Source organism: Cibotium barometz, chromosome 24 (genome assembly GCF_041138505.1).
Source record: "Cibotium barometz isolate CiBa-2024 chromosome 24, ASM4113850v1, whole genome shotgun sequence".
In the NCBI taxonomy this organism is placed as follows: Eukaryota; Viridiplantae; Streptophyta; class Polypodiopsida; order Cyatheales; family Cibotiaceae; genus Cibotium; species Cibotium barometz.
The window spans coordinates 37067895-37136501 of NC_141069.1; the positions used below are offsets into that span (position 1 = coordinate 37067895).

The 68607-nt window shown below is 42.7% G+C and overlaps 3 protein-coding genes across 11 annotated transcripts in view; 1 reads left to right on the forward strand and 2 right to left on the reverse strand.

Moving 5' to 3' along the window:
* Positions 1-18917: 18917 nt before the first annotated feature.
* LOC147625253 (uncharacterized) lies at positions 18918-23463 on the reverse strand. The gene is made up of 2 exons (XM_086818553.1): positions 23331-23463; positions 18918-19514 (listed from the first exon to the last, which is right to left on the reverse strand). Exons 1-2 carry the CDS (start codon positions 23354-23356, stop codon positions 19178-19180), a joined length of 363 nt encoding a protein of 120 aa, XP_086674679.1. The 5' UTR covers positions 23357-23463; the 3' UTR covers positions 18918-19177.
* Positions 23208-60637, reverse strand: LOC147625254 (uncharacterized). 9 transcript variants are annotated; one of them, XM_086818547.1, is made up of 4 exons: positions 60348-60633; positions 50684-50897; positions 50487-50608; positions 23208-23803 (listed from the first exon to the last, which is right to left on the reverse strand). In XM_086818547.1, the coding sequence occupies exons 2-4, from the start codon at positions 50813-50815 to the stop codon at positions 23467-23469; spliced, it is 591 nt and encodes a 196-aa protein (XP_086674673.1). In that variant the 5' UTR covers positions 50816-50897; positions 60348-60633; the 3' UTR covers positions 23208-23466. The 9 variants fall into 9 exon arrangements, with proteins under 9 accessions (XP_086674673.1, XP_086674677.1, XP_086674678.1 ...); XM_086818551.1 differs by lacking the exon at positions 60348-60633 and adding an exon at positions 25726-25841 and having other exon boundaries at positions 50487-50597; positions 50684-50823; XM_086818543.1 differs by lacking the exon at positions 23208-23803 and adding an exon at positions 39772-40480 and having other exon boundaries at positions 60348-60637.
* A 6508-nt stretch (positions 60638-67145) lies between these two features.
* LOC147625255 (uncharacterized) overlaps positions 67146-68607 on the forward strand; it is a 37504-nt gene continuing 36042 nt past the window's right edge. Inside the window, exon 1 of the mRNA XM_086818554.1 lies at positions 67146-67242. The gene's annotated coding sequence lies outside the window, so the exon portion shown is untranslated. The remainder of the gene's footprint in view (positions 67243-68607) is intronic.

The window sequence follows — 68607 nt, forward strand, 5'->3', positions numbered from 1 at the left end:
TCTGCTTTATTAGCAAACAAGAACCTAATAATATCCATACCGCTTCTAAGGTTTTCATATTATGCCTCTTACACAAATTAATGAAAAAGCATTTCTCACTCGTTATCCGCCCCTATTAGCAAAAAAGTACCTCTATTAATAAGATAATTAGCACTAATTACATCGAGTTTCTAAGCCATTGAGGGTTCTTCTTTACCATTGGATGTTGTTAAACATGTGCATCATAAAAATCAATTTTCCCCTTGGTTTAGTACTCTAATTTACTCTCCCAAAAAAGGGTATTTTTTAGTTTATAGTTTTTTAAAATTAGAAAGTATTAATCATATGAAACACATATCTCCACCTTTTTAAGGGACTAGAAATGGGCATTGGGTAACTCCATTGCAAAGATCTTCCTATCCCCATAAGAAAACCTTGGCAAGTCCACTAATAAATTTAATGGTGATGGTCTCCCATGAAAGATGGGGTTTGTAAGGGGGTAGTAAGAAGGGGAAAAAAAAAGGTTTTGGCTTGGAAGAGATGAGAGAGCTCTGGCCATCATTGATTGCATTAAGGCTAGGAGATAGTTTTATCCATCATATTGCATTAGAAAGAAAACTCTAAAGGAGCATGGGATGAACTAGAGAAGCCATTTGGTGCCAAACAAATGAACTCTAAAATTTTAGCTTTTTGGATTAGACATCAAAAAGAGTGAGTCACTCCAAGCACATTTAATAAAATGAAAAGTGTTATGCAACAATATGCATGTGTTGGTTCTCCCAAAGGAAGAGGAGGATTCCATAGCAATCCTTCTCAAGAGCATGACCTTGGAAGCATTTAGCCCATTGGTGGCTACCTTGAAGAATCTATTCAAACCAACATTCACCAGCATTGAAGTGGCCTTGATCAAAGAAGAAAAAGAGTCAAAATCAAAGTGGGTGGACCTTCATCACACTACGAGGAGAAAGCATTCTACCAAGAGCTAGTGTAAAGTGCAAATTTTGTGGCAAGCCATGCTACAAAAGAGAGAGATTGTTGGAGCAAGAAGAAGACTCTAAATAACACTCTAGCAAATGTCAAGACTAAAGAAGAGCTAAATGAAGGGGAATGGGGCTTCCCAACAACAAAAAGGAGGCCAATCATCGGAATGACTCTTCTATTGGATAGAAGAGGGCACCCCTCTTCTATCGGATAGAAGAGGGCACCCCTCTCACCTTGTGTTTAAACCCACTTATTATATTCCTACCCTTGTGTAAAATTGCATGCCCTAAGCCAACATTGTAATCGATGAGGCACCTTTGATAGTAAACAACTAAGAGTGTATATCTAGTGTATGTACGGCGATAGTAGTTTATCACTTGAGAGGGAGTGATGAAATAGTGAAGTGATGTTGGGTAATTATAGGACAAAGGGGAGTGTTGAAATAGCAAGTGGTGATGTTGGGGTAATGTTACGAGAAAAGGGAAAGTGGTATGTGACCCTTCAAATATTTATCTGAGATGCATAAGTCATTGACTATGGTTCAAAGGTTAAAAGAGGGAGCCCAAATATGAAAGAATATATGGAATGGCCACTCCACCCATGTGGAGGCCAAAAGTAGGTGCCAAGTGGGTGCTCACTTCAAGGAAGATGGTGCTTAAATCTAGGAAAGATTAGGGAAAACTAAATCAATCTTAATAGACCATAATTAATGGCTAATGATATGACTATAAAAAGACACTGTATCTAATGGATTAACGTATGAGCATTTTGCTAAATCTCTTACCTCTTGTCATTATGCTCTATTTTCATCGTTACCATTTTTATTAAAATCAATCTCTTTCTTACATTTCTAGCATGTTAAGATGTTGACTCTAATCCTTTATAGGTACAAATCTCAAGTGAAGTGTGGATGCAAAACCCTAGTATGAGTTTGGTAAAGCTATGAGAATAGTACACACCAATGAAATGTTGCCCAGATAGGCATCATTAATACATGCAAGCTTCTCTTTGAGATCTTTGATCCTAAAACTCATCCATTAAGTCTCCCTTATTTATATGCTTGCTTGCACAACAAGTAGGCCACTCGTGCGCCTCATTACACACAAATGGTAAAGTGTAGTGTATCTAAGCATGCTTGGTAGTTTTACATGAGAGCATAAGAGTAATAATGCTCCTTTCATAGAAAGTGCCACCAATGCATGTACATGTGCATCCCTACCATCCCAATTGGCTTGTTCCATTATGAGAGGTGCGGAGGCAGATTTCAATACTGTTACATCTTAACTAGTAACACCTTCTGTCCACCCCCACAGGATCCATTTATTCTTCTTGAAGAAATAAATCAAGAATTCATAAATTATATCAAAAATAAAACAAAGGCTTTGAATTGAAAAATCAAATCACATAAAGTAAGAAAGAAAGAATAACATCACCATCAACACAAGGCTGGGTGCAATCTCCCCCCCAACATGAGTGGCTTCCTCTCTCACGTGGGTATTTGTGATATATTCCAAAGTAGGCTTTGAGCCAAAAATAAAGTACACATCCATATTTGGACTTTGCCATTTAATTACCCTTAGTCCTCAAGCCTTCTAAGGTTTGCACAATTTTCTAATACAATAATCTAACTCGTGCACATATGCACATTACAAAATAAATCAACTAGTGCTCGCACGCACACTGTACAATAAATTGACGCATGCGTACACACACATCACAATGATGTCAAAATAATATCAAATGCCATCATACGACCAAAAAATATTGTGAATATAATAATGAGATCTGTCCACACGCCACAACTCAATCCACCATCCGTGTGCGACACCTAAATCGGTACCCTCGCACTGTGCAACACCTAAGTCGGTACCCTTGCACATCTAATCACCTAAACTCATAAACATAAACCACTAAATCAAATACCAAATACACGTGGGACTCCACCCACACATGGAAATCTATCCATTACTGACTAGTAAAGATACTCGGGCATCCCCGTCAAATAATAATAAATGAGCATGACTATCATCCATCAAATAACATGGATTATAACACCTTCCAAAGTATATATAGTATCTTGTAGTAGTGAGATAGGTCATGCCTCAATGCCAATAATAACATTCCAAAGTCTAGTCAAACATGATGGGGGATTATGATAAAAGAAAAATTATTCCTAGTTACAATTTGCGTTTGGAATTACATCCTAGATTAGTAAGAAGCAGCCTACAATGGCAGTTTGGCAATTTCTTCTATAGAGGCAGCATGCTTTGCTTCATGCGAAGTACTGCCACAAGCATAGTTACATGGCAATTACTAAGAACCCACGGCGTTCATGCTCACACAAACTACATTAAAATACAATATCATCATGTGTATGAACTTAGCATGGATAGAGAGGTGGAGCTTGTCTATTGCCTAACGATAGAGAATTGTGTAGATATTTTCGATAAGGCAGTAGGGAGAGGTTTCATGGAATGTCATCTTCATCGACTCGGACCAAAGAGGTAGGTTTACCTACGGGTGGACATGAGGGGTGGTGTTAGAAAAGCATTTATTCAATACTCCGCCCTCATATTGTTATTGTGTGGGTGATGAACGTACTCTATTTTGTTGTATGAGGAGTAGCCATTGTGGTGCCTGAGCCGTTTCTAATTTAGACATTGGGTGGTGGACAAGTATGGCTAGATAGTTGAACTTGCTCCAATTTACGCAACAACTTACATCAATTGAAGCACCCACCATTGATGAGGATGATGCCATTACTGTCCTACTCAAAAGTGTGCCTAATGAGCCTGCCTGCAAGCCAAGGGTCTAAGGTTATGAACACCATGGTTGTGAACATGATGGAGCGTGACGCTGGGCATCATGATGCCAATAGTGCAATTTCGAGAAAGCCTTCAAAGGCTACTGTCTTCTCTTTCACCTGCTCTCGTCAAGCTGGCTCGAAAAGCTAATATGAAAGCCAAGGCACGGATGAAGCTCTCTTTGTTTCTTTCAAGAAGCAAGGAGACACGCAATCTGTTTCTTTGGCAAATGGTCGCACAAATCATCCTCAGAAATGTCAGAACCCACACTCCTGAAGTGACAAACTTCTGCCATCAGCACCCACAGCCAAGAGAGAGCTTGCTTTTTCATCTCTGCATTTGCAAAAACGTATGAACCAATCTACCATTTTCTCTCCAAAACCCTATTGTCATAGCTAGGGTTTGCTGGTCCCAATCTACATGTATGCTGCTTGCTTCGAAACCCTATTCATTGACTGTATATATTCCATCTAATAGATCTAGATTGCATGTTGCTTGTTCCGCCTTGCCATACCATGCCCTGCCCGAGACCATAGCATGCAATTTTTTGAGTATGCTGCTAGCGCGTGAGAGCGTTGGGTTGAGGGAGTGGTAGAGAGGTTGAGAGCAGTTGAGAGAGAGAGTGAGAGAGAGAGAGAGTGTGTGTGTGTTTTAAGGGGAGAGAGAGAGAGAGAGAGAGCTAGAGAGAGTGTGTTTTAAGGTTGCTGGAATGCAACACAAGGGAATATACCAGAGAGAGCGAGGGGTAGAGAGTTTAAGGAGATGTTCCACATAAAAATTAGGGCCACGCATTCTCTTTTAGGGTTTGAATAGGTATCCATTGTTGAGGGGAAGGTATGCATTCTTTTCCGATTGTTGAGTGGTCGGTCAATTTTGGAAGCAAAACAACGAAAGCAGATGTGTGAGAGGGAGAGAACTTGGTTCAACCCTTGAGTGTATGAGACTCGACTTTAACCCTTCACTAGTATTGGACCCACACGTTCTGCGAGACGAGCGACCAAGGTTCCAAAAAGAACTGGTTCCCTCTCTACAACCCTCTCTCTCTCTCTCTCTCTCTCTCTCTCCTTACACACATACACATGTGTACATGCACATGAACCTCTCCATCTCTCTCTCATGCACACACACACACACTCTCAAATGTTGAAACTCTCTCACTCACACACACGCGCGCGTGCTCGCACATCCCCTCTCTCTTCTCACACTCTCCCACACTTAAAAAGCTCTCTCTCTCTTTTACACACGTACGCACACACATAAACACTCTCTTTCTCTCTCTCTCTCTCTCTCTCTCTCACACACACACACACATGTAAATATTAGAATATACAATTATGTCTTAGATACATATACCTATACATAGACACATATACTTATGCATACATATACACGTGTATTTAAAAATATAAATGCACACACACAGACATAATTTTAGTTAATTTTTTATTAAATTTTAATGCACATGGAGATGCGTGGTAAGGTGTGCTTAGTTTTAAATATATAGATGGATATATTATACACACACGGACATCCACACATACACACATGCATGTATATATGTGTATATATATATGTATGTATGTATATATAAATGTAAATAAAAACACACACACATGTATACATACATATACATATATATGTTTAATTTAATTTATATTAAAAGCTACTTTGTATTCTCTATCTCTCGCTCTCTTTGTCTCTCTTTTCACCCTCTCTCTCTCTCTCTCTCTCTCTCTCTCCAAGCCTGCCCCATCTCACTCTCTCTCAAGCATGTACGGCATATGTGTGTGGTGTGCATGTATACGTGCAAATGTGTATACGTGTGTGTCTATGTATACATATGTGTGCATGTGTACTTGTGTATGTGAGTGTGTGTATGTGTATATATGTTTGTGCTTATGTGCGGGCATATGCATCTATATGTATGTGCAAGCTTGAGTGTATGTGTGTGTGTGTGTGTGTAAATGTGCATATCTCTGTCTATGCACGTGTGCCCATGCATGTGTGTGTGGGGGGGTGTAGGTGAGTGTACATGTGCGTGTATGCATATACAAACGTGCAACTCTATGCATATGTTTGTGTAGGTGAGTGTGTGTGTATACATGTGTGTACATGTGAGCGAGTGTGTGTACGTCTAAGTGCGTGCATGTACTATGTGGTGTGCGTGCCATGTGTATGCACATGCGTTTATATGTGCAAGTGTGTATGTGTGTGTGTTCATGTGTGTGCATGTATACATGTGCATTATGTGTATGCGTGTATGTGTGCATCTGTACATGTGTGTGTGTGTGTGTGTGTGTGTGTGTGTGTGTGTGTGTGTGTGTGTGTGTATCACAGAGACGCACTCAATCTCTCATGCATGCACATACAAACGTCCTCACATACACACATATACACATGCATATGCAACCGCCCTCTCTTTCTCTCTCACCTCTCTCTCTCTCTCTCTCTCTCTCTCTCTCTCTCTCTCTCTCTCTCTCTCTCTCTCTCTCTTACTCATGCATACACATATACATGCACTCTATTGGGCAATCCATACTACGATGACGATATCCTTGGTGGTTAAAGCATTTAACTTCTTTGTTCAAGGGGGTGAAACTTCTGATAGTTGAATTCTAGGGGATTGTGTTCCGAAAAAAAGACCTTTCTTCCATTCTGGAACTTCCCGTATCCTGAGTTTGACCTTGTTGTCTCTTAGGAGGTGGAAAGTTGGAATCACCTTCCGGAGCTAGGAATCTTTTGAAAGATGATGGTGTTGGCTTCGACGGGTGTTGGCTTCGATGGGACCTTGACATCAAAGGCCTTGGCGAAATCCTTCGCCATCCGTCTTGCTTCAGCCCCATAGACACTGGCTTAGCATTCTTCACCAGGGTATCCAAGGGTTCGTTCATTCCCCGAATGAACCTGGCCATCAGCTGTTCTTCATCCAACAGTGGCGAGTATTTGAGGAGGAGAGTGAATTCCTGGTGATATTCCTCTGTGGTTTGGCTTCCCTGGGTTAGCTCTAGGAACTCGTTCATCTTTGTTTCTAGGAAGCCGGGAGGACAGAATCTCTTCCTAAGGTAAGCTTTGAGATCATTCCACGTTTGGGTGTTCCAATCCAAACGGTTTGTCTCACAGTGGTTCCTCCACGTTACCTTGGCTGTTTCTACGATCTTCAAACCTGGCAAGAGCCACCTTACTTTTCTCATTGTAACCAGTGACATCGAAGTACTCTTCCATAGCTTCGATCCACTTCTCTACTGTTTCTCCTAAGTGCTCCCCTTCACCTTTGAAAGGTTCAGAAGGCTGAGATCTATGAAGAGCTTTACGAACATCCGGGTCGAGCTCTTCCTCATCGCACGTCAGGGGCTAATATTTCTACCACGATGACCTTGATCCATGATCCTATAAATAAGAAAATTCTATGTTAAGTCCCTTTTTCCAACTTAACCAAAACACTCAGGTGAAAAGGTCACTTCAAATCTGAAAGGAGTTAAACTTTAGATCCAACTGATTCTAGGGTTCCTTAAAGTTTGGTCAACCCTCACAAAATTTTGGGATAAAGATCCCTTCTACAAGAAGAAACATACAAAACTCATCATCAGAAAATAGTTCATTCATATCCTTAACACAAAAATGGTCCATCATAACAGTAATTTCATCTGAACACTTCCCATGAAAATTTCAGTTATTTAGGTTCTTAATTTATCATTCCTCAATTTGGGTCTACTGGGTCAAAGGTCCAAACTAACGAACAGCACATTCCACGAATCTCATAGTGATTTGCTGAAAGTCATAATCGTCTTCCAAGTTACTAACATCATCACTGGGATTCTCTTCATTCATCCTCATTGTCGCTTTATTCAACTTATCTTCTTTCAACCAGAATTTAAAAATCATCATCTTTCAATCAGAATCCAAATCAATTCATCAATTCTCAACCAAAATTCTAAAATCATATCAACCAGCATTCGAAATCATCATCTAGGATAGCATTTTTACTTATAACTTCAAGGTCTTGGATTCACTCATATATACTGTCAGTAAAGAGCTACAGTTATATCCACGGTATATACGGGTAATCATGGTCCTTGGGGCTATAAGGTAAATACTATCATGTCTAGGCCTCAAGTAAGTCAAGGATTCCACACAATTACAGTACTTCCATCTAAAAATCCAATTCATCGATTAAAAGTCTTTATTAATGAAGCTTAAGGAATGAGAATACAACATGTAAATGTTCTTTCTCAGTTTTTACTATAAATTTCTGATAAAATTCATTTTTCCTTCTTAAGCTTTCCATAGAACAAGGATTATCTGTGATTTACTTCAACTATCGTAACTTGAAAAGAATTAAATTTTAATTATAGGGATCTATCAGTCCAGCCTAACTCCATCCAGTCCCATGGGTTAGCTAACCGCCCAACCACTGTATTGATAGAATCCATTATGAAAACTTGGTTATGTTTTGTCCGGTACCAGGGGAAAGAGTTCCTAGGCCCCCTAGCCGGCACTCATGCAAAATACAATTTAGATACACCACTTACGCACCCAATATGAAATTGCCTTTTATAGATTCAGCTGTCTTTAAAGGAGACTTGAAATAAAACCATAGTATTTCGAATCATAATCCTCCAAAATATCCAGATCCAATTTCTAGCTTTTCCACTTTCCAACCATAAAATCCAATTTCAGTCATTCCGTCCTCAGCGTACCTATGGCATATCAGCCACCCAGAACACTCACCATCTGCTCGCTCAAGGACCTTTTCAATAGTTCCTAGCCCATAGTACCTAGGAGTTTAATCATATAAAAACCATATGGACTCTCAGTTGGGGATCAGCAAGATCAACCAACAAGATCCATGTAAAAGAGCCATGAACTCATCTGTTGAAGACCAACAAGGTCAATCAACCAGATCCATGCCTATGTTCAGAAAAAAGCTTCAACGCATTTTCTTTCTAGACACACGTGTTGGTATCCTAAGCGACCCAGAGCTCGAGCACCGTATGGTCAGCACCTCTAGGTTCCTTAGCAAGGTGACCTAGCGCTTCACTCATAGTCCGCTTCCTTGGTCCCTCATCAACCATACCGAAAGCTCACCATTTTAATCGAACCAAAGCTAGTCAAGACCTCGACCGACCTTACCACACGAGACGTCCTTCATTGACTCTCCGTCACCTATTGTAACTTTTTCACTTGGGTCCCCACACACGACCTCATTCACAAGATAGTTAAAATTCTTCCCCAACATTCTTAACATAAAACAATCTTTAAAAAAACAAGTTTCACATACAAATATAGTTCCAAAACAAAATTTCCATCTTTCCTCATCATCTCACATTCTTTCACATCATTTCTCATCGTCCCATTCCATGTCATTTCTCATTATTCCATATTTTCTATATTAACTAACATCCAATCACATCATTCCTATATCCATTCACATCATTCCTACATCCATTCACATCATTCCTATATCCATTCACTTCCATTCACGACCATATAAATATGTCTGTGTACATCTTTGTGTCTATGTGTGTGCACATGCATGTGTGTGTGGTGGGTGAGTGTGTGCATGCAAATGTGTATGCATTATCTATGTATAAATGTGTGCATGCATGTACTTGTGTATGTGAGTGTATGTATGTGTGCATATGTATGTACTTGTGTGCATGTATACATATGTATGTGTATGTGCAAGCTTGGTGTGTGTGTGCATGTATGTTGGCATATCTCTATGTGTGCACGTGTGTCCATGTGTTGTATGTTTATCATGTGCGTGTGTCTGTGTGGTGTGTGTGTGCATGTATGTTGGCATATCTCTATGTTTGCACGTGTGTCCTTGTGTTGTATGCGTATCATGTGCGTGTGTCTGTGTGGTGTGCGTGTGTGTATACATCTATTTATATATACATGCTCACATACCTATAGATACATAGTGTATGTATGTATTTATCTACGTATGTATAGGTATAACCCATTGTGTGACTACACATCGGGATCATGTAGCACCACATGGATATCCTAGCTTATGTAGCTATGCAGTTTTTCTTTTCCACGGTTCACTATTCATCATAGATACTTTGTACAACAATTGGTCTCATAGATACCCTTAGGTGTTTGGTAGATGTTAATATTACTCTCTCTCTCTCTCTCTCTCTCTCTCTCTCTCTCTCTCTCTCTCTCTCTCTCTCTCTCTCTCTCTCTCTCTCTCTCTCTCATCTGGCTAGTGGCAATAAGAGTAGCAAGTTTAAGGAGACGGGTCGTCACGTTCAGCAGAGGGCAATGTATTTATGTGAGGAACTAAGCCCCACAAATTACCATCACACAATTGTTTGTTATTATCTAGCCCTCATTTTAAATAAAATATACTAGTAAATGATCCACGGCTCTGTTCGCTTTTTGAAAGTTCCCTCCCTCTCCCCAAACCTATGCTAAAGCTATTTCTTCCTCTCTTTAACCTTCCAAGTGTAATTCTTCTTCTCCCGAACTAACCAGATGTAAGGCATAAGAATAGTGAAAGTGAAGAATAGAATAGTAAATGACCCGAGGCTGTGCTCACTTTTTGAAAGTTCCCTCCCTCTCTCCCCAAACCTACGCCAAAGCTTTTTCTTCCTCTCCTAAACTTGCCATGTGGGCATGGGAATAGTGAAAATGAAGAATAGAAGATATAGATATAGATATGTCTTTACAAGTGACAATAGGTAGAGAGGGCAAGACCCTCCTCCAATCATGTGGGCCCCTATTGAGGCTTGTTGAGCTCTATCACACAAAAGACAAAAGCATCAAGTGTAAGTTTATCCTTATTCAATGTGCATACACTTTGTTTGAAACAAGAAAAATATGAAATGAAAAGATCAAAGAAATCAATGATACTATGATTATTCATAGCTTCAATTTTTCTTTTCTTTGATAGAAAATGGTGATAATTGAGATTCTTGTGTTTGTGGAATTTCAAGTATGTAGATTCTTTTTATATTAAAAAACCCTTTTAGAGAAATTTTTTGACCACCACGTGTCTAAAATTAAACTTTGTTATTGACTAGCATGCATTTTTTGCAATGATCAAACAACTTATCACCTTAAATTTTCATGAGTGTATTTGAGATTAAAAGTCCTCTTTGCAATGACACCTACAGTAAATGTGGTTGGAACTTTGAATGAAGCTTTCTAATTAAAAATGGGCAAGCATATCAACCTTTTGGTTGTCAGTCTAGAACAACTGGTGCAAGTTTTACCAACCACATTGTCATGCCCAAGCAAGAACAAATATTTGTACAAAGAGAATTACTACTTTGATGCGCCAATCTCCTAAAAGAAGAAATCACATGATGAAAAAGATAGAATCATGGTTGCTAACTCATCTCTCAATCACATAGAATTGTAAGCTAAGTCATGTCAAAAGTTGTAAGCTATGCAAGAATCACTCTGGATGCATAGAGAGCCAAATTAAAGTCTCATCCCATGAGTGTTCTATCTAGTTTAGCAAATGGGCAAGATGATTTATTTTAATACTACCCAATCTAGTTTGTTGTTGTAAGATGATTTATTTTAATACTACCCAATCTAGTTTGTTGTTGTAAGCTTGGGGCTTAGTGTGCACTAACTTATGCAGTTTATGTCAACTAGGGAATTCTAGTAATTTAAACATGTCAATTGGATAGAATACAGAGAAGTGGATGCAAAGAGCAGATGCAAGCCTCCAAATCTTAAGGGAATTTAATTTTGGGTGCTAAAAGGTCATTGAAGTTACAAGAAGTTGCAAATGATTGTTTTATTTCTTTCTACCATAGTTAATATTACCTCTTCGTCCCAGTAGATGTGCAGCCCTACACAAACATTGCGCAGCAAATCAAAGTTTTTTCTTGCTCTGATTGTGACAATCTGAAAACATGTGCACAAAAAAACTTAACCCATGCAAAATACATAGGCATCTGACAACACATGAACATGCTTTAAAACCACTGAAAACGAGAGATAAAAAGCCTACACAAGACACAGCACTAGGGGAAAAAGTTGGGCCATCCCCCCTTGAGGTACCCCAGGTGTAGAGAAGGGTGCCCTATTGATTGCCTTGAGTTCAGGGCCTTTGGAGCATAAAAAACTCGCCCCTATGCCTCCTCTCCCCAACAGTCGACCAACCCCAAAAGTGACCTAGAAGTAGTTGCTTGCACCAGAGGAGAGAGGAAGAAGGCGCATGGGTCTGTAGCACTCATAGTAAGTAGCAAGCAATCAGCCCTTATGCAGCCCTAGAAGCAATCGACCAACTCCAACAATCCTGGCCAGCATGCAAATTGACACCTGTCCAAACCCTAGAGTGTCTAGCACTTTAGAAACTGCCAGAAGTAGGGTGACGAGTTGATTTGGGCTCCTCTTGCCTAGATTAGCAAGTCATGGAAGCTAATCTTGCATGTAAAATGCTCACACCGAAGTAATGGCCAAGTTTCATTAAAATTTTGGTCCAACTAATGTGAACACTTTATAAACAGTCCACCCAAATTTAAGTGTATATGAACACCTACACTCTTAAACCTTAGTATAATAAAATATAAGCTGTAAATTGAGTTTGGGGTCATTTACCATCTGCAAAACACATAACACCACTACCTCAATCCCAAACAGGTGTGCACACACATGCCCACAGGGTTTTCAAGTGTCACTGGAGTCCATGGACAATCTCATACAGAAATACCAAGAATTGTCCAGGCAGCTAAAACAAGTCATTCATGCATGTTAAATCACACAAATGCTTTATGCATAATATTCTGGATTCCATCTCCCAACTTATTCGTCTTAGACAGAGCCTCTCTCATGGGGGACCACCCATATAGGTATGAGAAATGCTCACTAGGGTGTCCACCCTTCCATGAGACTTCATCACCATGCCAGGAACTCTCACCAAGGTATCGACCCTTCCATGAAGCCCTTCCACATGTACTAAGCCATGCCAGGAACTCACACCAAGATATCAATCCTTCCATGGAGCCCTTCCACATGTAATAAACCATGCCAAGACTCACACCAAGGTATCAACCCTTCCATGGAGTCCTTCCACATGTATTAAACCATGCGTGGAACACACACTAGGGTCTATTCCTACCCTTCCATCATGGTGTTCCTCCACATGTGTATTGTGAGGAATATGACATTCTCCCTAGTTTCTAATCAGTTGTCTGCAAACTGAAAAGTGGCCAAATAAACATGTTGAAGATCCAGAAAATCCTTGAAGTAGTCGTCATCTGCCCACTTCGCATCGAGAGCAAGGTAGTTCTTAAACTTCACAAGAAACCTCTAGCTAAGCCTGCCACCACCAATAGCTCTCTGTTCCTTATGAAACACAATATGTTCTAGTTGAAGCACTTATTCAAGCTCAACAATTTTGGGTTGATCCTCCATAATTGGATCAAGCGACTAAGGACCCACATATTTCTTGAGGCGGCTAACATGAAAGGCATTATGCATGCACCAGTGCTCAGGCAAAGCGAGCTTGAAAGCCATCTCATTAATCCATTCCAACACTTGGAATGGCCCATAGAACCTGGGAGAAAACTTTGGGCACTTGCTTTCCTTGCCAGGGTGCTTTCGAAGGTGTGCCTTCTCAAACTTGAGAAGCACCCAATCACCTTCTTTGAAATCCACATTTCTACGTTGTCTATCTGTAGCTTTCTTATGTTTTTCTTGATTCCTTTGTATGCCTATCCATACTTGTGAGAAAGCTGTATCCAAATGTCTAACATACTCATCGGCAGCAAAGATTTCATCCTTCATACGAAGGATAGGTGGAAAAGGTGCCCAGTGGAAGTGTGCACCATATTGTTATAAGCGAACTCCACAAGAGGCAAGTACTTCTCCCAATCTGATTTTCGCTCATCCATATAACATTTGAGCAAATCAAGTATAGCTAAATTTGCAATTTCACTCTGCCCATCCATTTGAGGATGATAAGCTAGTGAAAAATTCAGCTTTGTGTCCATATTATCAAATAAAGCCTCCTAAAACAAACTCGTGGTTCTTGGATCCCAATCACCCACAATAGTCTAGGGCATACCATGATGCTTGAAAATCTGGGCTAAGAATATTGTCGTTATGTGCTCATGCTTGGTATTCTTTTGCACAGGAATGAAATGAGCCTACTTGCTAAACATGTCAATGATGGTCCATATGGTATCATTCCCCTATTGCGTTTTATGCAAATCCATGATAAAATCCGTGGTTATGGACTCCAATGGTGGCTGATCCGGAATAGACAACGGAGGCGTCTTATGCCTATGAAACTTCACTTTCTGGAAAACCATACATTCACGCACATAAACATCTCTATCTTTCCGCGTGTTTGGCCAAAAAAAGTACCTCTCCAAATCCTGCATAGTGGCAAAAATTCCTCTATGTCTTGCATATGACAGTGCATGGCATTCATCCATCACCTTGAGACATAAATCCTTACGCACACATAAGCGGTTTCGCATCATCAAATAACCATCTCGTATGCAATAGTTCGGGCCTGAAATTCACTAGTGTAAATCAGCCCATATAGGCTGAAAATCATCATCAATATTATACAAATTTTGCATGTCGAAAAGATCTTGATGATAGGCAACAATGATAGCATGCACCTGAGGCCTTCTAGAAAGAGAATTTGCCACTACTTCTTTTTACCAGGTGTATGCAAAATCTGAAAATGAAACATAGAGAGAAAATTTTCCCATCTCATATGCTTCTCTGATAACTTAGTTTGTGCCAAAATGTACCGCAAACTCTGATGATCCATTTTGACAACAAATTCAGCCCCAAGAAGATAATGCTTCCACACAGTAAGGGCATGAATCACTGTCAATAACTCTTTCTCATAAACGTGCAAAGTGTAACTCTGCATGTTGAAGGCATGACCCTCTTGATTCAGAACAGCTCCAATGCTGTTTCCACATGCATCACACTCAACCAAAAAGGGTTTATGTAAATCTGGGATGATCACTACCGGCCCCGATACAATACAATCTTTCAACTTACGGAAAGCTTCCTTTTCTTCGTCATCCCACTTAAAGACAGCTTTCTTCTTAGTGAGAAAGTGAGACAATCTCAGAAAAATGGCTAATTAAACCTCTTGTAATATGCACATAACCCAAGAAAACTTCTGACTTCATAAACAGACTTCAACTATGGCCAATCTTGGATAGCCTGTATCTTGTTCGGATCCATGTGTACCCCATCCTTGGATACGATATGACCAAGATAATGAATCTCGGATAAGAAGAATTCACTCTTCTTACCATTTACGTAAAGCTTATGCTGCTAAGCTCTTAAAAAACTATCGTCAAATGTTCTCTATGCTCTTCCTCATTCTTTGAGAAGACAATGATGTCATCAAAGAATGTGCTAATAAACTTCTTGTGTTTCCTGAATATGTGGTCCATCATTCGATTAAAAGTGGCGGGAGCATTGGTAAGGCCAAAAGGCACTACCAAAAACTCATAGAGCCCAAAAGCGGTTCGAAAAGCTGTTTTATGGACATCCTGAGGTGCCACTCTAATCTGATGATAGCCACTTTAAGATCAATGCAGCTAAAATTATTAGCTCCTCCCAGTTTATCCAAAATATCATCAATGCATTGGAATAGGAAACATGTTCTTAATGGTGACCTTATTCAAGGCACGATAATCCACACACATGCAATACGAACCATCCATCTTTTGTACCAATAAAACTGGTAAACAATAGGGAGAAGAGCTAGGGCGTACTAGCCCTTTCTCAAGCAAGTCGTTAACTTGTGTCATAATCTCCTCTTGTTGATTGGCACTTACTCTATAAGATGGCTTATTAGGAGGAGAACTACCGGTAATTAGATCAATGTGATAATCTTCGGGTCTCTCTCTAAAGGTAATTCACCAGGCACGATCCACATTCACATTAGCTTGAGCATGTTCAACTTCATCTCTAACAAAAACCAAGTAAGAACAAGTAGACTTTTTCATTACTTTGCGAATTTGTACATGACTGGCAATAGGTATGGTGCTTCCTGGAGTACTAGCATCTATCACTGCTTCCCTACCTCTATGTAAAAAGGTGATTTTCTTGGACTTATAGTCCTCCTTCAGTTCCATACAAGCATGCTAGGGTATTCCCAACAATACATCACATCCCGTGAGTGGAGAAACCAAGAAGCTCTCACGATCTAGATAGCCCTGTATATGAATGTGAAGTTTGCCAATGATAGGAGTTACATTAACCCCTTTACCAACAAAAGTAGCATCTGCATTCATTTGCATACCGTAATCTGATACATGCAGTTGCACCCATCTCCTCAGAGATGAAGTTATCGGTAGATGCATCATCAAAAAGAAAGAGAGTAGGCTGATCCTTCAATTGCCCCCAAGCCTTGCATATGGTTATGCTCTCCAGTTGGTTGTCCAGTATTACCCCGCACATTGGAAATCAAATTTACAATAAGCTTCTCTACATTGTCCCTTGCATTCAAGGGATTATTTGGACACTTAGGATACAAGTGTTCCTTATTTGCCACATCCAAAACATTGCCCATCATGTATGTAATCAAATCTCTACTATTTGGACGACCATGATCAAAGAATTTACCCCCCGGATTCTTAAGCAAGACTTCCTTTGTGTCTGAGGAACCTTTCTGGTCACTTTTATGGGGTTGTCCCCCTTTTTCTAGCCATAACCAACCCTCTTTTTGCCCTTGTATGAATTTGAAAATGACTTGTTTTTGGGCAAAACATGCAACTGTTTCGCACAATAGCCGAATGAATGAGTTTCTGAAGTGTTTGATTCAAATGCACATGAAGGCTGTCCTGTATGACAGACTATAACCTTGCCTCAAACATCCTTTTCTTCTCTTCTTCGTCAAGAGACATAAAAGGAGTTACTTTCAGCAGCCATGTCCTTCAAGTGTACCCATGTCCACCCTTCTATAAGACTTCATCACCATGCGAGGAATTGCAGTGTCAACGGGTTAAGGTTGAACAAAAGCATTTGCCTGGTGAATTGTAACCTTTAGATGTGCCATGTAAAAAGTGGGAATCCATATCTATGGATTTTATCACTAAGTTACCTACAACTAGAGGGGGTTATGATACAATTTTTGTTGTGGTTGATAGGTTAACTAAGATGGCTCATTTCTTTCCTATGAAGAAAACTGATACTGCCTTGCATGTTGCAAAGTTATTTGTGAAAGAGATATTTCGATTGCATGGTATACCTAAAAGCATCATGTCCGATCGGGATTCTAAATTCACGTCTAAAGCTACATTTCAAGCTATAGGCACACAGTTAAGAACGAGCATTGCATTTCATCCACAGACTGATGGGAAAACTGAATGGGTAAACAGGGTTTTGGAAGATATGCTTAGGGTGTACGTGAGTGAGAGTCAAAATAATTGGGTGGATTATTTATCATTAGTTGAGTTTGCATATAACAAATCATGGCACTCATCGATTCAAATGGCACCTTTTGAAGCGACGTATGGTTATAACTGTTCAACTCCTCTAACCTTTTTTGACCCTAAAAATAAAGTGGAAATCTCTAAGCAAATGCTTTTTGACAGAATGGATCAAGAGCTCACCAAGATTAGACAACACATTAAGGAAGCTACCCTTCCATGAAGCCCTTCCACATGTACTAAGCCCTTCCACATGTACTAAGCACTCACACCAAGATATCAATCCTTCCATAGAGCCCTTCCACATGTAGTAATCCATGACAAGACTCACACCAAGGTATCAACCCTTCCATGGAGTCCTTCCACATGTACTAAACTATGCCTACAACACACACTAGGGTCTATGCGTACCCTTCCGTGGTGTTCCTTCACATGTGTATATTCAAGAATATAACACTGATTCATACAAAGACTGAGCCAACATACATGGGATGGGGCTCATAGGAGTACTATCCTTTGATTCTAACAACCAATGAAAATTACAAAAGCATACAACTAAAAGCCAATAATGGAGTTTTGATCTAGCAATTGAGTGCACATGGTACAAGGACAAGCTTAGGTGCACAATCCACTTGAACATTGGTAGTGGATCCACCGTAGAAAAGGCACCCCTAAGAATGCCAAGCCAGCCATGTTTTCATTCATGATGAAAAAAAAAAAGCCTTCCTTTTAACTGGGAAAAAAAACTAGGTAAGAGATCAGGGCATAAATTACTAAAGTAGTTCTGGTCTTTGTCATTCTTGGAGTCTCTTTTACTCCCAATGTGACCACTCTCCTCACCTTATAAGTGGGTTCCACCCATCTCATACAACATTCTTGCACCGATATCTCACCAAAAATCTCCAGTGAATCTGACAAAACCACATTTTCCACCTTGTCTGGTTCTCATTAACATTTTCGTTTAAGTTCTTGCAACCAAGGGATGCTCAGGATTCCTATACTCCCTTAAAAATTTAATGGATGTCTATAGTTATCTACTCTGCTACGGGTACTTCTAGGGTACTTCTCCTGTGACTGCTGACAGGTTTCAACCGACTAAGCTCATGCCCAACTCTTCTTTGTTCCTAGGTTCCTACTTGATCATCTCTTACAGCTAATCACCTGTGACTCAAGGTCCTTGGCCATGCCATAGAGCTTTAATAATTGACATAGCTGCACAGCATATACAAAAGCTGTGTGATGGACTCTACACAGAAAGTTACAGACAGCTTAGATTTCATGATGAGCTCTCTACAGAGTTGAAATTGGAGTTCTAGAGGGCAAGCAAGGTCTTGACTGGATAGCAAGATACCATTCTAAATCAGTATTGGGCTTTTAAATTCTCCAGTAGAGCTTCAAAAGAGTACAATAGGCAGTACAGGCTGGGTGCCTCAGAGGGCATTTCATACGAATAACTGAAAGCTTCAACAAGACCTTTCTCCTATTTGTTTGGTTGGATTTGTCAATAAATCAAATGTACCAATGTGATCTTGCCTAGGGAGATTGGTGTATCAGCACAAGTTGCTTAAAATCAATACCCTAAGTAGAAGAAAGAAGGGAGAGGATTTTAGGTGCGGTACTACACGTTGCCCTAGGGACTGTGGGGCAGTCTTTCTCATCTGCTTTAGCTCAACCATATCTACTCATGTTCATGATGTGCATGTGTAAATTTTCATCAAGCATTTATAATTTCAAGCTTGCTCCATGATAAAGGAAGTAGTAGTTGCACATGTCATAAAGAAATAGTAAATTTGCTTCGTAAGGCTTCAAAACCATAGCATGAGCAAGAAAAACAGCTCTCTAAGAGCCTTCAAGAATACTCTATGCTTCTATAACATTAGTTATTGAGCAAGATTACTTTTGCCTGGTATTAAACTTGTACATGACTGTGGCAACTTTGATATGGAGCTCCATGGAATCATCAAACTGAGCAGCGCAGCTTGGAGACTTGTCCTGGATAAATTTTAGTCCCAGCTTCAAGAGATGACTCCTAAGTTACAGGATTACTCCACTTGATCTCAGCATTGACCGCAGTTCTACATGAAGCTTTTCTACTTCATTGATGAGTGGTAAGCTGGGTGCCGGATTAAAATCTGGCAAGTCTTCTTTCTTATTGGGATCTTCAGTGGTAACAATAGGAAGAACAGCATCATTTAGGCTCATTTCCGTCCTAGATTTAGGGGTGCTGATTTCACTGATATCACGGTAGAAAAGACGCAGTGCTTCGTCGGATGAGATTGAAGATAATGCTGCTAGTGATAGATCAACTTGCATCCTAGCACTGTCATCTAGCAGCAGTTTCTGCACAGATTCTGGCAAGGTTGTAAAAGCACTGCAGAAAGCAAGAAAAAATGTTGCAAAGTTGCTGCAGCATTAAGAAAAACCATTAGGAAATACTAACGAGTCCCTACTATCTTGTCGATTTCAATAAAAATTAACAGCTCATAAGCAAAGCACAGTGCTGAACAAACAGATGACCTATCCAGACAATTCTGCCAAAGCACCAAAACAAGATTCAAACCATGACTTGATCTCAAAACAGCTACCCATCTATCCTTTCCTGAAAGCTCCAAAAACCTTGATTTTGACTTCAGTTCCCAGACTAGGATTCTTTAAAAAAACCGTCAGTTGGGCTCAGTCCATCCACTACCTTTGCCCTCACATCAACATGGAAGCAGAATAGTTGGAAAACCTGCAAAGATGAGAGGCACCCCTCAGTGGAGGCCCAGTGTCTCCGTGTGTGTGTGTGTGTGTGTGTGTGTGTGTGTGTGTGTGTGTGAACAGCCCTTAAAAGGACTAGTGTTCTAGTAACGAACACACTCTTATAAGTGGATAAGATAAGTGTGACATGTGGCATTCACTTATGAGAGAATGATATTTGTATGGGTCAATAGAAAAGGCTGCAAGCCTACAAAAGCATTGTACTTGGTGAGTGATGTTGGAAAGTCACGGCCTGGCCGTCTACATATACCACATGCATAGTGCCAGGGATAATGACATCGTACATAAATAATAGAAGACTAGGGCCATTATCATCCCTCCTCCAATTTTCGTGGCTTGGAAGGGATTAGAATGGTGGAGGTTAAACGCCCAGTAGCGTGAACACTACTGGGATGGGTAGCCTCCTGGGAAGTGGCCCCCAATTTTCAACATGGTATCAGAACCAAGGAGGGCATGTTGGGATTTGTTAGCGGAGCTAAGCGACTTGCCGATTCCTCTTGGTGGAGCTGAATGAAGGCCGAATGCGTGTACGACTAAGAAGGCTAAGTCATGCTGGTATGCCCGGAGGAATCACTACCTGGCGGGCATATGCTAGAATAGCCGGGTGACATCTCTGTGAGAGTAGGCAAACCTCTGAGCCAAGTGTCGTCAGAGCCTCTGGGTACCCTACATCCTAGCCATCGAGGGAGGGTGTTGGAAAGTCATGGCTTGACCGTCTACATACCACATGCAAAGTGCCAAGGATAATGAGATCAGACATAAATAATAGAAGACTAGGGCCATTATCATCCCTCCTCCACCAATTTTCGTGTGGCTTGAAAGGGATTAGAGTGGTGGAGATTCAGCGAGATGGATAAACACAGTTTGCCTTTGATTTTATCGCGACGAACCTTGCTGAAATGGACTGTACAACCCTGTTTTCAGCCCAAAATCTTGCCGGATAGGTCACCCTAGGTGTAGAGAAGGGTGTCCTATTGCTTGCCTTGAGTTTAGGACCTTTGGAGCATCAGAAACCAGCCCCTATGCTTGATGTCTAACAGTCGACTAGCCCCGGAAGTGAGCCATAAGTAGTCGCTTGCACCAGAGAAGAGAGATGAAGAAGGTGCCTAGGTCTGTAGCACTCATAGTAGCAAAAAATCAGCCCTTATGTAGCCCTGGAGGCAGCCAACTAACTCCAACAGTCTTGGCCAGCATGCAAATTGACACCTATCCAAACCCTAGAGTGTCCAACACTCCAAAAACTACCAGAAGTAGGGTGCCTAGCTGATCATGACTCCTCTTGCCCAGATTAGCAACTCATGGAAGCTAATCTTGCATGTAAAATGCCCTTGCCTGAGTAATAGCCAAGTTTCATTAAAATTTTGGTCCAATGGATGTGAACACTTTATAAACTATCCACCCAAATTTAAGTGTATGTGAACACCTCCACTCTTAAACCTTAGTATAATAAAATATAAACTGTAAATTGAGTTCAGGGTCACTTACCACTTACAAAACACGTAAGACCACCGCCTCAATCCCAAACGGGTGTGCACACGCGTCCACAGGTTTCCAAGCGTCCGCGGAGTCCATGGACAATCACATGTAGAAATACCAAGCAACTAAAACAAGTCATTCATGCATGTCTAGTCACACAAATGCTTTATGCGCAATATTCTTGATTCCATCTCCCAACTTATTTGTCTTGTACAAAACCTTTCTCGGGCATCACCCATACAAGTACGACCAGGGTGTCCACCCTTCTACAAGACTTCATCACCATGCGAGGAACTCACACAAAGGTATCTACCCTTCCATGAAGCCCTTCCACATGTACTAAGCCATTCCAAAAGAACTCACACCAAGATATCAATCCTTCCATGGAGCCCTTCCACATGTAATAATCCATGCCAGGACTCACACCAACTATCAACCCTTCCATGGAGTCCTTCCACATGTACTAAAGTATGCCTAGAACACACACTAGGGTCTATGCGTACCCTTCCATGGTGTTCCTTCACGTGTGTATATTCAAGAATATATGATTCTTACAACCAATGAAAATTACAAAAGCATACAACTAAAAGCCAATAATGGGGTTTTGATCTAGCAATTGAGTGCACATGGTACAAGGACAAGCTTAGGTGCACAATCCACTTGAACATTGGTAGTGTATCCACCGTAGAAAAGACACCCCTAAGAATGCAAAACCAGCCATGTTTTCATTCATGATGAAAAAAAAAAAAGGCTTCCTTTTAACTGGGAAAAAAAAACTAGGTAAGAGATCAAGGCATAAATTACTAAAGTAGTTCATGTCTTTGTCATTCTTGGAGTTTCTTTTACTCCCGATGTGACCACTCTCCTCACCTTATAAGTTTTTACAGGTCTTTCCATAGTGGGTTCCACCCATCTCATACAACATTCTTGCACCAATATCTCACCAAAAATCTCCAGTGAATCTGACAAAACCACATTTTCCACCTTGTCTGGTTCTCATTAACATTTTAGTTCAAGTTCTTGCAACCAAGGGATGGTCAGGATTCCTATACTCCCTTAAAGATTTATTGGATGTCTATAGTTATCTACTCTGCTGCGGGTACTTCTAGAGCACTTCCTTGCCATGCAATGTGACTGCTGACAGGTTTCGACCGACTAAGCTCATGCCCAACTCTTCTTTGCTCCTAGGCTCCTACTTGATCATCTCTTACAGCTAGTCACCTGTGACTCAAGGTCTCTTGGCCATAGGGCTTTAACAACTTACATAGCTGCACAGCACATACAAAAGCTGTGTGACGGCCTGTACACAGAAAGTTACAGACAGCTTAGATTTCATGAGGAGCTCTCTACAGAATTAAAATTGGAGTTCTAGAGGGCAACCAAGATCTTTATTGGATAGCAAGATACCATTCTAAATCAGCTTTGGGCTTTTAAATTCTCCAGTAGAGCTTCAAAAGAATACAATAGGCAGTACAGGGCTGGGTGCCTCAGAGGGCATTCCATACGAATAACTGAGAGCTGCGAAAAGACCTTTTTTCTATTTGTTTGTTTGGATTTGTAAATAAATCAAATGTACCAATGTGATCCTGCCTAGGGAGATTGGTGTATCAGCACAAGTTGCTTAAAGTCAATACCCTAAGTAGAAGAAAGAGGGAGAGGATTTTAGGTGCGGTACTACACGTTGCCCTGGGGACTGTGGGGCAGTCTTTCTCATCTGCTTTAGCTCAACCATATCTACTCATGTTCATGATGTGCATGTGTAAATTTTCATCAACCATTTATAATTTCAAGCTTGCTTGATAAAGGAAGTAGTAGCTGCACATGCTCATAAAGAAATAGTAAATTTCCTTCGGAAGGCTTCAAAACCATAGCATGAGCAACAAAAACAGCTCTGTAAGAGTCTTCAAGAATACTCTGTGCTTCTATAACATTAGTTATTGAGCAACATTACTTTTGCCTGATATTAAACTTGTACATGACTGTGGCAACTTTGATATGGAGCTCCCTGGAATCATCAGACTGAGCAGCACAGCTTGGAGACTTGTCCTGGATAAATTTTAGTCCCAGCTTCAAGAGCAACTCATAAGTTACAGGATTACTCCACTTGATCTCAGCATCGACCGCAGTTCTACATGAAGCTTTTCTACTTCATTGATGAGTGGTAAGCTGGGTGCCAGATTAAAATCTGGCAAGTGTTCTTTTTTATTGGGATCTTCGGTGGTAACAATAGGAGGAATAGCATCATTTAAGCTCATTTCCGTCCTAGATTTGGGGGTGCTGATTTCACTGATATCACGGTAGAAAAGACGCAGTGCTTCGTTGGATGAAATTGAAGATAATGCTGCTAGTGATAGATCAACTTGCATCCTAGCAGTGTCATCTAGCAGCAGTTTCTGCACAGATTCTGGCAAGGTTGTAAAAGCACTGCAGAAAGCAAGAAAAAATGTTGCAAAGTTGCTGCAGCATTAAGAAAAACCATTAGGAAATACTAACGAGTCCCTACTATCTTGTCGATTTCAATAAAAATTAACAGCTCATAAGCAAAGCACAGTGCTGAACAAACAGATGACCTATCCTGACAATTCCGCCAAAGCACCAAAACAAGATTCAAACCATGACTTATCTCAAAACAGCTACCCATCTATCCGCTCCAAAAACCTTGATTTTGACTTCAGTTCCCAGACTATGATTCTTTCAAAAAACCATCAGTTGGGCTCAAGTCCATCCACTGCCTTTGCCCTCACATCAACATGGAAGCAGAATAGTTGGAAAACCCGCAAAGATGAGAGGCACCCCTCAGTGGAGGCCTACGCTAGCACAGGCAATGGTGCAGAATGTGGCCCCGTGTCTCTGTGCGCGCGTGTGTGTGTGTGTGTGTGTGTGTGTGTGAACAGCACTGGATATTACCCAAAAAAAAAGTGTGTGTGTGAACAGCCCCTAAAAGGACTAGTGTTCTAGTAACGAACACGCTCTTATAAGTGGATAAGATAAGTGTGACATGTGGCATTCACTTATGAGAGAGTGATATTTGTATGGGTCTATAGAAAAGGCTGCAAGCCTACAAAAGCATTGTACTTGGTGAGTGATGTTGGAAAGTCACGGCCTGGCCGTCTACATACCAGCCAGGGATAATGAGATCGTACATAAATAATAGAAGACTAGGGCCATTATAATCCCTCCTCCTCCAATTTTCGTGGCTTGGAAGGGATTAGAATGGTGGAGGTTAAACGCCCAGTAGCGTGAAACACTACTGGGATGGGTAGCCTCCGGGGAAGTGGCCCCCAATTTTCAACATGGTATCACAGCCAAGGAGGGCATGTTGGGATTTGTTAGCGGAGCTGGGCGACTTGCCGATTCCTCTTGGTGGAGCTGAATGAAGGCCGAATGCGTGTATGACTAAGAAGGCTAAGTCATGCTGGTATGCCCAGAGGAATCACTAGCAGGCGAGCATATGCTAGAATAGCCGGGTGACATCTCTTTGAGAGAAGGCAAACCTCTGAGCCAAGTGTCGTCAGAGCCTCTAGGTACCCTACGTCCTGGCCATCGAGGGAGGGTGTTGGAAAGTCATGGCTTGACCATCTACTTCTGGGGCTAGTCGGCTGCTAGACATCAAGCATAGGGGCTGGTTTCTGATGCTCCAAAGGTCCTAAACTCAAGGCAAGCGATAGGACACCCCTCTCTACACCTAGGGTGACCTATCCGGCAAGATTTTGGGCTGAAAACAGGGTTGTACAGTCCATCTCAGCAAGGTTCGTCACGATGAAATGAAAGGCAAACTGTGTTTATCTATCTCCCTTAATCTCCACCACTCTAATCCCTTTCAAGCCACACGAAAATTGGTGGTGGAGGGATGATAATGGCCCTAGTCTTCTATTATTTATGTATGATCTCATTATCCTTGGAACTTTGCATGTGGTATGTGAGCCATAAGTAGTCGCTTGCACCAGAGAAGAGAGATGAAGAAGGCGCCTAGGTCTGTAGCACTCGTAGCAAACAATCAGCCCTTAATGTAGCCCTGGAAGCAGTCAACTAACTCCAACAGTCTTGGCCAGCATGCAAATTGACACCTATCCAAACCCTAGAGTGTCCAACACTCCAGAAACTACCAAAAGTAGGGTGCCTAGCTGATCATGACGACTCTTGCCCAGATTAGCAACTCATTGAAGCTAATCTTGCATGTAAAATGCCCATGCCTGAGTAATAGCCAAGTTTCATTAAAATTTTGGTCCAATTGATGTGAACACTTTATAAACTATCCACCCAAATTTAAGTGTATGTGAACACCTCCACTCTTAAACCTTAGTATAATAAAATATAAGCTGTAAATTGAGTTTAGGGTCAGTTACCACTTACAAAACACATATGACCACCGCCTCAATCCCAAACGGGTGTGCACACGTGTCCACAGGTTTCCAAGCGTCCGCGGAGTCCATGGACAATCACATGCAAAAATACCAAGCAACTAAAACAAGTCATTCATGCATGTCCAATCACACAAATGCTTTATGCGCAATATTCTTGATTCCATCTCCCAACTTATTTGTCTTGTACAAAACCTTTCTCGGGCATCACCCATACAAGTACGACCAGGGTGTCCACCCTTCTACAAGACTTCATCACCATGCGAGGAACTCACACCAAGGTATCTACCCTTCCATGAAGCCCTTCCACATGTACTATGCCATGCCAAGAACTCACACCAAGATATCAATCCTTCCATGGAGCCCTTCCACATGTAATAATCCATGCCAGGACTCACACCAAGGTATCAACCCTTCCATGGAGTCCTTCCACATGTACTAAACTATGCCTAGAACACACACTAGGGTCTATGCGTACCCTTCCATGGTGTTCCTTCACATGTGTATATTCAAGAATATAACACTGATTCATACAAAGACTGAGCCAACATACATGGGATGGGGCTCATAGTTGTTCACCTGAGGTTTTAGGAGTACTATCCTTTGATTCTTACAACCAATGAAAATTACAAAAGCATACAACTGAAAGCCAATAATGGGGTTTTGATCTAGCAATTGAATGCACATGGTACGAGGACAAGCTTAGGTGCACAATCCACTTGAACATTGGTAGTGTATCCATCGTAGAAAAGACACCCCTAAGAATGCCAAGCCAGCAATGTTTTCATTCATGATGAAAAAAAAAAAAAGCCTTCCTTTTAAGTGGAATAAAAAACTAGGTAAGAGATCAGGGCATAAATTACTAAAGTAGTTCTTGTCTTTGTCATTCTTGGAGTCTCTTTTACTCCCAATGTGACCACTCTCCTCACCTTATAAGTTTTTTGTCAAATCCCCACCAGATCTCCTCGTGGAACGCTCCTGGTACAAGACTCGAATCATGCAAACAAACAAACAACAAGGGGATGCAGGCCTAACTCACCTCCCAACCATGACAGCCGTGGGCAAGCTCACAATCTTGGCTGTCCCCACTGAGCCACGAGCTGAGCTAACTAGGTTGACGTACCGACCAATCTCCACCTCGCGACGTCCCACACCGTCACGAAGCTACCCTTGGGGCCTCGAGATTGCTGCCAGCCTCGGCTGCGTAAAGCAAGTGCACGTCTACACTAGATCCAGACTCCAGACCATAGAGCTCTCACAAATCACGCGAGACTCTCTATATGACTAATGACTAACCTTGGCCACCCTTTTATAGGCTCTTGGCCGGTCATCGGGCGTCCACACTTGGATGCCCACCCGTCCATACTTGGGTGCCCGCCCGTTAGTCTATCCCTAACTCAGCTCGCCAATTAGCCTGCCTAGCTCCAAGCTTCCCCAAACCTCAAAGCTCGTCTTGCGTGCGTGTAGCACACGGTAGATACACACTGTTTATATTACATACTCCCCTTCCTCTAAGAGCTCACTCCTAAGCTCACTAAAAAGCCAGGGTAATCTCTCTGAAGAGTAGTCAATGTCTCCCATGTAGCGTCCTCCTCAACACAATCCTTCCACTTGATCTTGTATTGCGTGATAAGCGTATTACACAATCTTCTTTCACGAAATCCAAGAATCTTTTCAAGTTCGTGCGAAACAAATGTCATGTCCTCGGCATCTATAATTTCTTGAGGAGTAACTAACTGGTCTGTTCTACCCAGTACTTCCTTAAGTCTACTGACATGAAATACAGGATGAACTTTCACATGAGAGGACAAATCCACTTCATATGCATCTGAACCAATCCGTCCTGTAATACGAAATGGTCCACAGTATCTAGGGGATAATTTCGGAGATTGACCTGTCCGTAAAGTCTCGGAATCTTTCGGAACTCGCAAATACAGCATCGTTCCTTCAAAGAACTCTCTAGGTGAATGATGTCTATTAGAATAAAATCTGTCTCGGTCTTGAGCACTTCTAATAGATTCCTTTGCAACTTGTAACATTTCTTGCATATCTTGCAAAAAATTACGTGCTGCATCATGTTGAAGTCCTGAGAATCCTACTGTAACAGGTGATTTAGGTTGAAAACTATACATAAGCATGAAAGAACTAAAACCTGTACTCGTATGCTTAGTACTGTTATATGCAAATTCTAACATAGGAAGATAATCCTCGCATGAACTCTGTCTTTTGGATACATATGCCCGAAGCATATCCTCCAAAATCTGATTCACTCTTTCTGTCTGGCCATCAGATTGAGGATGATATGAGGAACTCAAATTCAAAGTTGTTTCCAACTTCTCAAAAACAAGTTTCCAAAAATCACTATCACTGACTATGTCCTGACTCCTACGGTAATCCGTACAGTCTAAACAATTGCTCGATAAACTGCCGTGCTAATTGCATAGCTGTAATAGTCTTCCGGATTGGTAAAAATCTAGCCATTTCTGTCAAGCGATCTACCACAACCCAAATAGAATCGTGGCCTTGATGTGTTCTTGGCAATCCGGTAATAAGATCCATGGAAATACTTTCCCCTTTATTACCTGGGATTTGCAAAGGATGCAACAACCCAGCCTGTCTAAAGCATTCAGCTTTATTTGCCTGACAAATTTGACACTTGAGAACATAATCTTCTACATACCCTTTCATCTTTGGCCAATAAAAAGTGTGTTTCACTAACGATAGCGTCCTGTGTACCCCAGGGTGTCCACCAGCAGAAGGGGCGTCGTAACACTCCTTAACAATCTTGGACCTAATGTCCGGGATCTGTGGTACACAAATTTTGTCATTACAGAATAGTAAACCATTCCGAATCATCCACTGGTCTCCTGCAGCCTGAATGGTAGACTGCTCAATCATTGAGTCTTGGTCAATCATTGAGCTCCCGTCCTGAATCTTCTGCCAAAATGGACCAAAATAACTATCAGTCCTGCAAAGCCCTCTCAATGACTGAAAAAAGTCAGTAGAAATCTCGGTGAACGACAAAGTATTCACCTCTCTAATTCGACTAAGCGTATTTACAACACTATTCATGGACCCTTTCCGATAACGGATCTCAAAATCAAAATCTTGCATTAACTCAGCCCAACGAGCTTTCCTTCCTCTCAAATCATCCGCATCACACACATACTTGATTGACTGATGGTCAGTCAATACCACAAACTTGGAGCCATATAAATAATGTCTCCAAACCTTGAGAGCATGAATCACAGCATAAAGCTCCTTCTCAAGGATTGGCCAACGAGATTGAGTGTCGTCTAGATTTTTACTTTCAAAAGCAACCGGTCTACCATCTTGAAATAGAGGAGTCCCGATGGCATAGTCATTGGCATCAGTTTCAAGAACATAAGACCGACTAGGATCGGGTAATGCTAAGATAGGTGCTTCCTTGACTTTATTTTTCAAAAGTCTGAAGACCATATCCAAATCGTTATTCCAAGTGATAGGCTGATTTGACTTACGTCCACGACCTTTCAATAAGTCGGTCATCAGTAGTGTGAGCTGAGAGTACTCCCGCACAGATTTCCGAAGAAAAACAACAAAACCGAGAAAAGAACGAAGTTGTTTCACTATGCGCCGTATAGGCCAGTCCAGAACCTTCTGAACTCGATCATAGTCAATGCTCAATCCATCTCTAGTGATCTTGTGTCCCAAGTAAATAATGTATGTCATAAAAAACTCACATTTACTTAACTTAGCATATAGTCGATTATGTCTTTAAATAGATAAGACAATCGTGAGGTGTCTAACATGATCCTCTCAAGAGTATGACTATATATCAAAATATCATCTAGGAACACCACCACAAAATTTCCCCAAATGTTCACGGAAATACATCTTGAAACGAATCAAGTATCTTCTGTAATTCTTTGCTTTCAAACACACTTAATTCATTGACTTCCATGGAAGGGATGAGAAATGAAGAAAGTGGAATCAATACACAATGGAAAGCGTTATACAAAGAAGAATCCATTATATTTCCAAAATCAACTGTATTTACAAGAGGTCCCTGAGAGGGATGTATACAATCACCTAAAATACTATACTGGGTGTTCCTATGCTAAAAAGAAAAAATATGACTAGACCAATCTATCTGGACTTGAAGAGTCTTAAACCACTCAATCCCTAATAATAACAAGTCTACATTTTCTAGGTGCATAATATAGCATTCCAGAGTATCTTTGTAGTCCTGAATTTGAATTGGTAGCATCTCCACCTTTCGATCCCATACTTGCCTTCCCGCAGGTAAGCGTACCTCATAGGTATGATCGCTGGGTGTCATATCAAGACTCAATTTCTGCACAAGTTTGTAGCTAACAAAATTGTGTGAGCTGCCAGGGTCTAGAAGAATGTGAATTCTATGGCCATTCACTTCTTCATAAACTCGGAGAAGATCATGCAAGCCAAATACTTTAGAGTTGAACAGACAATCAGAACATGTACTAGAGTGAGAAAGTGCAGTAACTGACGTACCTGTCAAAGACAGTTGAGTAGCTGCCTTTGGCTTGCGTCCTACGTTGGTCTTTGCACCCTTTTGCTTCGGGCACTCGTTACGCATGTGTCCTTTTTCTTCGCAGATGAAACAACGTCCCTCCTTCTTGAGCTTTAAAGCCTTAAGGAGTCGTTTCTTCTTCGCTGGTGTCGAACTTGAATTCTTCGAAGGTTGGTCCGAAGACTTTCCTTCAATCGTGTTAGCCATAGGTGCGAAGAACTTTCTTTTATGCTTGTTCCCTTGCTCGGTAACGGGTTTAGACTTGGAAGAGACCATTGTATCATCATAGATACGAGCTGAATGAATGGCCTCGTCCAATGTTTTGCATTTGTTATTTTTAACTTGTAAACGGTATGAGTCTGGTAAAGAGCAGTGGGATTCATCTTTGTAGCTTTCATTTGCAAGTCCCTAAACTTCTGGAGGTAGACCTCATAAGTGAGGTGCTGCGAGGTCATGGTCAAAGCTGTAAACCGGGCAACAACATCATAATCATCCTCTTTCTTGAGGAGTTCCTTCTTGAAGACGTCTTCGAATTGTGCCCACGCTATTGGCTTTAGGGTTGAGTTCCTTCCACCAAAGCTAAGCTTTGCCTGAGAGGAAACCTGCTGCTAAATGGATCTTTTTTCCATCATCATATGGATGAAACTGAAAATGGACTTGCCACTTATGTAGCCAAGTATCCACGATCTCCTTGGTACGCTACTTTTGCTCGCCCCCGAATGGTTCCGGAGTAATGTTGGGGCCTAAAGCAGAGGCCAAGGTATCCATACCCGAAAGAGTAGAGAGGGTAGTGGTCAAGAGAGAGATGGAGTTTTGCAAGGCTTGCATCTGGGCGGCAATTTGTGCCTGACGTTCCGAAGAAGAAACTTAGAGAGCAACTTTGTACTCTTGGAAATCTGATTTTGACACATAATCGTCAAAAAGATCGGCATCGCTATCTTCCGTAGCCAGCAAGCCTTCGCGTTCGACAAGGGACTCCAACTCCAATTCTTGGGTCGACATCGTGAAGAGGACAAGTGGAGAGAAAATTCGATCTTTGCACAATAAAAGTGCGAGGAAACTTGAGAGCTTGAGAGCTTGAAAACTTGAGAGATATGTGGCAAGAAGCCCACTTAAGGTGTCAACAAGCCAAGTGCCAACTGCTGAGCCCCTGTAGGCGACCAGCCCCACTGAAAAGTTGAGATCCTGCGGGCCTGTCGACTACCCCAGAGCCGAGCCCAAAAATCCTCCAGGAACTCCTGTGAGAGTCCCTGTAGCCGCCAATGCCCCGCTGCCGCTGGAGAGCCCGTCCTCCTCGCCGTCAAAATATGCCGCCCCAGCCGAACAGTATACCGGAAAAAGGTAATCTCTGTGGCCTCAAGGGATGCATAAGGATCATGCCACTCGTACTCCCCGGGGTCCCACTGTAGCCGGGCCAAGGGGCGCGCTGCATATGCCCATATGCGCCAATCCGGGAGCACATCAGCAGGATCAGGGTCTATATGCCACTTCCGAGAAGCGACGGCCACTACCCGAATCCTCTGAAAGGTGCACTCTGCAACCAAAGGCGACTCCACCTCCACTCGCTGGAGTCTGCCCTCATCCTGAATCTCATAGTAGAGGCAACTGCCATCCTCAGTGCGAGCTCTGACAGCAATCAGGATCTCCAACTGTGTAAAGGCTCCCATCCACCGTGGGGTCACTGGCTCGAGAGGCGTGAACCACTCCTCTGTGAGTGCCTTCTGAATATCATCTCTCATAATCAACCCCCCTCTGAAGTGACTCAGCCTCTCCACCTGTATCTCCTCTGGTAGACTGCAGAAGGCCTGCCAGTCTCCAAAACTACGAGCTGGGCCTGCCGCTAAAGGCCCCCAGGCTAAACGAGGCCGAGAACCCAGCATATGACCCTACTCTGTGCGAACCGCTGGGCTCCAGATGAGCGGCTATCTGGCCCGCTCCTCAACACAAGAAGGAGGTCGCTGAGAGAGCCCCGGTCTCAACAGCTCCCAAGCTCTCAGGATACTCAAAGCAAATCTGTCCTCCCATCCGCTACTGAGGCCTGTCCTCCTCATCTCTATGAAGATCTAGCAAATCTCTGGTGCCCAAGTGCCCCCTGCTGGGGGCACCCGAGCCTGCAGCCGCTGCAAGAGGAGCTCTTTCCAAGGCTCAGCGCCTGGAAGCAACCCCCGAACAATAAGCTTCCCCAATAAGGCTCTGCTCTGATCGACTGGATCTATAATGCCCAAACCTCCCTGAGCCAGCGGAAGTGTAATAACTGCCCATGCAACCTTTGCCCGAGCTGGCTGACCGTCCCGCCCAGACCACAGAAAGTTCCTGATCAGCCTCTGTACCTGGCTGATGCAAGAGCTCGAGAAGATCCAGCAAGACGTAATGTACCACATGGTCGCTAACAGCACCTGATTTGCCACCACCACCGTCCCAGCCAAGGATAGTCGAGCTGTACTCCAATACAAAAGCTTCTTCCGAATGCTCAGAAGAAGCGGGGCAATCTGCTGCTCAGGTGACAAATCTAGACCAATCTGGCATCCCAAATACCGCACTGCTGTGCCTGGAGGAATCCATCTAAAACCGGGGTCCGGGCTCCATGCCGGAGTGGGAGCACTACTGATCCAAAAGGCCACTGTCTTGCGCCAATTGATCAATGCTCCCGAAGCTGCACTAAAAACCTGGAGCGACTGCTCTGCCCGAAGAAGATTGGCCTCTTGGCCATGCAAAAATAAGCCCGTGTCGTCTGCAAACTCAGCATCAAGCAGGTCCTCCCCCCGGACTGGGAGCTGTAGTCCTCTCAAACCAACCTCCTCTGCCGTCAAATACATGCTCATAGCCTCCGCAAAGAAGAGAAAAAGAAAGGGGGCGAGAGGACACCCCTGACGGACTGATCTGGTCAGCTCAAAACTCGGCCCCCGTCCTCCTGCAATCAACACCTGGCTGCGAGCTGTGGAATACAAAGCGCCACCCCTCTGATCCATCCTGGCTCAAAGCCCAGGCGAAGCATAGTGCCCTCTAAGAAGCCCCAATCAACTCTGTCGTATGCCTTCTCAAAATCGAGAAGCATCACGACCAAGTCCTTGCCAAGAAATCTAGCTCTGGCCGTCGCCTCCCAGAAAGTAAAGATGTTGTCAAGGATACTGCGCTCCTTGACAAATCCTGTCTGAGTAGCATGAATCAACTCCCCCAGGAAGGGCTGGATCCTCAAACTCAAGGCCTTTGCTAAGACCTTGTAGACAGTATTGAGGATCGTAATAGGCCTCCAATGCCGAATATCATCTGATACTCCCTCCCCCTTGGGGTAAGATAGATCAAGCCCTCTGAAAAGCTCTGCGGCATCACCCCAGTGTCCAAAACATGCTGAAAGCCCCTACGGAGGCCTGGCCCCAAAAGGTCCCAATAGCGCATAAAAAAGGCCGGCGTCAGTCCATCCTCCCTGGGCAACTATGTCGCGGCAGGACCCTCAAGGCCTCGGCAAGGTCAATCTCTGAAAGAGGCGCACCAAGAACTGAACGCATACGATCTGTGACCCTCCTCTGCACATGGGCCCACACAGTCTGTCTGCAAGCATCTCTGTCCTCAGTGGCTGGCTCCGCTGAAAGCAGGCTCTATAAAATGCAGTGGCAATGGCTCTGATCTCCTCGGGCTCAGTAGCTACCGAACCATCCGGTCTACCAAGCTGACGGACTCCTGCCCGAGCATGGCGGGGTCCAGTGATCTCAAAAAACTCACCAGTCACTCTATCACCAAGCTGCGTCCACTGAGAGGCCTGACGACGATAGTAAAACTCATGTCTCTGCTCCTCTGCCTCTCTAACCTCCTGGCGTGCCTGGCTCAGCTGGGCCGCCAACCACTAACATGCAGGCTGCTGCTCCTGGAGGCGCTGTAACGAGGCAAGGCTGCATCTCAGCCGATGCTCCCTCTCGCGAATCTCTCCCAGCCGTGTCAAAGCTGCAGCGTGCAGAAAAGAGATAAGCTCGATGAGTCCCTGGGCACACTGGCCTGCTGCATCCTGGTCAGAGCACTAACTATCATGCCAGATCCTCTCAATGTCCTCAGCGAGACTGGGATCTGTAAGTACCCTCTCTGGGATCCTCAACTGCAAGCTGGGCTCCCGTGTCCTCTCCTCCCATGTCAGGATAACTGGCGCATGATCTGAAAATGAGGTGCCAGCGAGAATGCCGACGGAGCCCCCTCGCTCCCCTAACCAGTCGCCCACATAAAAGCGATCAATCCATGATAGATTAGTCCCTCCCTGTCGGCGATCCGACCGAGAGAAACCAAGACTGTCCTGAGAACGGGAGAAGGCCCCATGCTGCCATGCATCAGTGATCTTCAGTGTCATGCAAAACCGGTCCCAAGCTGCAAGCTCTGTGCCGTGCACTATAACATGACTGCCTCCCACCCTATCGGCCGAGTCCTCAAGCATGTTGAAGTCTCCCCCGACACACCAATGTGCGGCCTCTGGCAATGCATCCGTAACCTGGGTCCAGAACTCTGCTCTGGCACTAGCATGATTAAGGGCATAGACGTTGAGCACGCCCAATAGCTCATCATGCATCCTCAGAATGACATACTGTGCTCTACCAAGCACAATGATCCCTCGATCCACAATGGCCTGCCGCCATACATCTGCAATGACCATGCAAACTCCTCCCTGTCCACCCAAAGGACCAAACCCTGCAGACCAAAAGGTATCCCATCTACCAGGCATCACTGAACCATATCTCCGGATCCTGCTCTCACCCAAGTGGTGCTCTTGCATCATCAAAATATCAATGCTGCCACCAACCAGGCATCTCTGAAGCTCCTGCCTCAAGCAACCTCGATAGCGTATAAAATGTGCTCCGCCCAGGCCCTGTACATTCCATGAGATGATCCTCATGGATGACCTGCTGAGGTAGATGCTGTCTCAGCCATGCGGCGGGCCTTCGCAAGCGGCTTGGATGGAGAGTAGTCCCCATCCGAGCGGCTGCGAATCTGCCCACCCGGTGTACTGCAAGAATCACGGATCAGGCGCCAGTGGCTGTGGCCCATGGCGACTGCCTCCCGCTCTGACAGAGCAACCTCGTGTATACATACATATCCAGGGTCACGTGCTAAGTCTGCCACTATACGCACGACCAAATGACGAATCCCTGAGGCATCCACACTCCCGGGATCCAGGAAAAAATGAGCCAACTCCCAGAGCCGGCCTATCACATCTGTCACCTCCAGGTCGCTCACATGATGAGAAAACTCAACTGCCTGAGTCTTCAAAGTGCTAAGAGCGAGCTCTAGAGTCCACTCCCGGTTGCAAGGGCCACAGAGAGGAAACGAGAAGGCCACTGCTGAATCAAGTGCCTCCTCCCCGCGGGCCGGAGGTATCACTACATGAACTCGAATGGGTGCTGGCTCATGGGGGCCCTCTGCTCCAAAAAGCCGAGTGAAGGCGTAACCGAAAGCCTCCGATCACTGTCTAACACCGAGGCGACTCAGCCGACTGCGGATAGATGATATCCGTGAAGCCCGAATCGGCATGGTAGGTCTCCTCTGTGGTGCTCGAGCGAGGTCGGTGCTCAGCGCCCTCCGGACTGCGGGCGAGCGCCAGGGGACTACCAGGGTCTCCCGGGAAGGCGAGGCGGGTGGGGGGGGAGGAGGGGGGGGCGAGGGGGGTGGAGAGGGAGCCGCTGCCGAGACCGGAGCGGGGGCGGGAGGAGGCGAAGGTGGAAGCGAGGCAGTGGGAGGGGATGGGGGTGGGGGGAGGTGAAGGAGGGGGTGCTGGCATCTCCTGGTCCTCAGTCGCTGCAGGGGTCTCCTCCTGGAGGGGAGCAAAGCTGTTCCTCACGGGAACCCAGTGAGGCTGAGACTGTGGCTGCTGCTGCAGCGGTCTCTGTGCGTGCTGCTGTGACTGTCTCCCTCGGCGGCGCCCCTGTCCAGGCTGCCACTCCGAGGTCTCTGTGGCCTGAGCAGGTGTCCCGGAGGCAGCCTGCCGTGCCGCATCTATGGGCGGGCCATCAGGGGCCTGCTGCTGTGGTGAGGGTCGAGGTCTCCTGCGAGGGCAGGCCTTGGCCAGATGGCCGACCTGCCTGCATATGAAGCACTGGTTCGGGAGCCCCGAGAACTCCACTCTCTGATCAATCCATCCCCCCCCTATCCTAGGTAGCTGAATGACCTTAGGAAGGGAGGAGATGTCAGACACCAAAACTCTGACGGAGGGTAGCCCAGCTACTCTGGCCACCACTGAAGCTGCTGTGGGGCCAGTCTCGACGAGTACCGAGCCCACCAATGCTCCTAGCCGAGAGAGAATCGGAAGATACTCCCGACGTAGTCCAGGGAAGCAAACTGTAACATGAAAAAGGCGCTCTCCCTGCTCAGCCGCCGCTGCTGGATCAAAGCCATGCTGCCAAGGTCTGAAGAAAGCCCGAGCACCCCTGATGTCAAGGGGACTCATGGCAAGGACCTTGGCCACACTTTGGGCGGTCTCGAACTCGATCTGATAATGTCCCCGGCCCAGTAGCTATACGTCCAGGATCTTGCCCACATCTGCAAGAAGGCGGGCCTGGAGAAGATCCCGGATCTCCCCTCTGCTGGGGCGAGTGCCGACTATACGGCAGATGGTGGAATGGGCCTGAAGGCGTTCCACCTCTGCGGTGAGGCTCGCTTCCTCTTCCGGCGAAAGAGAAAGCCTGATGGGGGTGTCCTCGGGGGGCGGGCGAGGGGGCTGCGGATGAGTCCCTCTGAGGTGAGGCGGGAGGAGTCTCCATCAGAGTCTGAAGCTCAGGCGTAGGCGAGGCGAAAGCGGAAATCCTGCAAGAAACGGGCTGCACACAGAGAGGCGGAAGACCGGAGAAAAAAGGAAAAGCAAAACACCCAGGGGGGCGGAAGACAGCACGAAAAGGGAGGGGGGGGGGGGGGGGAAATGGCGAAGGAGAAGCCGGGGGGGGAGGCAGCTGCGCGAACGTGGGACGGGGAGGAGAATGCTGGCGGAGGGGGGGTCGGGGCGCTGCAGAGGCGAGGTGGACGCGAAGAAGGGGGTGGGGCGAGGAGGCGAGGAGGGGGGGGCGAGAGGGCGATGAGGGTGCGCAGCAGCGAGGGAGGGGGGGCTCAGCAGCGGAGCAGGCGAAGGGGGGCAAGAAAGAAGACGGCGGGCAGAGCAACGAGGGAGGGGGGCGCAGGGACTACAGCAGGCGGGGGGGGGGGTAAGAGCAAGCGCAATGGCACTGGCGTGCAGTACGTGCAAGCAGGGACGGGGGCGCAGCTTCAGCGAGCTCGTGATGCCAAGCAACTTAAGCTTTTGCTTTTGTGTTTATATATATATATATATATATATATATATATATATATATATATATATATATATATATATATATATATATATTGTTTTCTTTAAAAAAAACACCTTTGAACCTTAGGGGTCTCTAAACTCTTTTTAAACAAAAAGTTTAATCTTAAAAAAAAACAAAAGCACCGAATGCTTTTCTGGATTTCTTTTCCCCTCGAATTAGAGCCACCGTCGCCGGTAAGCCTGCGTTGCTGCCGAATGCGTTTCTGCCGGCGCCTATGTTCGCACAGGTGGCCTGCGCGCCGGCCTGCACCAGCCTACGCCTAGCTTGGCCGCCTGCGCGGTAGGCCTGGCCGCCTGGCTACGTAGGCCTAGGCGCCTGCCTACGTAGGCCTAGGCACCCGCCAGCAGGGCCGCCTAGGTAGGCCTGGCCAACTGCCAGCCTAGCCTGCTTAAATGCCTGTCTGCTTGCAACGCTCGGTAGCCCACGACCAGCCCTGCCACGATTCAAATCAATCATATCTCTCTTCGCTCTCTCTCTCTCGCGTTCAACCAAAAGCAAAAGTGCTTTTTTTCTGTTTTCTCACAGGACTCGTTCATGCGACTGCACAAGCATCTTCAGCCTTCTTCTTGCAAAGCAAAACACCCTACCATCTACCTACACCCTCATCACGGGTTTCTTTGATGAAAAAACACATACTATCTAACAAAAACAGCAGCATGCATAAACAAAACAGCAAGCTTCTTGAACACATACCTTTCTTCGACCTCATCTTCTCTACCTACCGACTTGCTCGTTCACGAGGCACGCTCTGATACCACTGTCAAATCCCCACCGGATCTCCTCGTGGAACGCTCCTGGTACAAGACTCGAATCCTGCAAACAAACAAACAACAAGGGGGTGCAGGCCTGACTCACCTCCCAACCATGACAGCCGTGGGCAAGCCCACAGTCTTGGTTGTCCCCACCGAGCCACAAGCTGAGCTAACTAGGTTGACGTACCGACCAATCTCCACCTCACCACATCCCATACCGTCACGAAGCTACCCTCGTGGGCCTCGAGATTGCTGCCGGCCTCGGCTGCGTAAAGTAGGTGCACGTCTACAGTAGATCCAGGCTCCATACCATAGAGCTCTCACAAATCACGCGAGACTCTCTATATGACTAATGCCTAACCTTGGCCACCCTTTTATAGGCTCTTGGCCGGTCATCGGGCATCCACACTTGGATGCCCGCCCGTCCATACTTGGGTGCCCGCTCGTTAGTCTATCCCTAACTCAGCTCGCGAATCAGCCTGCCTAGCTCCAAGCTTCCCCAAACCTCAAAGCTAGTCTTGCGTGCGTGTAGCACACGGTAGATACACACTGTGCACATGACATTTTTAAAGGTCTTTCCATAGTGGGTTCCACCCATCTCATACAGCATTCTTGCACCAATATCTCACCAAAAATCTCCAGTGAATCCGACAAAACCACATTTTCCACCTTGTTTGGTTCTCATTAACATTTTAGTTTAAGTTCTTGCAACCAAGGGATGCTCAGGATTCCTATACTCCCTTAAAGATTTATTGGATGTCTAGTTATCTACTCTGCTGCGGGTACTTCTAGGGCACTTCCTTGCCATGCAATGTGACTGCTGACAGGTTTCAACCGACTAAGCTCATGCCCAACTCTTCTTTGTTCCTAGGTTCCTACTTGATCATCTCTTACAGCTAATCACCTGTGACTCAAGGTCTCTTGGCCATGCCATAGAGCTTTAATAATTGACATAGCTGCACAGCATATACAAAAGCTGTGTGATGGACTCTACACAGAAAGTTACAGACAGCTTAGATTTCATGATGAGCTCTCTACAGAGTTGAAATTGGAGTTCTAGAGGGCAAGCAAGGTCTTGACTGGATAGCAAGATACCATTCTAAATCAGCTTTGGGATTTTAAATTCTCCAGTAGATCTTCAAAAGAGTACAATAGGCAGTACAGGCTGGGTGCCTCAGAGGGCATTTCATACGAATAACTGAAAGCTTCAACAAGACCTTTTTCCTATTTGTTTGTTTGGATTTGTCAATAAATCAAATGTACCAATGTGATCCTGCCTAGGGAGATTGGTGTATCAGCACAAGTTGCTTAAAATCAATACCCTAAGTAGAAGAAAGAGGGAAGAGGTGCGGTACTACACGTTGCCCTGGGGACTGTGGGGCAGTCTTTCTCATCTGCTTTAGCTCAACCATATCTACTCATGTTCATGATGTGCATGTGTAAATTTTCATCAAGCATTTATAATTTCAAGCTTGCTCCATGATCAAGGAAGTAGTAGCTGCACATGCTCATAAGGAAATAGTAAATTTGCTTGGGAAGGCTTCAAAACCATAGCATGAGCAAGAAAAACAGCTCTGTAAGAGTCTTCAAGAATACTCTGTGCTTCTATAACATTAGTTATTGAGCAAGATTACTTTTGCCTGATATTAAACTTGTACATGACTGTGGCAACTTTGATATGGAGCTCCCTGGAATCATCAGACTGAGCAGCGCAGCTTGGAGACTTGTCCTGGATAAATTTTAGTCCCAGCTTCAAGAGACGACTCATAAGTTACAGGATTACTCCACTTGATCTCAGCATTGACCGCAGTTCTACATGAAGCTTTTCTACTTCATTGATGAGTAGTAAGCTGGGTGCCAGATTAAAATCTGGCAAGTCTTCTTTCTTATTGGGATCTTCAGTGGTAACAATAGGAGGAACAGCATCATTTAAGCTCATTTCCATCCTAGATTTGGGGGTGCTGATTTCACTGATATCACGGTAGAAAAGATGCAGTGATTCGTCGGATGAGATTGAAGATAATGCTGCTAGTGATAGATCAACTTGCATCCTAGCACTGTCATCTAGCAGCAGTTTCTGCACAGATTCTGGCAAGGTTGTAAAAGCACTGCAGAAAGCAAGAAAAAATGTTGCAAAGTTGCTGCAGCATTAAGAAAAACCATTAGAAAATACTAACGAGTCCCTACTATCTTGTCGATTTCAATAAAAATTAACAGCTCATAAGCAAAGCACAGTGCTGAACAAACAGATGACCTATCCTGACAATTCCGCCAAAGCACCAAAACAAGATTCAAACCATGACTTGATCTCAAAACAGCTACCCATCTATCCTTTCCTGAAAGCTCCAAAAACCTTGATTTTGACTTCAGTTCGCAGACTAGGATTCTTTAAAAAACCGTCAGTTGGGCTCAGTCCATCCACTGCCTTTGCCCTCACATTAACATGGAAGCAGAAGAGTTGGAAAACCCGCAAAGATGACAGGCACCCCTCGGTGGAGGCCTACGCTAGCACAGGCAATGGTGCAGAATGTGGCCCCGTGTCTCTGTGTGTGTGTGTGTGTGTGTGTGTGTGTGTGTGTGTGTGTGAGTGAACAGCCCCTAAAAGGACTAGTTTTCTAGTAACGAACACACTTTTATAACTGGATAAGATAAGTGTGAAATGTGGCATTCACTTATGAGAGAGTGATATTTGTATGGGTCAATAGAAAAGGCTGCACGCCTACAAAAGCATTGTACTTGGTGAGTGATGTTGGAAAGTCCACATGCATAGTGCCAAGGATAATGAGATCGTACATAAATAATAGAAGACTAGGGCCATCATCATCCCTCCTCCTCCAATTTTCGTGGCTTGGAAGGGATAAGAATGGTGGAGGTTAAACGCCCAGTAGCGTGAACACTACTGGGATGGGTAGCCTCCCGGGAAGTGGCCCCCAATTTTCAACATGGTATCAGAGCCAAGGAGGGCATGTTGGGATTTGTTAGCGGAGCTGGGCGACTTACCGATTCCTCTTGGTGGAGCTGAATGAAGGCCGAATGCGTGTACGACTGAGAAGGCTAAGTCGTGCTGGTATGCCCGGAGGAATCACTACCTGGCGGGCATATGCTAGAATAGCCGGGTGACATCCCTGTGAGCGTAGGCAAACCTCTGAGCCAAGTGTCGTCAGAGCCTCTGGGTACCCTTCTCCTAGCCATCGAGGGAGGGTGTTGGAAAGTCATGGCTTGACCGTCTACATACCACATGCAAAGTGCCAAGGATAATGAGATCAGACATAAATAATAGAAGACTAGGGCCATTATCATCCCTCCTCCACCAATTTTCGTGTGGCTTGAAAGGGATTAGAGTGGTGGAGATTCAGCGAGATGGATAAACACAGTTTGCCTTTGATTTTATCGCGACGAACCTTGCTGAAATGGACTGTACAACCCTGTTTTCAGCCCAAAATCTTGCCGGATAGGTCACCCTAGGTGTAGAGAAGGGTGTCCTATTGCTTGCCTTGAGTTTAGGACCTTTGGAGCATCAGAAACCCGCCCCTATGCTTGATGTCTAGCAGTCGACTAGCCCCAGAAGTAAGCCATAAGTAGTCGCTTGCACCAAAGAAGAGAGATGAAGAAGGCGCCTATGTCTTAGCACTCGTAGGAGCAAAAAATCAGCCCTTATGTAGCCCTGGAAGCAGTCAACTAACTCCAACAGTCTTGGCCAGCATGCAAATTGACACCCATCCAAACCCGCGCTAGCATATTCTTTCAAGAGCTAATGGAGCAGAACAAGCTACTTAAGCTTGACTGCTGACTGTAGAAAGTTGAAGCCGAATGCTGAAGGTTTGAATGCTGAAGCAAAAAGCCAGAAGCCGAATGGCTGAATGCGGAAAGCTGACAGACGTAGAAGTTCGATGCAATAAGTTGAAAGCCGAAGCTTAAATGGCTAACCGGGCACAACTGACAGACGCAGCTGAATGGCTGACCAGGCACAACCAACGAACGCAACTGAATGGCTAACCAAGCAAAAACCAACGGACGCAGAAGTCCAATCATAAAGCCGAAAGCCGAACGTTGAGTGGCTGACAGGGCAAAACCGACAGACAAAAGTCCAATGTCGAAAGTTGAAAGCCAGTACTAAAACAGCAACGGCAACAACAAACCAATAGAAATTGGTGGACACGGAAGTCCAATGCTGAAAGCTTCTTACTTGAGCTGTGTGTAGTGTGAGGGAATGCCCAGAATGTATGGCAGCATAAATGAATGACACCAATGTACAGAAGGAGGCAGAAAGCCTAAAACTATGTAAAGTGCAAGATGGTGGACACGGAAGTCCAATGCTGAAAGCTTCTTACTTGAGCTGTGTGTAGTGTGAGGGAATGCCCAGAATGTATGGCAGCATAAATGAATGACACCAATGTACAGAAGGAGGCAGAAAGCCTAAAACTATGTAAAGTGCCAGATGTGAGACCGTACCCAAGATGTACAGCGATGACAACATATGACACCAACAATGTACACAAGGAGGTAGAAACCCTAGATCTGTGAAAAGTGCGAGAGCTTACCCAGGATGTATGGCGACGTAAAGTAATGATACCACTGTACCACTTGCTTTGCCATTCAGAGAATAATGGCATGAAGCTATTGGCTTTGAAACCAAGCTCCAATACCAATGTTGGATGAGGGAGTAGATGATCTGCACACACACGCGCGTGCGCGCACACAGTGACACACAGTCGTATCAAACTCAGAGAGCGAGAGACGAGATGTGATAGCTAGAAGTACTCGATACAACACAGGGTAAAAACCATTCACACCAGGACTTCCAGAGGCCAAAGGCTAACACCAGGCATGAGCGACATAGGTCATTTCAAGCCTTAGGTGTCAGAGCCTGTCACTTAACCTACTTGGAGAACAGTCAAGCATATAAGTCGGCCTAGCATAGCATGCATTTAGAAGCACTTAGGTCAAGCAAAGAAGATTGAGGCTCTAAGCCAGCCCTTGGGGCCCACAGCCTATGAGCCTTTAGACTTGTGGGCCATCAAAGGCCACACAAAGAGGGCATCCAAGGGCTGGCCTAGAGCCTTAATCTCCTTTGCTAGACTCAAGTGCTTCTAAATGCATGTTGATGACTTACATGCTTTTGACTATTCTCCAAGTAGGTTAGGCTTGGAATGACCTACGTAACTCATGCCTAACATGTCCCTAGACTATTTCTTCCATATTTTTCTCCTATTTTATGGACCATTGATGTGGGTTGTCCACCCTTTTATGGAGTTTTTCACCTATTTTCAGGTCGTGTGAGGAAGTAGTCACCCAACTCATAAAGAAGCATATATATGTGCTACCCTCTTCCTCACATTCCATCATTCCTTGATCGTTCTTGATCACTTTGGTGAGCACCTTCAGCCCTCTGCCTACGGAGTCCACTCCTCGCCTACAGGCTGGTTGTATCCACTCTTTTCTTGAGGATTGGTGCATCAGCGTTTTGCAGTTTTCTCTCATCTCTCTCTTGGAGCTTCAAAGTTTGTCATTTGTCTACATCTTTCCGAGCCCTCTGACATGGTATCAGAGCCTAGAGACGCACGCAAACTTGGTGGTTGTCTACAGTGTTTCAAACCTGCGTTTTCTTCCCCGGAGGGGCAAATCTTCTTTCTTTGTGTTTTTTTCTCCTCTCTACTCTCTTTCTATCCCACCTACCCTCCCTACAAGTGCAGAGAGCAGCTCTTGGGCTGTTTTGGTGGCTGCGCTTTTCAGAGGAGGTACATCATGGCAATCATCCAACCTCAGGCGGTTCAAATACCCACACTCTCTCGACTTTTCCTTCAAATGCCAAGTTGGATGGCACAAACTACGACAACTGGAAAGTCATGGTGGAAGCAGTCTTGGAGACTTATGATCTTTTGGAGTTCATTACTTGACCGGTCCACGGGCCCAAACCGGACACCATAGAGGATGAGGATACTATGAGGGAAAAAGGACGAAAGGACCAGATGTATGAGAGATCAAAGCAAAACAACACAGCATGAAATAGGTGAGTGAGTCTATATATAATGGTGAGCGAACATATGTACAAGAGGCCCTCTAATGTGAGGTGACTCTGAGTAGAAGAAGACCACTGCAGAAGCAAAGACGATGTCGAAGCTGAAGCACGGTCAATGACGAAGGCTCGCGTCAATGTGAGGCAAAGGCACTCCGTGAGGTGATCGGTGTCGAAGGCTCACGTCGGACCTCGGTGGATGCAGAGGCACTCCAAGGTGGTAGTGAGCCGCGGAAGGGGTGTAGACTCTGGTGACAAGGGTGTTGCAGTACCTGAGTGATGATGAAGAGCAGAAAGGGTTGCTGTCCCGAGTGGTGTAAGCTCTGGTGACAAGGGTGCTGCAATACCTGAGGGGTGGCGAGGAGCAGAGAGGGCTGCCGTCCCGAGTGGTGGTTGTGCAAGCTCTGGCGACAAAGGTGCTGCAATACCTGAGTGATGGTGAGGAGCGGAGAGGGCTGCTGTCCCGATGAGGTGAGATGGTGAGCAGAGAGTGGGCTGCTGTCCCAAGATAGGTATTGATGATAAACGCTGAAGTGTTGTACTGTGTAGCAGAGAGTGGGCTGCTGTCCCATGAGCTGAGGAAAATCGCTGAAGTCCTCTACTGTAGCAGAGAGTGGCTGCTGTCCCAAAGTGTGGCCTGATGTAAAACGCTGATGTACTGACCTGTAGCAGGGAGTGGGCTGCTGTCCCAAGGTGTGGCCTGATGTAAAACGATGTACTGACCTGTAGCAAAGAGTGGGCTTCTGTCCCAAGGTGTGGCCTGATGTAAAACACTGATGTGCTGACCTGAAGAGCCGATGATGATGAAGCAGATGATGTGCAGTTGATGTGCAGTCCCCGGCAGCAACAACAGCAGCAGAAGTGTACCGAATATGTCTATGAAATGGTACAGCCAGTGAAGTGATGAGGCAAAGCTATATATAGTATGTGAGGCTGCTGGTCGACCAGGCTAAAGGCTGTTGACCAGCAGCAAAGACACAAAAAGAGGGAAAATCTAATAAATCTAGAAAAGTCCAGATAAAATTCCCTTTTTAGGGCTGGACAAAATGCCATTTTCAGACAAATACGAGGGATGCCCTTACGCACGAAGCTGCTCTAGGGGATCAGCTTAATGCTCGTGCTCGGTCATTCATTCTGCTGAACTCTCAACCCTCAGTCATCACTCGCATCAAACGGGATATCCATGCACATGTTGCTTGGAAGAGACTCTCCGACATCTGCGACCGTGGAAGACACCCACGAAGAGAGTTTCCCTGGAGCTTCAAATGTTGAAGCTTTCACCCATTGATTCTACTTCCTTGTGGGATCACATCAACAAACTAGAGTCATTGCGATCTGAGATTTCTAGGTGCAAGGAGATTTCCATGGAGGATATGGCCATCCGGCTACTTGCTCAGTTGCCCGAAATATGAGAGTTTCTATTCTTCACTTCTTACCTCAAGACAAACAAAAACCATTACCTGGGATGAGCTGGTGTCTATGGTCCTTAATCAAGAGAGCAGATTCAGGGATTCTTCTTCAAAGAAAGGTAACCAAGCTTTCATTGGACAGAGAAGGGGGCAGCCTAACAAAGGCAAAGTTGGGGCACCTCCTTCTAAGGACTATAAGGACTCCAAGGATTCAAAGCCGAAGGGGTCTTCAACTTCTGATTCTTCGGGCAACCAGAAGGTTTGTGATTATTGCTCCAAACAGGGGCACTTAATGGCGACAATGCCGGAGTCGCATGCGGGATTTGGAATGGAAGTCAAAGGACAAAGGGGCAAGCTCATCCGCCAAAGTTGTGGAGGAGTCAGCTTTCGTCACCTTGATTGATCTCGAGTCCGAGACTCCCGCTCCAATGGTTGAGCAGACTCTTCCTTCCTGTTCTCTCTCTCCTTAGTGGATTTTGGATAGCGGTGCCATTCAGCACATGACTTATCACAAGGATTGGCTTGATAAACTGTAGCAACACCATGGCAGAGTTGCCATTGGAGAGGCCATGGTCCTTGATGCCTTGGAGCATCAAAGTCTTCCTCAAAAGCTTTGGGCAGAGGCGGTTGCTACTGTTGTTTATATTCTTCATCAGTCCCCTACTACTGTTGTTCCAGGACAGACCCCCTTTCAAGCTTACCTCGAAAGAAAACCCACAGTTTCTCATTTTCGCATTTGTGGATCAGATGCATTTGTTCATGTACTTGATGGTGACAAGGGGAAGTTGGACGCTAAGACCAAGCATCACATTTTGGTTGGTTACAGCTCAGAATCCAAAGGTTATCGGCTCTACAACCCTGCAACCTCGAAGATCATTGTAAGCAGAGATGTGGTGGATGAGACTTCATCTTCCATTGCAGGGGGGCTTTTTCATCTTCAAGGGTTGATGTCACAAAATTCCTTATAGCTTTTGTTTTTCTATTGTTCATGTGTGGCATGTGGAGCCTGACACGACATACATGTATGGCTGGTGTAGCTTGACATGGTGTGTTTGTGTGGCATATGGAGCCTGACATGACAGTGCATGTATGGCTGGTGTAGCCTAACATGATAGCACATGTGTGGCATGTGGGACCAGACAAAGGAAGATGACAAATCTGCATAGTATACCACACTAGGGGCCAGAGGATGGGTTGAACCCCCCCCCTCCCCCCTTTTTATGGTTAGATTACCAAAAGGAGTCTGCTTCCAGATACAACTTCACGGGTGCCCAAGGATTCTCCACTGGCTAGCACCTGTCTCTTTCAGTACAATATGAAAGCAAAACAAATACACATGCAGAATTTTGTTGACAACCCTCAGCACAAGATTGGCCAGCAAAAAGAAGTCGACCTCTTGAAATAGCATTAAATGCTATTTCATCCCTTCGTTTCACACTATGTGCTGGCTGACCACCCCAAGCATACCTGCTGGCTGCTGGGCAGCCTCTGGGCTGACTGTGTGGGCTGTCCCACAGCTGGCCGACAAGCTCTCTAGGGCCTGGGCCCAGTCGGCTGCCTGGCCAGAGCACCTAGGGCTGGACGACAGCCCCAACCCAAGCCAAGGCTAGTGGGCACAGCCTAGGGCCCTCTTGGCCCCTTGGGGGTGGTTCTACACCTCCCCCATGCCCACGGCAAGAGACATAGGCTTTGCTCTAGGGTAGCCCTATGGGCTGGCCCCTTCTCTACATGCAAACCTACATGCATCTACAGATGTCCGGCACCCGGTCGCAGACCAGATACCCAGATTACCTAACATCATTCCAGAATCCAGAGGGAGACTCAAAGTACGGACTGGCACTGCTTCATGTGCAAGACAATGCACACCTAACCTCAAACGCATGGAGTGGAGCCCTAGCTGACTTGTCCCGGACTGGGCTCATATGGGGCCAGTTTCCACTCCAAGTCCTGCACCTTCTTGTTCAGATATGTTGACGTGGCATCCAAGTGCGGAATGCACGTGACATTCATGTAGGCACCATTGGATACTCAGTGGCAAGTAGCACTCCGCGTGTTGCGGTACTTGAAAGGTACCATTTTCTAGGAGACGGGGCCACTTTACGTGGCTGGAGCGACTCCAATTGGGCTGGAGATACGGATTCCCCACGATCTACTACAGGGTATTGCTTTACTCTTGGATCTGGAGCCATTTTATGGACGAGTAAAAAGCACCCTACGGTGGCACTTTCATCAACTAACGCTGAGTATCGAGTGGCTTGTGAGGTGATTTGGTTGCGACGGCTACTTGAGGAGATCTGTTTTCGACAACAGCAGCCTACCCTTCTCTCATGCAACAACCAGAGTTGCTTGGCTTATACTAAGAATCCCGTATTTCATGCGTGGACCAAGCATATAGAAATCCAGTAGCACTTTGTGCAGGAGAGGATCTTGGAGGGAGACATTGTCCTTGAATATTGTCCTACCCAGGACAACGCTACAAACTTATTCACCAAAGGATTATCTCAGTCAACTATCAGCATTCATGGCAGCTCCTTGGATCTTGGGCCACCCCCATGACCTAAGAGGAGGTGTTAGCATACATCATCTCTTGTTGGTGGCTTTTATGGTGTTTACAGGGGGCATTTCTATGCTTTCGCATTCCCCTATTTTATGGGCCTTTGATATGGGTTGCCCACCCTTTTGTGAAGTTTTTCACCTATTTTCAGGTCATGTGATGGACTAGGATGCAGTCGGCCAGCTCATATAGAAGTATAGATATGTGCTGCCCTCTTCCTCACATTCCATCATTCCTTGATCATTCTTGATCACTTTGGTGAGCACCTTCAGCCCTCTACCTACCGAGTCCACTCCTCGCCTACGGGCTAGTTGTATCCACTCTTTTCTTGAGGATTAGTGCATCAGCGTTTTGTTGTTTTCTCTCCTCTCTCTTTGGAGCTTCAGCGTTTTTGTCATTCATCTACATCTTTCCGCTGCCCTCTGACAGTTGAAATTACCAGACAATTGGATTATCCATGATGTCTTCCACGTCTCCTGGTTGAAGCTTTATGTTGGAACTTGGACCATCTTTGCAAGACGTTCCAAATGAGCAGCAGCCCAAAGTGGTTGATGAGACAAAAGTTATCGAGTCTGAGCACACAAAGGATCCTTTATCTTGACCTTCAGACAAGTAGCTGCATCTAGACACCCATAGACTATCTCAAGACTTTCTTCAAGACTTACATCATCCTATAGACTCAGATTATACGGAACTGCATCCACTACCCAAAGAAGATCTTGACATGATCATTGGTGGACACATAGAGGGCTTACCATCTTGTTTCTGACTGCCTTTGTAATGCCATGCTCGAGCTTGTAGCCCTAGTAGATGTGACATGCGGAAGCCTTGACTTACTTGATCCAGCCCTAAGCCTACTCATTAGAAACACTAATGCAAAAGCAATGATTAAGTAGAGAGAGAAGAGAGAGATCAACCATGTTTTCAGTATATTGATATGGAACAAAAAGATATCTTTGACTGTACAGCTTCTGTGGGCTTTGGCCTTCCAAAATGTACTTACTAAGACTCTATCTAGATTGACTGTTGACCTGCCCCAAAACTGGGGATTAGATGACTAATGACTAAAACTAAGCCTTGCTATTTAGTCTCATAGACAGCCCAGCCCCTACACAAATCTGACTGCTGTCGGCTAGCAGTGGACAAGTACCATGTGCATTTAATGCTGCGGACTTCCCTTGAATGGTGTCTTATGACCCAGCCGACCACCCCTTTGACCAGTAGAGCTTCTTCTTTGCCTATCGGAGCCTGCTAGTGCCCTAGAACTACCTTGAACTTGCTGCGGAATCAGGGATTAGCCATGTCTACGTGTGTGCACCTGACATCCTCTCCTGGTAAACTTGATGATGGGATTCCGTCCTTTGACCTTTGATTGGATGACTGTCATCATCCCTTGTCTGCACACAGACTCTAAAACTTGTCATCCTTCCCTCTTGGTAACCTTGACTGAAAACCTTGCCATTCCTCAGATTCCACTCCACGTCTGATGTCGAAAACTGTGCATCTGTTTCGCTTTGTCCCCTTGCCTGCCATCCCTGTCCCTTAACATGTCGATGGTCTTCTTTTCGAGGATGAGCATGGCTTTGCTCTATCCTTGGAATTGTTCTAGGGCTGCTTTCTTGTGGTTTTGCCTGTTGCCGACTAGTCCCATGATTGCTACCTTGGCTGTATTTCTTGCTATGGATCTAGTAGTCCGCCAATATTTGTGGGTACACTTGGAAGAACTCTTAATCGAGCCAAATGACTTCGTGAGTGCCTTGGTCTTTGAACTTAGTGTTGAATTGTTTGAGTCTTTGACCAGAACCATGCTTCCACTTGTGGAGGATTTTTTCCGGGGCCGGAAGCCGGGAGGGAATTGGGGGGCAGTCAAGGCATACTATAGTTGGGCAACCTTGTGTCTCCTTTTCATCATTTAGCTCTCTAGCTCAGCACTACCTGGCAATCTAGGAAAAAGATGTTAGGAGCGTCTGGTCATGCCCCTCCGCCTCCTTTTCCCCCTCATGAGTTTGTCTTTGTTTGTGTATCTCACGCAAGAAAAAGCGTCATGCATATTGGTCCTCAAACTCCATGAGGCTGGCACGAGTTAGAATTATGGCATACAAAGGGCGCTATACAGAACAATGAAAGTTTAAAATTACTTCACAGCAAGTATAGAAAGAGATGAGTACCTGGTCCAACCTCTTGCCAAACCACATTTAGAACCTGCCTTGACACCTTCACTGAGTCCTACCTCAAACCCCTTCTGAACAGAGGACTTCTTTCCCGCCTCTATTCCATCTCTATATCCAAGCTTTCTCGATGTTAAGGGTGACTTAGCTGAAGAAAAAGGTTTTGGTCAGTATAAATCAGCATACAAAGAGGATACAGTGTGAAAATGTGTTTGGCGAGAGCTCCATTCTCTATCAAGGTCAAAGGATGAAGTGCCCATCTCCTCAGGATCGTCTGATAAGTCCCATGCCTCACCATCATAAGACTTTGAAGGGATTTGCTGATCCATTAGTCGGTTTACAGAAGCTTCTTATGCTCTCTTCTAAGCCTCAAAAAATAAGTTTGTTACACTTGCTCTGTGAACCCAACAACTGTAATGTAACAAAAGAAGATTAGACAACTACTAGTACTCGGCAATAAATTATTTTGCTATAGATTTACGCACCTTATTGACAATGAAAACTAATAAAGATTAGATAAGAAGACCAAAAAAACAAAATAATCACTCCATCCCTTAACGCAACAACCCTGTTTTGTTGTCAGGTAGACTCATTACATTTTCTCCATTGACCAAGCGACCTTTATAGATGTCATATGTGCATCAGTTAATCCCAATGCCCGTGGACATATTTATCCTTGCTAGCATGTCTATGGGCAGATTTGGACCTAATTTGCAACCCCACACGTGCCCACAAGTGCTCGGAACGTGCCCTCATGGATGGGACACCTTTGGGGCATGGTTGGGACACAAAATAACCTACCTGCATACGACTTTCCCACTTTGAGCTTATAAAAGGAGGCATTACGCTTCAATAATCATCATCAAGCAAAGATCAAGGAGGATCCATATGCCAAAGATTGCAAGGCAGCAAGGGCAATTCTAGTGGATCAGCAAGAGCTTCACTTGTACGTTTGCAAGTGGAGGACTGCACGGATCTTTGGTATGCATCATATATTGACATGCACGATTAGGCTCTAGGTTAAGATCCAAGATATTCATTGTATATACACATGTCTTGCAATATAGAGTAGAATAGGTCTCTCGCTTGTCTTCTAATGATGAGTATGATTTGTTAGCAGTCATCTCCTGTCTGTACATTTACACCAGGGCCTCTGCTGTGGGTGTGCCCGCCCGAATAGGTGTTTTCTCATTTTTCCCCACTCTCCATATTTTTCCTTATTTTTTCTACAGTGGGAGGGTATCCTGTGCATGTCGGCTACCTCCATATATTTATTTATTTATTTATTTATTCAAGAAAAAAAAACACAAAAGCAAAGCAAAAGCTAAGCCTAGCTTTTGGAGATTTTTTTTAGCTTTTGGGAAACCTTTTTAAACCCCCTCAAGTGGGCTTCTTGTCACACATCTCTCAAGTTGTCAAGTTTTCAAGCTCTCAAGCTCTCGAGTTCGCTCGCACTTTCATTGTGCAAAGATCGAATTTTCTCTCCACGTACCCTCTTCACGATGTCTGTAGACTTGTTATTAGGGATTGAGTGGTTTAAGACTCTTGACATCCAGATAGATTGGTCTAGTCATATTTTTTCTTTTCAGCATAGGGACACCAAGTATAGTATTTTAGGTGATTGTATTCATCCCTCTCAGGGACCTCTTGTAAATACCATTGATTTTGGAAATATAATGGATTCTTCTTTGTATACCGCTTTCCATTGTGTATTGATTCCACTTTCTTCTTTTCTCATCCCTTCCATGGATGTGAATGAATTAAGTGTATTTGAAAGCAAAGAATTACAGAAGATACTTGATTCATTTCAAGATGTATTTCCTAAGGAACTGCCATCACCTCCCAACCACTGTAGTGATGGGATCCAATTAGGAATTTGGTTAGGTTTTATCCCAGGTACCAGGGAAAAGAGTCCCCAGGCCCCCTAGCCGGAAGTTCATGCAAACATAAAACTAGTCACACCACTTACATACCCAATATGAAATTGCCTTTTTCTCAGCATCAACTATCTTTCAAACAATCCTTTAATGAAACCATTATGTCGCTCTGATGACAATTCTCAAAATCTCTGGTTGAATCCTTATTTCCCGTCATTCATTCATCGGTGTACTTATGGCATCATTGGCAACCAGAACGCTCACCACCTGTTCACTCAGGGGCCTTTTTCATAGTTCCTAGCTCATAGTAACCGGCAATATATTCATATAACAGAATGGAATCTCCATGGAAGATGAGCAAGATCAACCCACAGATCCATATAAAAGAGCCATGGACTCATCCGTTGAGGACCAGCAAGGTCAATCAACCAGATCCATGCCCGGTTTCAGAAAACAACTCTTACTCCTTGTTCCAATATCTTCCACGACGCACGTGTGGGTATCTTCGGCGACCCAGAGCCCGAGCACCGTATGGTCAGCACCCTCTAGGATCCTTCGCAGGTGACCTAGCGCTTCACTCATAGGCCGCTTCCTTGGTCCCTAATCCACCGTACCGGAAGCTCACCATTTAAATCGAACCGAGGCTGGTCAAGACCTCGGCCGACCTTGCTACGCGAGACGTCCTCCATTGACTCTCCGTCAGCAGTTGCAACTTTATCAGTTCGGTCTTTCATGACCTTAATCCTCAAGACGGTCAAAATGCTTCCCCAGCATTCTTGACATAAAACAGTCATTTACAAACAGTCACAAAATACAGTTTCTATAACGAACTCTCGTCTTTCCACATTATCCCTCCTTAGTCCACATTACTTATTCCACATTCCATTCAATGTGTACTCAATCTCATCCATTTCCTCATCTCGACGACACATTAATTCACATACACATTCACATTCATTATTCTACATACATATCCATGTTCGTACGTCCACATCATACATCCAATTTCACATTCATACATACGCATCTACATGCATACATCTATACTACATCCATTCTTACCCTAACACATCCCATATATATCTTATCCCATCAGATACACTCTCTACCTTGTCCCATACACATCTTAACACATCCTAACTCATCTTAACACATTCTATCACATCTCATACACCTCTTATCATATCCTATCACATCTCATACACATCTTTTCACATCTCATACATCTCTTATCACATCCTATCACTTCCCATACGCATCTTATCACATCTTTTCACATCTCATACACCTCTTATCACATCCTATCACTTCCCATACGCATCTTATCGCATATTATCACATCTCATTTAAAAATCAATCTTTTATGCATCTTCCTATGCATAAATTCATTTTAAATAAAAATGACACTTTTGAATTAAAATTCCATCTCTTATGCATCTTCCTATGCATAAACTCAATTTAGATGAGAATTGACACTTTTGAATTAAAAATTCATCTTTTATGCATCTTCCTATGCATAAACTCAATTTGGATGAGAATTGACACTTTTGAATTAAAAATCCATCTTTTACTATACATAAATTCAATTTGGATGAGAATAACACTTTTGAATTGAGATTCCATTCTTTTATGCATCTTCCTATGCATAAATTCAATTTAGATGAGAATGACACTTTGAATTTAAAAATCAATCTTTTATGCGTCTTCTTATGCATAAATTCAATTTGGTAGGAATTACACTTTTAGAATAAAAGAATTTCTCTTATGCATCTAAGTTATGCATAAAATCTATTTTTTTATGATGAAAATCACACTTTTAGTATAAAAAGAATATCTTTTATGCATACCTCTATACATGAAATCCAATATGATAAAAGTAACACTTTTATAATAAAATAATCAACTTTTATGCATACCTCTATGCATGAAATCCAAATATGATAAAAGTAACACTTTTATATTAAAATAATCAACTTTTATGTATACCTCTATGCATGAAATCCAAATATGATAAAAGTCACACTTTTATAGTAAAAAAATCAACTTTTATGCATACCTCTATGCATGAAATCCAATTATGATAAAAGTCACACTTTTATAATAAAATAATCAATTTTTATGGATACCTCTATGCATGAAATCCAAATATGATAAAAGTAACACTTTTATAATAAAATAATCAATTTTTATGCATACCTCTATGCATGAAATCCAAATATGATAAAAGTAACACTTTTATAATAAAATAATCAACTTTTATGCATACCTCTATGTATGAAATCCAAATATGATAAAAGAAACACTTTTATATTAAAATAATCAACTTTTATGCATACCTCTATGCATGAAATCCAAATATGATAAAAGAAACACTTTTATATTAAAATAATCAACTTTTATGCATACCTCTATGCATGAAATCCAAATATGATAAAAGAAACACTTTTATATTAAAATAATAATTCTTTTATGCATACCTCTATGCATGAAATCCAATTATGATAAAAGTCACACTTTTATAATAAAATAATCAACTTTTATGCATACCTCTATGCATGAAATCCAAATATGATAAAAGTAACACTTTTATAATAAAATAATCAACTTTTATGCATACCTTTATGCATGAAATCCAAATATGATAAAAGTAACACTTTTATATTAAAATAATCAACTTTTATGCATACCTCTATGCATGAAATCTAAATATGATAAAAGAAATACTTTTATATTAAAATAATAATTCTTTTATGCATACCTCTTGCATGAAATACTTTTATATTAAAATAATAATTCTTTTATGCATACCTCTTGCATGAAATCCAATTATGATAAAAGTCACACTTTTATAATAAAATAATCAACTTTTATGCATACCTCTATGCATGAAATCCAGATATGATAAAAGTAACACTTTTATAATAAAATAATCAACTTTTATGCATACCTCTATGCATGAAATCCAAATATGATAAAAGTAACACTTTTATATTAAAATAATCAACTTTTATGCATACCTCTATGCATGAAATCCAAATATGATAAAAGAAACACTTTTATATTAAAATAATCAACTTTTATGCATACCTCTATGCAGGAAATCCAAATATGATAAAAGAAACACTTTTATATTAAAATAATCATCAATTAAGCATAACATAAAAATCAATTTCTCCATGATTACAATAAAATTCTTTCAATTAATCTAGGACGATAATTCCTAGAATATGGTAGGAAGTTCTCTTTTCATGCTTTGAATGAAATTATTTTATGTGTAATTTTTATAAAAATTTTGTCATAGCTCTGCTACTATGACTGATAAATCTCAATTTATTTTGAAGGATAAAGCTTATCATTAAGGGAATGATAAGAATGATCCCTAATTGGATCATTAACCTGATAATGGATTGAATCATCAATATTCATGAAATACATAAACTAAAAGCATAGAAAAAAGCCATTAATTTGACCTCAAGCATAGATTAATCTTGGATTAAGGAAAAGCTTTATGAAAAGCTTCATTTGGATTGAGAATGGGTCATGAGTATGACCATTTCTTGAGTGAGAGAGAGAAATTACATAAAAACCATTAGAATTAAGCATAAATAAAAATTTATGTAATTCTTTACTATCATTAATCAATTAACTTCAATAGCATTCATCAATTATGTAATTCTTCACTACCATTCATCAATTAACTTCAATAGCATTCAAAAACCATTCCAATTAAGCTTCTCAAGCTTGAGAGGGGTTGAGAAGAGAGAAGCATTGAGAAATTATAGAAAAGAACAAAATTCACCATTTACCTTACAAATTGCTTGATTCTTTGTTCACAGTAGAGGTCCCCAACCAATCAATTGGTTAAGTATGTTGATGGAGCCAGCAATGGGGATTGAAGAAAGAGGGAAGCTCCAATTTCTTCAATTTGGAGAGAATTTTAGAGAATAGTAGAAATTAGCATTATTTCAGCATAACTCTAGTATAGTAAAATTCTTCTATTTTTTTCAAAGGACTCATGTTCTATTTATAGGAGAGGGAAGCTCTAACCAAAGCTAACTGAATTCTAGAATTTTTCAAATTTAGTTTGGTTGAGTTTGGACTAGATTTGGATCTAGTTTGGTTCCTTTTTGATTCGGTTTGGTTCCATTTTGATTTGGTTTGATTCAAGAGAGAGGAGAGATAAAAATATCACATTATTTTTGAGTTTAAAACTCATTCAAGCATGTGAAATATGCACCTCCTTTAATGGACTCCCCTTCCTTACATATGTGTCAAAATAGAATTATTATACCCAAAATATCTCATATTTTTAATATTGCTCATAGTTTTTTACTAATAAACGTTGTACATTTTCAACTCTTCATCTTATGTGAGCATTTACTCATTTTTGGATATCAAAAATATCTCATATTTTTGATATTACTCATAGTTTCTTACTAATAAACCTTGTACATAGTCAACTCTTCATCTTATGTAAGCATTTACTCATTTTTGGATATCTTCTTTTACAAATTGGATTTATCTCCTCCCTACACATGGATTGATGCTATTGGCCCATAGGAACCTTAATTGGACCATAATCCAAAAATTTCTGAAAATCTAGACCCTTAGACTAAGGTCCTTTATACCTATTTCCAATAAATTCCAATTGCACATTGAAAAGTTCTTTTTGAATTTCTGTTTCAAGGGAACTTATTTTAATAAGATGAGTTATTTTTTTATCCAAAAATATTCATAATCTGAATATTCTCTCTCTAAAATATGTTCTCTCTCTATGTCAAAACAGGTAGAGACGAGATCTCTTATACTTCTGAAGAGGGAATTGATTACAGGGGAATATGTTGGACATTTTGAGAGGCTAGGGAGGAATCTTACAATATTGACTTGATCCCTGGTGCTTATCCTAGTGCTTATCTTGTGAGTATTCCACCTTATAGGATGAGCCAAGCTGAGGAAGATGAGTTGGCTAAACAACTCGAAGATTATTTGAGGATGGGCCAGATCCGTCCAAGTAAATCACCTTGGGGTGCACCTGTGTTGCTTAGGAGAAAGAAGGACAATACCTGGAGAATGTGTATAGATTACAAGAGATTGAACAAGCTGACCATTAAGAACTGTTATCCTCTCCCTAGATCAGATGACCTGATTGATCGGTTAGCAGGAGCGAAATATTTCACAAAGATAGATTTACGTACTGGCTATCACCAGATACGTATTCATGAAAGGCATGTCGAAAGAACCGCCTTTCGGACTAGGTATGGCCATTACGAGTTTCTCGTATTACCTTTTGGGTTAACCAATGCTCCAGCCACTTTCCAGCAACAAATGATGAACGATCTTTTTCGTGAACATTTGGAGAAATTTATGGTGGTGTTCCTGGATGATATTTTGATATAGAGCCGTACTCTTGAGGATCATGTGAGACACCTCACGATTGTCTTATCTATTTTGAGACACAGAATCGACTATATGCTAAGTAAATGTGAGTTCTTTATGAGACCGACATCATTTACTTGGGACACAAGATCACTAGAGATGGATTGACATTGACTATGACCGAGTTCAGAAGGGTTTGGACTGGCCTATACCGCGAACAGTGAAACAACTTCGTTCTTTTCTCGGTTTTGTTGTGTTTCTTCGAAAATCTGTACGGGAGTACTCTCAGCTCACACTACCGATGACCGACTTATTGAAAGGTCGTGGACGTAAGTCCAATCAGCCTATCACTTGGAATAACGATTTGGATATGGCCTTCAGACTTTTGAAAGATAAAGTCAAGGAAGCACCTATCTTAGCATTACCTGATCCTAGTTGGCCTTATGTTCTTGAAACTGATGCCAGTGACTGTTATCGGGGCTGCTTTATTTCAAGATGGTAGACCGGTTGCTTTTGAAAGTAAAAAGCTAGACGACACTCAATCTCGTTGGCCAACCCTTGAGAAAGAGCTTTATGCTGTGATTCATGCTCTCAAGGTTTGGAGACATTATTTATATGGCTCCAAGTTTGTGGTATTGATGACTGACCATCAGTCAATCAAGTATGTGTGTGATGCGGATGATTTGAGAGGAAGGAAAGCTCGTTGGGCTGAGTTAATGCAAGATTTTGATTTTGAGATCTGTTATCGGAAAGGGTCCATGAATAGTGTTGTAGATGCGCTTAGTCAAATTAGAGAAGTGAATACTTTGTCGTTCACCGAGATTTCTACTGACTTATTTCAGTCATTGAGAGGGCTTTGCAGGACTGATAGTTATTTTGGTCCATTTTGGCAGAAGATTCAGGACGGGAGCTCATCGATTGACCAAGACTCAATGATTGAGCAGTCTACCATTCAGGCTGCAGGAGACCAATGGATGATTCGGAATGGTTTACTATTCTGTAATGACAAAATTTGTGTACCACAGATCACAGACATTAGGTCCAAGATTCTTAAGGAGTGTTACGACGCCCCTTCTGCTAGACACCCTGGGGTACATAGGACGCTATCGTTAGTGAAACACACTTTTTATTGGCCGAAGATGAAAGGGTATGTAGAAGATTATGTTCTCAAGTGTCAAATTTGTCAGGCAAATAAAGCTGAACGCTTTAGACAGGCTGGGTTGTTGCATCCTTTGCAAATCCCAGGTAATAAATGGGAAAGTATTTCCATGGATTTTATTGCCGGATTGCCAAGAACACATCAAGGCCACGATTCTATTTGGGTTGTGGTAGATCGCTTGACAAAAATGGTTAGATTTTTACCGACCCGGAAGACTATTACAGCTACGCAATTAGCTCGGCAGTTTATCGAGCAATTGTTTAGACTGTACGGGTTACCGCAGGACATAGTCAGTGATAGGGACTCTAAGTTTACGAGTGATTTTTGAAAACTTGTTTTTGAGAAGTTGGAAACAACTTTGAATTTGAGTTCCTCATATCATCCTCAATCTGATGGCCAAACTGAAAGAGTGAATCAGATTTTGGAGGATATGCTTCGAGCATATGTATCCAAAAGACAGAGTTCATGGGAGGATTATCTTCCTATGTTAGAATTTGCATATAACAGTACTAAGCATACGAGTACAAGGTTTAGTCCTTTCATGCTTATGTATGGTTTTCAACCTAGATCACCTGTTACAGTAGGATTCTCAGGACTTCAACATGATGCAGCACGTAATTTTTTGCAAGATATGCAGGAAATGTTACAAGCTGCAAAGGAATCTATTAGAAGTGCTCAAGACCGAGATAGGTTTTATTCTAATAGGCAAAGTGCGCATGACTCGTTCATGTAACTTGTGCACTCAGCAAGGCCAATTCTATTTTGTAATTGACCCAAGTCTTGACCATGGACTATGGACCATCAACCGTAGCCCTACCATCAGCATCCTGTGGAGCTGCTCCTCATCAAAGTCGCCATTTAGCCTGGCATTGACCGCCTCGCTCCAGCTCACCCTTCAAGTGGAGGCTCCACACCCAATCATGCAGCCGGCCTTCGAATTGCCTATAGGCTACTGCTTTACAGCTACGATGAAAGCTTTTGGAATGGCAAACTTTAGCTCAAACGAGTGCTACAGGCAGCTTGTGGATTTTCTGACGCTGTTGGCTAAAGATGGAGTTCAAAAGGTCTAGTTCGATGCTATTTGCATCAACCAGCAGGACGAGGCGGAGAAGAAGAGGGGCACACTATGGAAAAAGCCACTCACGGCCTTGGCAAAGGATACAAGGTTTGGCCAGTTTAGGAGTTTTCTGGCCGTTTTTTCTTAAAGGAAGAGGTTCCACGATGGTTCACCCATGTATGGACGCTGCAGGAGTTTGTTCTCCCGTTCGTAGAAATTTATCTTTGTAATGGGCGGACTCACCTACTTGCACCCTACCTCCAGCAACACCGCTCCAAAGCTGTACACGTCCTTCTCGTCGGTAGCCCTCCTTGTGCCGTGGCATTTTGGCACCATGTACCCGATCGTTCTGACAACCAATGTCGATGCTGGATGCGACTAATTATGGTTACCTTTGCAAAGAACTCCTTCTCCCTTGCACAGACTTCCAAGTGATGCACTCGACTGCAACCTTGCTTCCATGCTGGATGCAATTGATTATGGTCATCGATGGCCTCGTCCCAAAAAAAAAACCTTATCCGAGTTGTATAAATAGCTTGCGTTCAGCTGCTAAGCCAGGTCAGCTACACAGAGTTGGGTTAAAACAACACGTTGTCCTCGCTGATAAGGGATTGCAGCTGAGACGTTCCTAACGGCCTGTAATCGAAGCTAAGTGAGAGGTTGGGCACACAAAGTATTGATTAAAAAAAATGAGAGCAAAAACAACAAGAGAAGATGATGATCACAGGGGCTTTCCATAGCCACGAAGACTAGCTTACCCTAAACAAAAACCCTATAACACCCTGAACAGAAACTTTTTACAAAGGCTGATTTTGTGTTCTGGACCGTATATATTGCTAGTCATCGAGAAGAAGCTACCTCTTTCGCAAGCTGATATATGCTTGAGAATCCCCAACTACCTCATGCACAAGATGTCTTGGTGCACAAACGCAAGCAGGTTCTCTCTCTCTCTCTCTCTCTCTCTCTCTCTCTCTCTCTCTCTCTCTCTCTCTCTCTCTCTCTCTCTCTCTCTCTCTCTCTCACACACACACACACACACACACGTCATCATCAAAACTAGGTGCACACCATTGCTCATGGATTTGAAAGCATACGCTAGACTGACATCCGCAATCTATGAGCTTAAAGCCTGTTCTGATGTTCGATGAGGATTCAAAGTATTTCGCAAATTAGAAAATTACAAATTCATTATCACCACATTTGAAAATGAGTTTTGTATCATGAATCAATACGTAGGACTAATGGCCGCCTTCCACATTGAAGGTATTTTGGTCCACTTTCGATATCGAAAGTGCTATTTGGGAAATGGGGAAGGGCACGCTCTCCTATGTTTATAGAATTTTAGGGCCACTGTGCTGTTATATGCACATTATGTGCATGTATACTAGGAGGCTAACCCACATTAGACTTGTGAGCATGGGAGCATGGAAACAAGCTCTAGTGGAGCATGGGTTAGGACTAACCTTAAGGGTTAAGGTTAGGGTCGGCATCCAAGGATCATACATGGGAAATGGAGAGTCAAGAGTCACTTGAGGGCCCTCCTATATAATAGGGGCATGGGACACACTCAAGGGAGGCTAAGGCTATGATGTTATCTTGAGGCTAGGTTATGATATGATGTTCTCTTGTATAGAGGATTATATCTACTCACCTACCATTTCACACTATAGCTACATGCTACTCGATTGGAGTTATACCTCTTGATAGTATGGGACATCAAGGTAAAGGTATGATGTACTTCATTATAATTCATGTGTGCATCCCTTGGGCTTGGGGGTGGTCGGGTGGAGGAGTTTATGCCTGATTTATGCATGTTTATGCATAACAATTATCTAGAGAGATCTTAGGGTTTTAACTGTGGTATTAGAGCTATCTCTAGTTAATTGTTGTTACTTTTTCTTTCTTATTATAAATTTTTTTGGTATTTTTTGAAGTAAATTTTAATATTTACTAAATAAAAATGTTATTTTATTGATTTGTATTGATGATTTGCATGTGGATCATTGATATGGTGATTAGAACGCATGTTTCTTCTATTCAATGGATGAATCGACGTTGCGGGGAGATTATGTGAGTTTAAATGTTATTTTTCTATATTTTTTATGGTTTAAAATAAGCATTAATGGAATTTTTTACAAAAATACTGCATATTTTATTGTAGATATTTTTGGTAGAATGGATTTCCTAAATTTTTATAATTTTTAGGATTTTTTTAAAATTATTTATAAATTTTTAGAGCATTTTTATGGTTAAAAATGTATTTTTTATACATTTTTGTGGGTTTTCCACGGACATGCTATCATTTTCTGCCAATTTTCTGTTGAAATGCAGTGTAGGGTAGCCAATTGATGCATTGAATGCTCTCCTGTGTGTGTGGAAATCTCTTCTCCTCTCAATTCTGAATTTTCCTCCCGCGTGTATGAACCGCGTGTATGAACACCTCTTAAAAAGCACATTTTTTTATTAATGTTAATCATAATTAGGATTTAATTATGATTAAAAATTTAATTAAAGCTTAATTTTCTCTCATTTAACAGAGAGAAGGAGGGGCTGGAAAAAGTGAGAAGGAATGGAGAAGAAGAATAGGAGAGAGGGGAGAGAAGAGAGGACTCCTCTCCCATGATTTTGAAAACACGCAGAGGGAGGGCTGCGTTGTAGTCTCTGCGGGCGAAAATCGCCTCCCCCTTGAATTTTTTTAAATTTTTTTTTGCTTAAAGCTTAATTAAAGATTTATTTATTAAAAAAGTATTTTTTAATTACATTTTTTTGAAATCTTTTATAAAAAAAACTTGGAGAAAAAGCCTGAAAAAGGGAGAAAATATAAAATTTGAGAAAAAAAAATCTCTGAAAATTTCTCAATTTATTTTCTTGAAAACTCTTGGCTTTTCGCATTCCCGAGAAACCTTTTGGCTTTCCGAATTCGAAAAAATCTTTTGACCTTTCGGATTCCGAAAACTTTTGACCTTTCACATTCCATTTTTTTTTTGTCTTTTCATTTTCCCGAAACTGTTGGCTTTCCGTATTCCGGGAAAACCATTGGGATTCTGAAATTTTTTGATAGTTCGTATTCTTATGCATTCGGGGATAAATTAAAAATTTCAAAAAAATCTTGAAAATTAGACAAAGATTATTTTAAATTTTTGAAAAATGTGGGGTTGGTGATTGGCATGTAGTGTGTCCATTCGGGTGTCCGTGACCATTCAAATTCGTTTAAAATTATATTTTTTGACCCAAAAAATGAAGAAAATCCATTGAAATTTTAAATTTTCATTGGATTTGAGAATTGTCGGGCAGAATTGGAAATTTCGTGAACGATGGGATTCTCATGAAAAATTAGAAATTTTTTAGAAATTATTTTTAGAAATCTTAAAAATTGGTATTTTTGAAATATCAATTATATTTTGGCAAATCTAATTGCTAAATTTTTTTTGGAAAAATATAGGTTTGGAATGCCATAAGATAGGTTTGGTGGAATTCAAAATTATCATATTTTAAGGTCCTAGAAAATTAGAAAAAATTAGAAAAAATAGAAAAAATTAGAAAAAAATCATGATAATTCTTTTTCTCGAGAATTTAATATTTTCGAGGGTTATTTAATGTTGAAGTACGATTTCTCGTGTGCTGACATTAGATAGATGTGGGTTATTTACATATTATTAATACGATTATACCTCGTATTAGTAGTTATTTCGGTTTGGATTAATTCTAAACGATATTTTCATGATTTGTTACCATTGTTTAGGCATTCTTTTTGGACATGTTCCTTAATTTCTTCAATGATGGTGGCTAGAATTTACGTTCAAAGTGTATTTCACCTTTGACACTTTCCCATGATAATTTATTTTGCACTTGTTTAAGTGTGGTCTATGCTTAATTTCTTAGACCTAAGAGAAATTCTGTCATGGGTTAGTTGAACTGTTTGTTTTGGTGGATTTTTATTGGATGTTTTCTAAGTTTTATATGGACTCATCAGGTTCTACCTAGATCACTTGTATCTAGAGGTTTTTTAATGAGTGTTACACACATGTGTTTCACTTGCTTACTTTGGAGTTTTGCTTGAACGACACCACGTTCATACTCCGAATTGATGAGTTGGCCACCAATTTTAAATGCTTCTTTTGGCACGACTAATGATCATTAGATAGCATGCATTGATTTTATGAGATCAACTATGGTTTTCATGGATTTGACGAGCTTCTATGCTTTTATCCATGGTTTTATTAGGATCTTTTAATCTTTTGGATAATTTCATGTGCTTTGAGGGTAGTATTTACCTTCGTTTTTTACACATAATTTTGGACTATGTTCCTTGTACTTTTGTACATATTCTAACTTAGATACCTAGTTACTTATATATCTAGGTGACTTATTTTTCTACCTTAACTGTATTGTGTTTTGGGTAGTTATCATTAGAAAGGCGCCAATAATTCAAATTCTTTTCTAATGATGTACTCGAAAAGAGTTATTCCTTGATGTAGTCTCAAGTATATAGAGACAGGTTTTAGTATGTGAAAGTATGGGATAAGGCCATCTTATTCCTTTTATACAGGATTTTATTCATATTTCCTAGATAGCATACTAGGGAGTTTCAAATTGGTAAGGTATGTATGGGTGGTATCATGGTGGTATGGGACGCTAGCGATCTTACATCACTTAGCATGTTGACCTCAACATTTAAAGACAATCTCATTTTCTGAATTCATTTAAAGACAATCTCATTTTCTGAATTCATTTAAAGTTATTGTGTGGGCATTCTCTAGATAAACTTCTTTTATCTATAGCTTGCATGTATTGATGAGTGTAATCTCGTCTCGGCATTTTCACTTGTTGAAATCTCTTTCTTTAGAGTTCAACGAGTTTATCTTGTTGTGTTCAGATTAAGAAAATTTAGATTTTTCCTTTGTTGGCATTTCTTTCTCTAGTTTTGTACTTTAGGTGATTTATACAGTCAACCTGATGGTTTACGGATGGACATATGTGACTCATTGAGACGTTGATGACTCTCTATGTTGATATGGGTAACTTGGGACGCCGATAATCCCATGAGCAGATGTGGGTAGATTGGGCCGCCGATGGATACCTGGTTCCTGCTGTAATAATGCCATGTTTTCTTACTTTATTCCTAATGGTTTACAACGAGAAAACTACTTTGAGTATGAATTTCTCTGATCATCCGCAGTCTAATGGGCAAACAGAGCATATGAATCATATCGTAGAGGATATGCTTCATGCATATCTCCGGAAAAGCATCAAATTGGGAAAAATATCTTTCAATGATGGAATTTGTCTATAAATAGTTTTAAACATACAACTATTGGTTTTAGTCCGTTCATGCTTATGTATGGGTATCAACCCAAGACACCTATTGATGTCAGTCTTAAGGACATCGAGCTTGATGCATCGAGGGATTTATTGCATGATATGCAGGAAATGCTTTTACTGAAGCTCAGGATTCTATTAGGAGTGCTCAGGATAGGGCACGATTCTATGCCGATAGAGGACGCTCAACTTGGTCTTTTGAACCAGGAGCGTTGGTTTATTTAAAAGTTCCTAAAGATTCTTAGACTTTGTCAAAAGGAAAATGCTCGAATTTATCTCCTAGATATTGTGGTCTATTTCGATTTATACATCGGATTGGCACGGTTGTGTATGAACTAAAACTACCTCCAATTGTTAGAGTTCATCCAGTCTTTCATATCGATAGATTGAAAGGGAAACTGGGAGATGAGGATAACAGAGTTACTCCTCAAGAACTCGTTGAAGTCGAAGATTTATCTTATGTTCCACATGAACCTGATAAGATACTTGAATTCAGGGAAAGGAAACTTTGTAGTTGACTAATCCCTGAGGTTAAATTTAGGTGGAAAGATAGAGAAATAGAGGATTCGACTTGGAAGTCGGTTGAGATTGGTCAGCGCAGTTCTCCTTTTCATTGCAAAAGTGCAATGTTTTGAGAGAGGGGAAGTATGTTATAAATACCCATTATGTATGTGTATACTAGGAGGCTAACCCACATTAGGCTTGTGAGCATAGGAGCATGGGAACAAGCTCTAGTGGAGCATGGGTTAGGACTAACCTTAAGGGTTAAGGTTAGGGTCAGGCATCCAAGGGTCACACATGGGAAATGGAGTGTCAAGAGTCACTTGAGGGCCCTCCTATATAATAGGGGCATGGGGCACACTCAAGGGAGGCTAAGGCTATGATGTTATCTCGAGGCTAGGTTATGATATGATGTTCTCTTGTATAGAGGATTATATCTACTCCCCTACCATTTCACACTATAGCTACATGCTACTGGATTGGAGTTATACTTCTTGATGGTATGGGACATCAAGGTAAAGGTATGATGTACTTCATTATAATTCATGTGTGCATCCCTTGGGCTTGAGGTTGGTCGGGTGGATGAGTTTATGCCTGATTTATGCACATAACAATTATCTAGAGAGATCTTACGGTTTTAACATGTGCCAACTCCTCGCTATACTTTATGTATGGTGTTAAAAAAAAAACTTCACTCACACAATTATCTAGAGAGATCTTACGGTTTTAACATGTGCCAACTCCTCGCTATACTTTATGTATGGTGTAAAAAGAAAAACTTCACTCACACAAATGAGCACAAAAATCCTATGACTTGATGAATGACGTGTAGCTCAGATTCAAATGTGGTAATGAATTTGGAATTATCCACCTTGCGATGTACTCTGAGATCTCTATGGATGTCCATCTATTCCTCACGTCGAATATAATCATAGCCTTGATGTTCATGCTCGTTTAAGCTCTATAAGCTATTCATATAAAAATTTGAGAAAGACACGCATACGAAGAGGACGTGCTGCAGAAATGGTATGGGTTGCAATGTCCATCTTCATTCAAGCGCTTCAAGATGTTTATACGTGAATAGAAGGACACACGTTGTTTCAAAGTATGTTGACAACGCACACATACAAGCAATCAAGAGGATAAGGGTACCCAAGCATTCTAGTTTCTTATTTTTTTAAAATCCAGGATTTCTTTTTTCTCTCCTCTCCTTGTGCCTTGGTTGTCCATGGTTAATAGATAGATAGATATCCATCTTCTTTTCTTATTCTAATATAAAGCGGCCTATTTATAAAAAAAAACTATATACAATGGACCTTCAATAATTTTTTAATTTCAAAAAATCTATAAAGTGTATTGCAATTTGTAGATTTCCATTTTTGCGGCTCCTCTCAGGAAAGCATATTAACTTAATATTTAATCGCTCTGTTTTTGTCGGACTGCAGGCATTTGTCTGATTGCAGGCAGGTACGCTCGTTTGTTGCAAAATTTCAAAGAAGTTTGGAAATCTGGGGTTTTTTACTTTAGGGATTTGTGACTGGTTTGAGGTTTTTAATTGTTTTTGTCTATTTTAGGGTTAAATGTTTTCTTTTCTGTCTGTGCGACGGGTTTGAATTTCAGGGTTTTATGTTGTTCATTTGAATTTAAGGGCCTCTGCCCCATCTTTTGTGGTACTGCTTGCACTCTCGAGCCCTCTTGGACAGATTATCAAGGGGCCTATGGGCATGATTTCCAGGCAAACTTTTTTGGGAGGCAGTTTTGGCTTTTTGGTTGACTCTCTCGTCCATTGCAAGTTGATGCATTCTTCTTGGATTGGACGAGATTTTGGGCATTCTGGGCTGTATACCATGTTCGAAATCAGCTGCTTTTTTCTGTTGTTCATGTTGACCCTTTTTCCTTCTTCTGTAGATCACTTTATCAGTCTCTCAGACATTCTTATGATCTTGGATAGCTTGCTTTTTTCTGCAGCTTGAGGTGTTTTCCCTCCGTTTCTGATCTGAGTCACGTCTGTCCCACTCTGGGACAGCGATGAATGTACATTACTTTTTATTAATGAAGCAATGGTTTCACTTAAAAGAAAAAGTGCGTGTGTGTGTCTCCACGTGTGTGGTGTTGCAGTTGATCATAGGGTCACAGCCACTGCAAGAACACTCAGCTTCTCCATGGAGGCTTATTGGGTAGACGGCCAGATGACCCAAAACTACAATACACAAACTTGCTTGATCTGATTAGCCATGTGGGTAAGGGCTTTATTCCTTTACCCCCAGCCAGCTTTTTCTATATGCGTCAACGCTGCCCCTTGACCCTCTTTTCTCTTTTTGTTCATGGTGGAGGCCATGAGCAACTCTCGAAACCCTAGGATGCAGGTTTACAGTTTTTTTGTTTATCTATCTCCATCTTGGAGGGGCTCCTAGAAGTTCGCAGACAATATGGCAGCTTTAGGGAATCTGCAGGATTTTGTTGTTGTTCTACCTTGTCTCTGGGGCAAAGACTAATTGGCATAAGTCTTGTTGATTCTGCAAAGGTTCCTCCCCCACCCAGACTTGGTGACTAGTTGAGGCTTTTTAGTATCCCCCCCAAGGCACCCCTATGCACTACCTTGGATGCCAAGGGGGTATCAACATCTTCCCGAAGTAGCAGGTAGGGCGACTCTTGAATATCTGGCAAGAGCTGTTGTATTGCAGCCCCTTGCGGCTGTGCTTGGTTGTAGGCCAGTGGTGGTGCCAACTAGGTGGTGCTCTTGGCCACCACATACATCATGTGTTGGGCTTTCACCAGATCATGCATTGGCCAGATCTAGAGACTCATTTGTAACTTCCTTTCGGTAGTAGG

Bases quoted from the DNA above. Each gene is read 5' to 3' on its own strand.
- LOC147625254 (XM_086818543.1), bottom strand. From the start codon at position 50,815: ATGGATCAGCAAATCCCTTCAAAGTCTTATGATGGTGAGGCATGGGAC. The intron at 50,609-50,683 runs GTATCCTCTTTG...ACATCGAGAAAG, and splicing joins GCCAAACACATTTTCACACT to CTTGGATATAGAGATGGAAT. The intron at 40,481-50,486 runs GTACTCATCTCT...TTAATGCTGCAG, and splicing joins TTGGCAAGAGGTTGGACCAG to CAACTTTGCAACATTTTTTC.
- LOC147625253 (XM_086818553.1), bottom strand. From the start codon at position 23,356: ATGTACAAGTTTAATATCAGGCAAAA. The intron at 19,515-23,330 runs GTAATGTTGCTC...TGCTTTCTGCAG, and splicing joins AAGTTTAATATCAGGCAAAA to TGCTTTTACAACCTTGCCAG.